This window comes from Vicia villosa, linkage group LG2 (assembly GCF_029867415.1).
Source record: "Vicia villosa cultivar HV-30 ecotype Madison, WI linkage group LG2, Vvil1.0, whole genome shotgun sequence".
Taxonomy (NCBI): Eukaryota; Viridiplantae; Streptophyta; class Magnoliopsida; order Fabales; family Fabaceae; genus Vicia; species Vicia villosa.
Window position 1 is genome coordinate 16,702,868 of NC_081181.1, and position 72,089 is coordinate 16,774,956.

General features: G+C 35.2%; 1 protein-coding gene, 1 long non-coding RNA gene and 1 pseudogene across 16 annotated transcripts in view; 2 read left to right on the forward strand and 1 right to left on the reverse strand.

Annotated features, from left to right (window-relative positions):
- Positions 1-44,773: 44,773 nt before the first annotated feature.
- On the reverse strand, positions 44,774-46,668 carry LOC131645955 (cathecol O-methyltransferase 1-like). Its single transcript, XM_058916143.1, has 4 exons — positions 46,137-46,668; positions 45,627-45,937; positions 45,458-45,522; positions 44,774-45,162 (listed from the first exon to the last, which is right to left on the reverse strand). The coding sequence occupies exons 1-4, from the start codon at positions 46,589-46,591 to the stop codon at positions 44,866-44,868; spliced, it is 1,128 nt and encodes a 375-aa protein (XP_058772126.1). The 5' UTR covers positions 46,592-46,668; the 3' UTR covers positions 44,774-44,865.
- Positions 46,669-48,085: 1,417 nt separating this feature from the next.
- LOC131648639 (uncharacterized) lies at positions 48,086-50,737 on the forward strand (annotated as a pseudogene).
- Positions 50,738-69,084: 18,347 nt separating this feature from the next.
- The window catches only part of LOC131649391 (uncharacterized), a 5,924-nt gene continuing 2,919 nt past the window's right edge, over positions 69,085-72,089 (forward strand). For 4 of the 15 annotated variants that reach the window (XR_009298208.1, XR_009298219.1, XR_009298218.1 and 1 more), the window contains exons 1-4: positions 69,085-69,271; positions 70,003-70,156; positions 70,239-70,502; positions 70,713-72,089. The exon at positions 70,713-72,089 is cut by the window's right edge. This is a non-coding gene — a long non-coding RNA (uncharacterized LOC131649391). The remainder of the gene's footprint in view (positions 69,272-70,002; positions 70,157-70,238; positions 70,503-70,712) is intronic. The other 11 variants (XR_009298211.1, XR_009298214.1, XR_009298212.1 and 8 more) reach the window with 10 other exon arrangements.

The window sequence follows — 72,089 nt, forward strand, 5'->3', positions numbered from 1 at the left end:
ACCTTGAGAAATACTTATAAAGGAAAATAGCTATGTGAAAACAATCCAGTCAAGTTTCAACTCTGCTATTGCCAATCTGTCTTTGAGTATCTCATCCCTCATTTGTTGGAAGAAAATGATTGGACTAATTGGCGCCTTTTGATGTGTTGAACCTTGAATGTGAGTAGGTAGCCAAACGGGACATAGTCATTCGCTTTATTCCCTAACTTTTGCCTAGGCCGCCTTTTCAGGTTTCCAGCCTACCGGGATAATTATTTTTTAGTCTCTAATTTTTGCCTGGATCGCCCTTTCAGGTTTTCAATCCACCGAGACGCTCATTTTTGCCTAAGTCGCCCTTTCAGGTTTTCAACTTAGCGAGCTTTTCTTTTCTTTAAGCGAAGTACTTTTTGACTATGTCCGCATTTACAGGGTGGGGGAAATCCTCGCCCTCCATAGTGGTAAGCAACATGGCTCCGCCGGAGAATACTTTCTTGATTACAAATGGTCCATCATAAGTGGGAGTCCACTTGCCCCTGGGATCACCCTGTGGTAAGATGACACGTTTGACAACCAAATCACTGGTTTGATATGCCTGACTTTTGACTTTTCTGTTGAAAGCTTTGATCATACGTTTCTGGTACAACTGACCATGACAAATAGCCGCAAGCCTCTTCTCATCAATCAAGTTTATCTGGTCCAACCGAGTCTGAATCCAATCGTCTTCGTCTAGATCGGCTTCTTTCATAATCCTTAGGGAAGGAATCTGAATTTCAATTGGAAGAACTGCCTCCATACCATAGACTAAGGAGAATGGAGTTGCCCCTGTTGAGGTACGTATTGAAGTGCGATAACCGTGAAGAGCAAAAGGTAACATCTCATGCCAGTCTTTGTAGGTTACTGTCATCTTCTGTATGATCTTCTTGATGTTCTTGTTGGCAGCTTCCACCGCGCCATTCATCTTTGGTCGATATGGGGATGAATTATGATGTTTGATCTGGAACTGCGTGCAGAGTTCGGTAACCATCCTGTTGTTTAAATTCGTGCCATTGTCTGTAATGATCCTTTCAGGGACGCCATACCGACAAATGAGATTGTGCTTGATAAACCGGGCCACAACATTTTTGGTGACTGAAGCAAACGAGGCTGCCTCTACCCATTTTGTGAAGTAGTAAATAGCGACCAGGATAAAACGATGTCCGTTGGAGGCAGTAGGCTTGATTTCTCCAATCATATCAATACCCCACATTGCAAAAGGCCAAGGAGCCGTCAGAACATTTAATGGGACTGGAGGTATATGCACTTTGTCGGTGTAATACGGTGAACTGACTTTTAATCGAAATGTACGGTAAGCAAGAGTCGCCACCGACTTTTATTTTATCCAAATTAAATCAGAAAGGCTAAAAGAACAGGAAAAAACCTTTTTAAGAAAAACTGAGTTCGGGGGGTAATTATGCCAAGGGAAGGTGTAAGGCACCCTTTGCATCCATGGTTTTCCATGGGCTATTAATTGCTTTGCTCTTTGTTTTCAGAAATGTAGAAGAAAAGAATATGGACTTTAGCTCGTAAATGAGCGTAGCCATTTTGAAGATTTATGAGAAAGAATATGAAAGATTTTTAGAGCAAGGCAAAGCAATTAGGGGCAATTACCTTATAGTTTGAAAAAGGAGTTCTTTTAGCCTTTCAGGGTGAAAGGGTCTATCCTTGCCATAAGAGGGCAGGAAGCCTTTCATTTGGAGGTTGAAGGGTCATCGCATTATCATTCGCCATAAGACTGACCCATGCCATAGAGAGGCGGGTAGTCCAAGGGAAGGATCAGAATAGCCTTTTCGTAGGCAGCTAGAGGATACCTCAGCCTTTTCGTAGGCAACTTCCGAGGGTCGAGATCATGTGTATCGAAGGCAGCATCATTAGGGACCATGATCTTAATCGAGGCAACATGGATGAGGTATCCTCGTATTCGAGGGACTGGCTATTCTGCAAAAAACACAAGGCAACAGGCAACAGGCAACAGAGAGGTTTACCCAAAAGTGTGCGTGTGTGCACCAATCACGTGATCAGTTCAGAATATATTATCTTATAATGATTAAGTGATGCTAGTTTAACTCAGGGTTGCACTCCCTAAAGTTACTAACCACAACAATTGATAAACAAATATAATTAAAGCAAATACGGAGGAGGGGAAAATGAAACCAGCGGAGGAAAGGGGAATTGAAGCCAGCGGGATAACAATATTAATAGGTCTAACACGAGTGATAATTAATAGCAGGGTTTAGGATTACCGATATTCGAAGCTTTGGCATTTGGCAAACCCTGAAAGGTGGGAAAATGGCAAACAAAAATAGGGTGAGTGCATTATCAGTTCAGGGTCAATTAGGGTTAACCCTAATTTAATAAATAAAAATAACATTAAATAAATAAATGTTTAAAACAGAAAATAGCACTTAGCTTTAATTTGAGCTGATGTGGTTGGCGGTCGGAGTATATTGGAAGAACAACCCTGAAAAAGGCACAAAAAAACAAATATTTCAGTGTATGGAATGATCTTCGTAAACCCTGATTAGGGTACGAATTGAATAAGGCAATGCAATCGATTTAATTAATTATTGGTTTCGCAACCTAATTAATTAAATCGAAGAGAGAAAATAAAATCAGGCAAAAAACATTTTTATGATTTTTTATGAATTAAATAAAATAAATATGAATTATAAAGATATTTAAATAATTATTTAATCACAATAAATAAATAATAAATATTAAGAAAATAAATAAATATAATATTGTAATAATAAATATCATATAAATAGATATTATTAATATATGTGAAATAAAATAAAATATAAATAATATAATTATTATTATAAAAAATAAATAAATAATTAAGTATTTATAAATAAAAGATATTATAAATAATATAAATATTATTATTACAAATAAAGATTTTTAGAAAATATATAGTTTTATAAGTAAAAGAGAAAAAAACAAATAATAAAACAAAATATAAATATATAAATAAATAAAACGTCATGTAATTAAAAATAAAAAAATTTGCAAAAAACTCAACTTTTGATCCTGTGTGGCCTGGCTATGAGGGACTAGGATGTTCCTGCTGTTTCCTGGGCGTGGGATCATTTTAGGCGAAGATCTAATGGTAGAGAGCGCGGGGGTGCATCATATGCGTTGGATGAAAGAGCACTGGATCCAACAGATTTGAAGCTCTGTTGTGCGCGTGAGCAGGCCAACTGGGAAGTGCCACGCGAGCATCTTCTTCCCCATCCAACGTGTAAAACCTGTAGCGACCTTTACCGACGGTTTTCGACTGTGGCTAAAACCTGCATCAATCCAAATCTTGCAAAACGCAACATAAATCCAGAATAAAGTTACAGATCGATCTAAAATACTCCCACGATCATGATAGAACCCTCGGCTTGGCCCAATTTTGGCTATTTGTATGGGGCCCCAATTGGAAGCTTGGCACCCTAGTAATGGTAGGTTCCAATACCTGCACTTAAAATAAAATCAAACTATCTAGACAACATTATTACATCAATACGAACACAAACATATCATCCATTCATATGCAGTATGCGTAAATGTGTGAGATCGAGTTTGAGAATTTCTTGCTCTTTTGTGAGCGTGTATTTACGTTTCTTGAAGATCTGGGTTGATGATTATGATGTGACTAGCTTCAAGAGACCCCAAGGAATCGATTGTGACTCCTTGCTTGGCCTGAATCCCTCTGCAATCTGAAATCCGAGTTGGATTTTGTCTTCCCTTTTTTGAGTTTTTCACAAGTTTCTTTTTTGGACCATAACCCTTATGACCTCCTCTGAATTGGCACGAATGACCTCTATATACTGGATGAAATTAGGGCAATATAATTGACCTGAATCTTGAAGAATCTTTGATTGAAAGTTTGATTTGGAACTTTGATATTTTTTTATTCCATTCTTACTAACTTTGGCCTATTTTGTATATTCTCTTTTCCAATCAATATCTCCACACTTTTAAGACCATAATCTGATATTTTGGATGATTTGAGAATGACTATAATTGAATCAAATCTAATCCCTTTTTATTTTTCCTTCCAAATACTTGATTAAATCATGATTTAATTGAAGATTAATTCATATAAAATCAAATTTTAATCAAATATGTGTGGCCTTCTGATTAGAGCTTCGAGATAACTTATTTTGCAAGATTGGGTCCTAAAGTCATGGGCCTCTTTGCAAAAAAATCCATTTTGAGGCCTTTTATTTCACATTTTTCCCTTCAAAATAAGCCAACTTTGACAAGGCATATCTCCCTCAATATTTAAGATATAGAGGAGTTATAGGACTTTTTGGAAACCTCAAGATGTCCTCTACAAGCCACTTTGGAAGCTTTTTTTCATTTGAAGAATTTATCTTGAAGATATTGGCTTTGACAAAAAATTGCTTTTGGTTGACTTTTGAAAAGGACCTATAATGTTTTGGTCCATATCTCTCAAATGAAGCATTTTTAGACTTGGCATGTGAGAGACAAAGTTGTAGAGAATCAAATTTCCTTCAAGATGAGCTTTGGATGGGAAATTTTTGATGTTCCATGTGAAAGTTATGGCTGGTCAAAGTTCAGTTGACTTTTCCTATAAAAACCCTAATTTAGAAACCTTTTGATTTGTTGATTTTTGATCTTTCCTTGATGAAGCATGATCAATTCTTGATCAAACGGTGAATGATACTTAAACATGAGGATCTTGACAAAAAAATCAGGAGTTTTGATTGTATTTTGATCATAGTTGTCTTTTAGGTCAAACTAGTCGACTGTTGACTTTTTGAGCAATTGAGTGACCAGTCTTTTGTATTGAGCCCTGAATTTTGTTATGGGGATAGTGTGGAGTGTAATAGACCATATGGGATGCCTTAGAGCCATTGGTTCATTGGTTTTCCTTTGAGTAAGCCAAACCCTAGTTTCAGAGCCTTGCATAGGAGAGTGTGTCTTGGAGCTTTATGTATTGACTTGAATTTGTATAAGAGAAATAGTATGGGAAAATTTTGGGGTATGACAGCTGCCCCTATTCAATTATCTTAAACCTGAAGATGTAGAGTGGTTTGTATGCCAATCGGTATCTGAAGGTGGAAGATGATTGAACACTAGAATACCAAGAAATTTGCCCTAACTGAAGTAGGGACTTTTGTCGGAGATGGGCTTGAAAATGCCATCCAGGTGTTTGGAGATGGGATTAAAGATGCCATCCAACTTGATAGACTTGAGAACCAGAATACGTCGTACATTAGATCATTTCTGGAGAATAGATTGAGTCATGCGTTAGTTTGAGTTTAGTTTGCATCAGCAAATGATGTCTAGAAAACCGTGTGTTCGGTTGAATCTGAGCTTTGTATGTTGAGAAATGTTTGTTGGAGATTGATCGTGTCAGCACCGTTCGTAGTAACTGAATTAGACCTTTGAATGTCTCTTGATTATCTCTGAACTATTCATGGAGAATACCCGAAACTAAGTATCAGAATTAAATCTTTGATCATTTCTGAACTATCTCTGGAGAATACCCGAAACTAAGTATCAGAATTAAATCTTTATCTTGATCATTTTTGAACTATCTCTGGAGAATACCCGGAACTAAGTATCATAATTAAATTTTCGTCTTGATTATCTCTGAACTATCTCTGGAGAATACCCGGAACTAAGTATCAGAATTAAATTTTCGCCTTGATTATCTCTGAACTATCTCTGGAGAATACCCGGAACTAAGTATCAGAATTAAATTTTCGTTTTGATTATTTCTGAACCATCTCTGGAGGAAACCCAAAATTAAGTATCGGAATTAAATCTTCGTCTTGATTATTTCTTGAACTATCTCTGGAGGAAACCCAAAATTAAGTATCAGAATTAAATCTTCGTCTTGATTATATCTTGAATTATCTCTGGAAGAAACCCAAAATTAAGTATCAGAATTAAATCTTCGTCTTGATTATTTCTTGAACTATCTCTGGAGGAAACCCAAAATTAAGTATCAGAATTAAATCTTCGTCTTGATTATTTCTTGAACTATCTCTGGAGGAAACCCAAAATTAAGAGTCAGAAGTAAATCTCTATCTTGATTATATCTGAACCATCTTTGGAAGATATCCAAAATTAGGTGTCAGAACTAAATCTCTGTCTTGAATGAGTGTCAGAATTAAATCGTTGAATTGATTATATCTGCAATATATCTAGAAGATGTATAAGTAGACTGCAAAACAAACATTAGTTTTATGCAATGTCGTGATGCATGCATTGTAAATTTTGAAATGAATGAGAGTGTTATGCATATGTCATGAGACGTAGGTATGTCATGAATTAACTATGATATATGATGTATGAACATGAGTTATGCTATTTTGAAGTATCTTGATTGAGAAAATAAATCTCTAGGTCATTGCGACTCTAATGCCTGATTTTGTTTTAAAGATACACAGCTGGGGATTTATGACTTCTGCTTGGGGATGATCAGTAACTTGATATACCCTGACTGGGGATTGGAGATATTAACAAACCATGTTTGGAGCAGAGAAGCAGGTCGGGGAACAGACGATGTCAAAGATGTGAACTCTGTTGAGGAGCTATGTCTTTGTCGGGACGAGAGCATTTGAAGATATCTTCTTGAGGATTTCTCTGTGGGGATATGATCTTGTGAAGTCAGGAAGGCATGGATGCCCTGAACATTGCCCCCAGTATTATAGTAACTACCATTCCTGGATTCGTATTGATTGGGAGACACCAATAAATATTGATCGAAGTGTTGAACATGCCTTGTGTACTTTTCCCCCAGCTAGTAGGAACTTGAAGAGATTCACCTCGCGAGGACTTTATGAAGTGTATATTGTAAGTGACATGCCCCTAGTAATCGTACACTTAGGATGATGCCCCTGACTGTTTGGCTTTTGAGAGATTCTTGGAATCTTGACTTGATTGCCCCAGATTGATTGGAAAAAACGTGTCATGCCCCTTGTATGCGTAGGAGACATTGCTTCTTGGAGTAATATTGTCTGTCGGGATAACTTTCATTCATTAGTTGTACCCTGTGCAAATTCTTTTTGTTGCTAACATTTGAAATTATATAGCAGGATTTGTTTAATAATGAATTCATGAGATGCAATGCATACGCTTGTCTGGAGTTTTTGAAAAACATTAAAACAAGAGATGTAAAAGCGTGATGTTTGTAAAGAACAAGATATCAACTCAGCATTTGTGGTAAACCTTAAGGAGTCGGGATACCTTTGTTGTGACAGTATGCTTTCGAACTAACCAGGCTTCAATTAGGACTTTCAAGGGTTGTAACGTGGCTTGGTTCACGGTTTAAGAAACAAAGGATAAAGGCTCAAAATTTGATTGTACCCACCCCCTCTTCGTGATGATCTTCAGTCCTAAGCTCAGTTAATTCAACTTATGCATTCAGGTTCCAAGGGACTTTTGGATTTGCACCTTTGATAATGATGATGGTTCATAAGCAAAGAGAACTTTTGAGATGGCAGACACTTCTTCCTTTTGGTAGTCACAACATTGTGTTGTTCAGGAATTTATTGACTTCTCTTTTTTCATCTTTTTGATATCCCTAACTTTTGCCTGAACTGTCTATTTTGAGCTTATAGTCAGCGGGATGCCTTGGTTTTTGCCTAAGTCTTCTTTTTGATTTTTGACTTAGCAGGCTTTTCTTTGTATATATGTTTTTTCATTTTTTTTCTTTTTTGAAAGATATTGACTGCCTTGCTTAATGATTGATGAACCATCATTGGCTTTTGATTGACATCTCCAACACTTCTTTAATGTGTACGGATGAACGCTTGTGATTGAAACCTTTGTTGAAAGGTGTACTGAATGATTCTCTTAAAATAGAATGCACAGCCAAATTAACTGAGAACTACCCTGTCCCAGGTTATGATCAAGGGTTTTAATTAGTACAAGAAAGAAACTTCTACTTCTTAGGCTCAAAGGGGTTGACGAGGGATTATCATCCTTATATCTCCACTGTTTAGGAATTGAAACAATGCATGTACATCGTCAGCATAGTCCGCTCAAAAGCATACTGTATGCGGTTGCGGTATCGTTTTTGTCATCCTCACTTTAAAGGCTTACGGCTTAGCAGGAGTTGAATATCACAAAACACATGCAAAGTAAAGACATAATTAAAAATGAGTGATAGCGAAATAATTTATTCAAGACAAACATATGCAATGCACTGATGATGATTATTAAAGCAAATAATGTCTATCATAAGTCAAATGTTTAAACAAACAGGAAAGAAATTGCAAATGAAAGTAAATCTAATGATCTAAAAGTCTATATTTCTAGCCATCCACATCATTATCAATCTTGTTGTGATTAGGCATGGGAGCAGTGATCACATTAGGAGTTGCAGGAGGGTCGAACTCAATTTCACCAGCGTCGATCATATCTTGGATCTTATTCTTCAACGGCCAACAATTCTCTGTGTCATGTCCAGGACTGTTAGAATGATATGCGCACCTCGCATTGGGCTTGTAACTAGGAGCAGAGGTATTAGTATTCTTAGGAGGATCCCTCAGAGTGATCAATTTTGCCTTTAGCAGATGTTGTAAGGCTTGAGCTAGCGACATATTGATCTTTGTGAATTGACGTCTGGGTGTATCTTGTTTGTTTTGACGACCTTGTTGAGGCGCCGGTGTGGAGCTCAGAACTGCCCCAATAGATTGATCATGGCTTATCCTTTTCTGCCCATACACAGCATTGGAATCTGACCTCCCATTGGAATGCTTCTTTGTAGTACCTGAGGATGTAGCCATTTGAATCTTACCACTTCAAATACCACTCTCGACACGTTCCCCAACCAATATGAGTTCAGTGAATCCAGATGATGAACTTCCCATCAAATGATTATAGAAAGGACCAGTCAGTGTATTCATGAACATATCGACCAATTCTCTGTCAGTCAAGGAGGGTTTGACTCTTCCAGCTAGATCTGTCCATTTTTGAGCATACTCCTTAAAACTTTCCTCGGGTCCCATAGACATGCTTTGTAGTTGCATGCGAGTTGGTGCGAGGTCAGCATTGTATTGGTATTGCTGGTAGAAAGCAACAACCAAATCTTCCCAGGTACGGATGTTGGTACTTTCCAGTTGATAGTACCATTCGAGTTGAGTTCCAGATAAGCTTTCTTGAAAGAAATGGATCCAGAGCTTCTTATCAGCAGTGTGAGGCTGAATCTTCCTTACATAAGACCTCAAGTGCAGCTTAGGACAAGAGACTCCATCGTATTTTGCAAAAGTTGGAATCTTAAATTTTGGAGGTATAACAACTCCAGAGATGAGTCCTAGATCTTCAAAATCCAGTCCAGGTACCTTCTGAATTTCCATGGCTTTCATACGTTCCTCCAGCAACTTGTATTTGTCATCAGGATGTTCATCCTCATGGTGATAGTCCTCCTCTTCTTCAGAGGGTTTGGCAGAATCATGGTTACTTTTTGCATCAGTTTTGATACTAGCATCATCACCTTGCTCATCCTCATCACTGTCTTCAGAGGTTTCGGCATCCCTGAGTTGCAAGATCGGTCTAAGCTTTTTCACCTGAGTCTTCTTACCCTTCTTCTTCTTCTTTTTAGTCAGCATGGTTTTCAGCTCTTCTTGCCCCTTGGACAAATTCAGAATCAAGGCTTGGAACTCAGTGTTTTGAGCTTGGAGATCCTTAACTAATTGTTCGAGATTCATGATGCTGAAATAAACAGCGAAGGAAGGATGAGAGACCTATTGTAAGAAACCTGTTATGCGATGTTTATGAATGCATATGCAATGTTTTTCAAGGATCTTTAGGAATTTAGTTAGCAGCATTAGAAATTTAATCAGTCACAGCTTCGTCTGAATAGCCTTGGCTTTCGTTTTTAGGCGTCCTTCTTTAAGAATCAAGCTCACCATATCGAGTGGGTCATCGCCTCTGATTCGGGATACTTCTGAATTTGAAGATACATGGCTAGAGAAAAATAAATCCTCTTGCCCCTTGATAAGTATTGAGTCTCTGAATTGGAAGGTATGTGGCCAGAGGAAAATAAATCCTCTTGCCCCTTGATAGGAATTCAGTCTTTGATAAAGGCACCTGAAATTGTGCGCCCTAAATTCCTAAGATCCTTGAAAGGGTTAGTTAAATCATGTTATGCTTATGATGTCATGATGTCATGATGTTATGCGAATGAAGTTCATTAGGCATAGTGTGAGATAGTAAGGACAAACAAGTCCTTTTAACAAAACCTGCGAGGAAACGAAGGTTAGTAGTAAACACAAACAAGTCACGCAAGTCACACAAGTCACACAATTTCCTTAGGCTCGGCTTGCATGGAGTTTAGATCATGTGAGATACCCTTCCCCAAAGGTGTTTCTAAGGATAAAGATGATGTCAGCAACGGGTTCTACCGAGTTACCCAGAATTGTCAGCCCTCCTAAAGCACCCTCGAACATGATACATACATACCATGCAATGATACTTTGAGAAAGAACCTATCTGAGTTGTAGTATCGGGTAGCGACTATGCTCTCAACATACATCAAGAGTAGTCCCCCCACTACGTTCCTAAAAGTCAAGATGGGTCAAGGGTTACTAAAGGTCCTTAAGCTACGACTCACCCACGGACATCCACACGAACCTCCCTCATACAAGAGAAGCATGCAAACACCCATAGAGGCCTAACTTAAGCGTGAACTCTCATATTGACCAATCCTCCACATACATGAAGGAGGTCGCCATGACTATGCCACTTCCTATCTTAGATGTACTTGAATTCGGGTGTAGGATTCGTCCTTCAGTTAATTCCCAAAATAACCCTGAAAAATAAAGCAAGCAAAGCAAACAGTAGAATACAATTAAGTGATCCTAAACTTTTAAGGTAACCCCTCTTTTTATCGAAAAATCCCCAGCAGAGTCGCCAGTTCTGTAATACGGTGAACTGACTTTTAATCGAAATGTACGGTAAGCAAGAGTCGCCACTGACTTTTATTTTATCCAAATTAAATCAGAAAGGCTAAAAGAACAGGAAAAAACCTTTTTAAGAAAAACTGAGTTCGGAGGGTAATTATGCAAAGGGAAGGTGTAAGGCACCCTTTGCATCCATGGTTTTCCATGGGCTCTTAATTGCTTTGCTCTTTGTTTTCAGAAACGTAGAAGAAAGGAATATGGACTTTAGCTCGTAAATGAGCGTAGCCATTTTGAAGATTTATGAGAAAGAATATGAAAGATTTTTAGAGCAAGGCAAAGCAATTAGGGGCAATTACCTTATAGTTTGAAAAAGGAGTTCTTTTAGCCTTTCAGGGTGAAAGGGTCTATCCTTGCCATAAGAGGGCAGGAAACCTTTCATTTGGAGGTTGAAGGGTCGTCGCATTATCATTCGCCATAAGACTGACCCATGCCATAGAGAGGCAGGTAGTCCAAGGGAAGGATCAGAATAGCCTTTTCGTAGGCAGCCAGAGGATACCTCAGCCTTTTCGTAGGCAACTTCCGAGGGTCGAGATCATGTGTATCGAAGGCAGCATCATTAGGGACCATGATCTTAATCGAGGCAACATGGCTGAGGTATCCTCGTATTCAAGGGACTGGCTATTCTGCAAAAAACACAAGGCAACAGGCAACAGAGAGGTTTACCCAAAAGTGTGCGTGTGTGCACCAATCACGTGATCAGTTCAGAATATATTATCTTATAATGATTAAGTGATGCTAGTTTAATTCAGGGTTGCACTCCCTAAAGTTACTAACCACAACAATTGATAAACAAATATAGTTAAAGCAAATACGGGGAAGGGGAAAATGAAACCAGCGGAGGAAAGGGGAATTGAAGCCAGCGGGATAACAATATTAATAGGTCTAACACGAGTAATAATTAATAGCAGGGTTTAGGATTACCGATATTCGAAGCTTTGGCATTTGGCAAACCCTGAAAGGTGGGAAAAATGGCAAACAAAAATAGGGTGAGTGCATTATCAGTTCAGGGTCAATTAGGGTTAACCCTAATTTAATAAATAAAAATAACATTAAATAAATAAATGTTTAAAACAGAAAATAGCACTTAGCTTTAATTTGAGCTGATGTGGTTGGCGGTCGGAGTATATTGGAAGAACAACCCTGAAAAAGGCACAAAAAAACAAATATTTCAGTGTATGGAATGCTCTTCGTAAACCCTGATTAGGGTACGAATTGAATAAGGCAATACAATCGATTTAATTAATTATTGGTTTCGCAACCTAATTAATTAAATCGAAGAGAGAAAATAAAATCAGGCAAAAAAACATTTTTATGATTTTTTATGAATTAAATAAAATAAATATGAATTATAAAGATATTTAAATAATTATTTAATCACAATAAATAAATAATAAATATTAAGAAAATAAATAAATATAATATTGTAATAATAAATATCATATAAATAGATATTATTAATATATGTGAAATAAAATAAAATATAAATAATATAATTATTATTATAAAAAACAAATAAATGAATAAGTATTTATAAATAAAAGATATTATAAATAATATAAATATTATTATTACAAAAAAATATTTTTAGAAAATATATAGTTTTATAAGTAAAAGATAAAAAAACAGATAATAAAACAAAATATAAATATATAAATAAATAAAACGTCATGTAATTAAAAATAAAAAAATTTGCAAAAAACTCAACTTTTGATCCTGTGTGGCCTGGCTATGAGGGACTAGGATGTTCCTGCTGTTTCCTGGGCGTGGGATCGTTTTAGGCGAAGATCTAATGGTAGAGAGCGCGGGAGTGCATCATATGTGTTGGATGAAAGAGCACTGGATCCAACAGATTTGAAGCTCTGTTGCGCGCGCGAGCAGGCCAATTGGGAAGTGCCACGCGAGCATCTTCTTCCCCATCCGTCGTGTAAAACCTGTAGCGACCTTTACCGACGGTTTTCGACTGTGGCTAAAACCTACATCAATCCAAATCTTGCAAAACGCAACATAAATCCAGAATAAAGTTACAGATCAATCTAAAATACTCCCACGATCATGATAGAACCCTCGGCTTGGCCCAATTTTGGCTATTTGTATGGAGCCCCAATTGGAAGCTTGGCACCCTAGTAATGGTAGGTTCCAATACCTGCACTTAAAACAAAATCAAACTATCCAGACAGCATTATTACATCAATACGAACACAAATATATCATCCATTCATATGCAGTATGCGTAAATGTGTGAGATCGAGTCTGAGAATTTCTTGCTCTTTTGTGAGCGTGTATTTACGTTTCTTGAAGACCTGGGTTGATGATTATGATGTGACTAGCTTCAAGAGACCCCAAGGAATCGATTGTGACTCCTTGCTTGGCCTGAATCCCTCTGCAATCTGAAATCCGAGTTGGATTTTGTCTTCCCTTTTTTGAGTTTTTCACAAATTTCTTTTTTGGACCATAACCCTTATGACCTCCTCTGCATTGGCACGAATGACCTCTATATACTGGATGAAATTAGGGCAATATAATTGACCTGAATCTTGAAGAATCTTTGATTGAAAGTTTGATTTCGAACTTTGATATTTTTTTATTCCATTCTTACTAACTTTGGCCTATTTTGTATATTCTCTTTTCCAATCAATATCTCCACACTTTTAAGACCATAATCTGATATTTTGGATGATTTGAGAATGACTATAATTGAATCAAATCTAATCCCTTTTTATTTTTCCTTCCAAATACTTGATTAAATCATGATTTAATTGAAGATTAATTCATATAAAATCAAATTTTAATCAAAAATTCGTGGCCATCTGATTAGAGCTTCTAGATAACTAATTTTGCAAGATTGGGTCCTAAAGTCATGGGCCTCTTTGCAAAAAAATCCATTTTGAGGCCTTTTATTTCACATTTTTCCCTTCAAAATAAGCCAACTTTGACAAGGCATATCTCCCTCAATATTTAAGATATGGAGGAGTTATAAAACTTTTTGGAAACCTCAAGATGTCCTCTACAAGCCACTTTGGAAGCTTTTTTTCTTTTGAAGAATTTATCTTGAAGATATTGGCTTTGACAAAAAACTGCTTTTGGTTGACTTTTGAAAAGGACCTATAATGTTTTGGTCCATATCTCTCAAATGAAGCATTTTTAGACTTGGCATGTGAGACACAAAGTTGTAGAGAATCAAATTTCCTTTAATATGAGCTTTGGATGGGAAAATTTTGATGTTCCATGTGAAAGTTATGGCTGGTCAAAGTTCAGTTGACTTTTCCTATAAAAACCCTAATTTAGAAACCTTTTGATTTGTTGATTTTTGATCTTTTCTTGATGAACCATGATCAATTCTTGATCAAATGGTGAATGATACTTAAACATGAGGATCTTGACAAAAAATCAGGAGTTTTGACTGTATTTTGACCATAGTTGTCTTTTAGGTCAAACTAGTCGACTGTTGACTTTTTGAGCAATTGAGTGACCAGTCTTTTGTATTGAGCCCTGAATTTTGTTATGGGGATAGTGTGGAGTGTCATAGGCCATATGGGATGCCTTAGAGCCATTGGTTCATTGGTTTTCCTTTGAGTAAGCCAAACCCTAGTTTCAGAGCCTTGCATAGGAAAGTGTGTCTTGGAGCTTTATGTATTGACTTGAATTTGTATAAGAGAAATAGTATGGGCAAATTTTGGGGTATGGCAGTCGGCATATATCTGGCATTTGTGACAAGTTTTGGAGTGATGATGGCAGTATATCTCCATGGTAGACCAATAATAACCTGCTCTTAAGATTTTTTTAGCCATTGTATGTCCACTTGAATGAGTACCAAAGGCACCATCGTGTATATCTTCCATAATCTGTTCCGCTTCCTTCTTGTTCACACAACAAAGCAGAGTCGAGTCATGGTTGCGCTTGTGCAGGATTCCATTACTTAGAAAGAATTTGGCAACAAATCTTCTTAGAAACTTTCTATCATTAATGGTTGCCCCTTCAGGATATTCCTGGGCTTCGAGATATCTTTTTACTTCATGGAACCATGGTTTTTCTTCCACTTCTTCGGTATCAATCTTATTGCAATAGGCTGGTTCATCCTGTCTGTAAATGGTGATCATTGGCGCCTCATTGTTCCACCTGACTTTGAACATAGATGACATGGTAGCTAGAGCATCAGCCAATTGATTTTCTTCTCGCGGGATATGTTCAAAAGTGATTTCTTCAAAGTAAGGAATCAAACTCAGCACATATTCTTTGTAAGGAATTAGATTCGGGTGCTTCGTGTCCCATTCCCCTTTAACTTGATAAATTACAAGGGCCGAGTCTCCGGAGACCTCTAGGAACTTGATTCTCAGATCGATTGCAGCTTTGAGACCCAGAATACATGCTTCATACTCGGCTATATTGTTAGTGCAGTTGAAACATAATCTGGCAGTGAATGGTGTATGTCCTCCTGTAGGAGAAATGATCACAGCTCCGATGCCATTGCCAAGCGCATTAGAGGATCCATCAAAAACCATAGTCCACCGGGATCCTGGCTCGGGTCTTTCCTCCGGTCCTGGTTGTTCGTAGTCAGTAACTAGCATAATATCTTCATCTGGGAAGTCAAAGTTCAACGCTTGATAATCATCCACTGCTTGATGAGCTAGATGATCAGCTACCACACTTCCTTTGATTGCCTTTTGCGAAGTGTACTGGATGTCATACTCTGTTAAGATCATTTGCCATCTTGCTATTCTTCCAGAGAGAGCAGGTTTTTCGAACACATATTTGATAGGATCCATTTTGGAGATCAGCAAAGTGGTATGGTTTAGCATATACTGTCTTAGTCGGCGAGCCGCCCATGCCAAGGCACAGCAAGTTTTCTCGAGCAGTGAGTATCTTGTTTCACAATCGGTAAACTTTTTGCTAAGATAGTAGATTGCATGCTCTTTTCGGCCAGATTCGTCATGTTGCCCCAGTACACACCCCATTGAATCTTCTAATACTGTTAGGTACATTATTAAAGGTCTTCCTTCCACTGGTGGTAACAAGATTGGTGGTTTTTGAAGATATTCTTTGATCTTGTCAAAGGCTAATTGGCATTTATCGTTCCATCCTTCCACTTGATCTTTCTTCAACAGTTTGAAGATCGGCACACAAGTAGTAGTCATATGGGCAATAAATCTGGCGATGTAGTTCAAACGTCCCAAGAATCCTCTGACTTGTTTCTCGGTACGGGGTATGGGCATTTCTTGAATGGCTTTGACCTTGGCAGGATCAACTTCAATACCCTTGCTGCTGACAATGAAACCTAACAGTTTACCAGATCTCACCCCAAAGGTACACTTGTTCGGATTCAGTCGCAACCTGTACTTCTTGAGTCTGTCAAACAGCTTGTGCAGATGACCCAGATGTTCTTCTTCGGTGTTGGACTTTGCAATCATATCATCCACATAGACTTCTATTTCCTGATGAATCATATCATGGAACAGAGCTACCATTGCACGCTGATATGTTGCTCCTGCATTCTTTAAACCAAAGGGCATTACTTTGTAACAAAAGGTTCCCCAGGGTGTTGTGAAGGTTGTCTTTTCCATGTCTTATAGCGCCATCTTGATCTGATTGTAACCTGAGAATCCATCCATGAAGGAAAATACCTTGCATTGTGCAGTATTGTCAACCAGTACATCGATGTGAGGTAAAGGGAAATCATCCTTGGGGCTTGCCCGATTTAGATCTCTATAGTCTACACACATTCTGACTTTCCCGTCTTTTTTAGGTACAGGCACGATGTTAGCTATCCATGAAGGATAACTCACAACTTTTAGAAAGCCAGCGTTGAATTGCTTCTCAACCTCGTCTTTGATCTTCTTGGACATGTCGGGCCTACTTCTCCGCAGCTTCTGCTTAACTGGAGTGCTTCCTTCTTTGATCGGCAAGCGATGGACCACAATATCGGTATCGAGACCAGGCATATCTTCATAGGACCAAGCGAATATCTCGACATAGTCTTGTAACATTTGAATCAGTCTTTGCTTGACAGTGTCTTCTAAATCAGCCCCTATCTTGACTTCTTTCGTTTCTTCGTCGCTGCCCAGGTTGATAACCTCAATTGGCTCTTCATGCGGCTGTATAGTCTTGTCTTCCTGCTCTAACAGCCTTGCAAGTTCCCTAGGTACTTCACAATCTTCCTCACTTTCGTCCTCAGTTTGGTAGATCGGATTTTCAAAGTTATGACTGGCAATAGCATAATCGTTATCAACAGGACCCAGAGTGAATGTGAATCTGCATTTATTATGTTGTAAGAACACATAGCTATTTGAAAATGAATAAAGTAAAGAAAGAAACAAAAAGGATCGCAAAATTTAAATATGAAAACGTCCCATGATTTTATTGAATGAACATATGATCATGGTATGACAAACCCTTATAAAAAGGACCAGTGTACTCTGAGCAAGGCACCTGGCTTTTAAGTTCATGGTTCGATAGTACAGGAACCATTTTTATTTTTTGAACATATAAACAACGAAAATAGGAAATTGCATTTACTCCTGATCAAAGGAGATAACATCTTCGGCTTCCCAGTTGTCCAATCCATTGTTGTGAGTGGGGAATATCCAGTTGCCCCAGTTGCAGTTGTCTTCTTCGTCTTCCACAGCATTGACCTCTTCGGTGACGAGACGGGCTATTGATCCTTCAGGATGAGCAAGATGCTCTGCTGGATATGAGAGCCCAGGCTGAGGTACTTCTGTTGGCTGAGAGAGATACTCGATAAGATCGTCCCATCCAGTTGGGATGATGTCTTTGATAGAGACTTGTGCACTCTGGGGAGCAGTGTACTTCACCAGAAAATCATTCTCGCCATTTGGTGTTTCCCAGACTTCTTCAGGAGTGACAGGGCTTGTGATTGTCATATTGTCTTCGAAATGTTCATCCCATCCAGTTGGGATAATGTCTTCGATAGCGATTTGCGAGCTCAGGGGAGCGGAATACTTCACCATAAAGTCATACTTGCCATTTGGTTCTCCCAGCGTATCCCAGACTTCTTTTGGACTAGGTGGACTAGGTGGACTTTGGTATTGCTTAGCAATGGAACCTGTGATGCTTATGTCATCTTCGAACTGATCATCCCATCCAGTTAGGACAATGTCTTCAATGGCAATCAAAGAACTCTGAGGAGCAGTGTACTTCACTAGAAAGTCGTACTTGCCGCTTGGCTCTCCCAAAGTATCCCAAACTTCCTTGTAAACGGGTGGAACTTCATTTGGATGTTACTTAGTAATATGGTTTGAGATCACTTTGTCGTCTTCAATAGCATTTACTCCTTGGCTGATGAAATGGGACATTAATCCTCCAGAATGAAGACTTTGATCATTCTTCTGAGTTCCATTAGCATAGCCCAGACCTAGCTTATCGAACTTGTAAGGCACATCAAGGAGTTGTCCCCATACTGTGCAACCACCCTCTTTGATCACAGCCTTAGCATCTTTGAGAGAAGCCATTGTTGGAATTATTCTTGTAGCAGAATTAGCAGAAATATGTTTGGCAGTAGAGACGGCCGGAGGGACCACCTCAAAAGATTGGCAGGGGGTTTCGATGAATTCACCATCCATCTCAACATACTTGGAGTTACTCAGGTGGCTAACCATATATTCTTTTTCACCATGAACCGTGACGACCTTGCCTTTTATAGGATATTTTAACTTCTGATGCAGGGTAGAAGTTACAGCGCTTGCCCCATGTATCCAAGGGCATCCTAGTAAACAGGAGTACGCTGGATGAATTTCCATCACGTAAAAGGTAGAATCAAAGATCTGAGATCCTACTCTGATTGGGAGCTTAACTTCTTTGTATACTGTTCTTGTTGACCCGTCGAAGGCTCTGACCACAACATCGCTTGGTTGTAACACAACTCCTTCGAAGTCAAGTTTTTCCAGTACTACTTTTGGTAGTACATTTAAGGAGGAACCATTGTCTACCAGCACATGAGACAAAGTGGTGCCGTTACACTCAATAGAGATGTGCAGGGCTTTATTGTGATTTTTCCCAGCAGGGGTTAAATCAGCATCAGAGAAACCGAGACCGTTATCCACTGTTAGACTGGCAACACAATTTTCAAATTGGTCGACTGAAATCTCTTGTGGTACGTGTGTAGCTTTTAAGAATTTCATCAGGGCCTTGGCATGAGCTTCTGAATACCTTAGCAGAGATAAAATTGAAATCTTTGAAGCACTGTGCCCCAGTTGTTCAACAATATTGTAATCACTTTTGCAGATGATTTTCAATATCTCATCCATTTCTTGCCTCGAAGGATCTTCTATAGTGACTTCAGCAGGTACTTGAACTGGTTCAATTAATGGCTCTTTGCCTCGAGCATTGACATCTTGATTAGGAACTGGACCTGGACTGGAGTAGTAGTAACATTTGGAGAAATTTCTGGCGAAAATATTCTTCCACTTCTTGTAATCTTACTAGTCCCCACAATATTATCAACATCTGGATTAGTAACATTCACGGCCTCCTCAGTCGAGGTGTCTTGTTTAACTCCATGGACATAAACATTCGCGCCATAACTCCACGGAACAGCTTTGTCTGAGGAATATGGAAATAGAGCCGGATTGGTGATGATTACAGATGCTACTGTGGGTGCAGCAGAAATCTTGAAGGGAGTCTTGGTAGGGATTTTCAATGGTACGTTAGAAACCACTGAGACGTCCTCTATCTTCATCCCATTTGAAAAACCTTCGCACAAATTGTCTATAGAAGGGAGATTCTCAAACATAATTATACGACGATCCATCCACTTTTGAATTCCTCTTTTCAGGTTTTCACAACCATTGGGTAGGTGTGCACAATAATAGCAATCAGGGTCACAACCTGGAAATAAACCAGCTTGTATTAGCTTTCTTTTGATTTCAAGGAGCGGAGTTGACAGTTCTCTCACATCATGGATATAAACGGTGTCCATGATAGCATTAACGGTCTTGTCGTGTTTTGGCATAGGTGCAGTGATGACATTTGGAGTCTCTGGAGGATCGAATTCAATTTCCCCAGCATCTATCATGTCTTGGATCTTATTTTTCAAGGCCCAACAGTGATCTGCATCATGTCCAGGACAATTGGAATGGTATGCACATGTTACATCGGGGCGATAACTAGGAGAGGAAGTGTTGACATTCTTCGGAGGGTCTTTCAATGTAATCAAATTTGCCTTTAGCAAGTGTTGCAATGCTTGAGAGATTGGCATGTTGATTTTGGTGAAGTTTCTTCTTGGTGCATCTGGTCGACGCGTATACTTCGGCGGTTGATCTTTTTGAGGTGCAGACGCAGAGATCAGAACAGCCCCTACAGATTGGTGATGCTCACTTTTGTTGCGACTTTTCTGACTGTGCACTGTATTGACTTTATTTCTCCCACTGATGGGCCTCTTTGTAGTACCAGAGGAGGAGCCTACTTGAATTTTTCCGCTTTGAATGCCGCTTTCGACACGCTCTCCAGTTAATATCAGGTCAGTGAAACCTGACGACGAGCTTCCCAGCAAATGATTGTAGAAAGGGCCAGTTAAAGTGCCCATGAACATGTCAACCAGCTCGCGATCAGATAAGGGAGGTTGAACCCTTCCAGCTAGATCTCTCCATTTTTGTGCATACTCTTTGAAACTTTCTTTTGGTGCCATGGTCATGCCCCGTAGTTGAGTACGGGTTGTTGCAAGGTCAGCGTTGTATTGATACTGTTTGTAGAAAGCAGCAGCCAGATCTTCCCAGGTGTGAACTTTTGCACTTTCCAGTTGGTAGTACCATTCGAGTTGTGTACCCGACAGACTTTCCGGGAAGAAATGAATCCACAATTTTTTATCCGCCGTATGAGGTTGTATCTTTCTCACATAGGACCTTAGATGCAGCTTTGGGCAAGAGACTCCATCATACTTTGCAAAGACAGGAACTTTGAACTTTGGAGGGATAACAACCCCTGAGACGAGTCCAAGATCGTTGAAGTCTAAACCAGGTATTTTCTGTATCTCCATAGCTTTCATGCGTTCTTCCAACTGCTGGTATTTGCTATCACCCTGTTCGTCTTCGAAATGATAATCTTCTTCGTTAGCAGAGAGAGGGTTTGGAAGAACCCTGGTTGCTGTGATTGTCTTCTTGATCACCTTCACCGACTTCTTCAGGGATTGGCGCCTTTTTGGGCATCCTGGCTGGGACTCTGACTTTCCTCACGAGGTGGCTCAAACCTACAGATCCCTTGGGCTTCTTTTTCTTCTTGGTCATCAGGGCTTTTAGTTCCTCTTGCCCCTTTGCTAGCTCCAGAATTGCTAACCAAACTTGGGCGTTCTGTGCTTCGAGATTCTTGATGCTTGTTTCGGAATCCATCCCTTCTAACTGAAATAAACAGCGAGAAGATGAGAAACCTGTTATGTGAACCTGTTATGCAATGTTTATGAATGAGATGCATATGCAATATTTTCAAGGATCTTAGAATTTAGATTTGTTTAAACAAAAGAGAAGCAAACGCTTATTAGTCAAACATTTTATTTCTTTTTTTCTTTTCTTTTTCTCTTTTCTTTTCTCTTTTTTCTCTTTGCCTCTTTCGGGCTTACAAGATAAAGCAAATAAAAGAAAATAAAAGATTCTTCAAGCCTCCCATGGACACTTTCTCTTTGCACCCAGGAACGTGTTGATCTGTTGTTCTTCATGGAGTTGTCTGGTGAGCTCCAACACTTTCCTCTCATAGTCCTGACAATGTGCTTTGAAGGTGTCCTTTTCTTCTCTTAGTTGAACCCAAGATTTCTGCAGCTCTTCCAGGTCAGTTGGCATGTCCGGATGTAGAATAACTCGAGGTTCCTCCCCTTCGACTTCTGGCTCAATGGTCACAGGTAGGATAGTGGGATATGGCATGATGAACTTCTGAGCACGAGCACGCACCCATTTGAGGTAAGGCTCCATGGGAATAGAATTCCATTGTCCTAAAGACTTGCTTTCTACTTTGTAGACACTGCCCCAAGCATGTATAAACTTTCGTCGATATCTTTGGGAATCCTCTTCGTAGTCGAACACAATGCCGTGGATGATCATGTCGTGAGGACCATTTCCTCGTGCATATCCGAATTGGCGCAAATCTAAAGAGGGATTGTAGGTGATGCCTCCCCTAATGCCAAGGAGTGGCACATTAGGGTACTCCCCACAATGGTCAATGAGAGTGATATCTTCTTGAAAAAAGTTGTTCCACCGGATATCTGAATAAGATAAAGACATAATTCTGCGAGACCATTGCATCCTTTGCTCGTTTCTCAACACTGATCGGGGAAGGTGTGATGTAAACCATCTAGCCAGTAGTGGTACACAACACATAAGAGTTCCTCGCATTTTCATGGTACGAGTGTGTAGAATGTCTCCCAGCAAAGTAGGTACCGGATTGCGGGTTAAGAAAATGTTGATAGCGTGCACACCTATGAATTGGTCGGGATTAGGGAATAACACCAACCCATATATTAAAAGAGCCACAACTTCTTCAAAAGCTTGGTAACTTTTATCTTTTAATAGTGATAGAGCCTTTCCTATCAAGAACTTAGCAAGCAAACCCTCGACTCCACTCTTTGTTTCCCAATTAGACTCGATTTCTGACTTGCGCAAATGTAAAGCAGCAGCAATGATTTCAGGCTTTGGAATCTTTTCTAAACCAGTGAAAGGTAATTGATCTCGAACAGGCAACCCAATCAGTTCAGAGAATTCCTCCAAGGTGGGGACCAACTGGTAATCGGGAAATGTAAAACAATGATGTTCGATATCAAAGAATTGGAACAGGACCCGTATCATGTCTTCTTCAAATTTTGAGGTAACCAAATGGAGTAGGTGACCATGCCTCTCGGTGAATTGAGCATTTCTAGGAAATTCTGATATTAATTCCTTAAGTTCAGATGGTACTGTTGAGATGTTGATCCGGATATAATTTCTGGTAGCGGGAGCCATTACCTGCAACAATAGAACAAAAATAAACTCTTCGATCCTTGAAATGATTAGTGAGAAAATGATATGTTTATGATGTTTATGATGTTATGATGTCAAACATGTGGAAAACACAAACAAATCACACAATAGCCTTAGGTTTAAAGGCTTGCACGAGGTTTATAGGTGATACCCTCCCCACTGAAGTTTAGTTGGTTTAAACCTGTCTTAGAATGGTATTCGGGTTCTATGATCCTTGGAGACAACATCTCAATACGACACTCGGACGGCCGATCAAAACATTCCTCGAGGATAACCAACTTTGATCAATTTCAAAGCCAGACACTTAATAGGCCACAAGTCAAGTTCAACTAAAGGTTCTAAGGCAAATTAGTGTTTGATGACATTTCGGAAGCCTAACATACTCCTTGATCGTTTTCAAGGGATATCAGTACAGACCAAAGTGTCGCACTAACGGTGACTACCAGATCAACCATATCGGTACATGCCGTACAGTTTCCTTGGTCTATTGCCACATACTTAAGGTATCTCGAGATTCGGGCTAGAATCTTTCACACAAGTAAATTCAATACCCAAACAAACCTTTGAAAAATAGAGCAAACAAGACAAACAATTGAAAACATCGAAGTGATCTAAACTCTAAGGTAACCCCTTTTTAAAAACATTTTTTTTTGAATTCCCCAGCAGAGTCGCCAGTTCTGTCGCCTCGGTTTTTTGTGGGATGCGAACTGACTCTTCTTTTTATTTTTTGAGTTGTGAAAATCAGAGATTCGCCACCGACTTTTATTTTATCCAATTAAGGAAAGGTTTATAAAAGAAACAGAAAAATACCTTAAAGAGATTTTGGGTTCGGGGGTAGGTTATACAAAGGGAAGGTGTTAGCACCCTATGTATCCATGGTTATCCATGGGCTCTTAATTGCTTAGCTCACTTGTTTGAATCGCTTGTTTTGCTTGAAATGCTTGTATGTGGTTTTAAACATTTTGTAAAGAATTAACTTTGTAATGATCCTTGTGCGGATGTATACAAAGCGTTTATCTTTCGAAAGATGTTTTGATGGTTTGAAAAAAGATTTTTAACTTCGTAATGATCCTTGTTTGGATATATACGAAGTGTAGTCCTTTGAAAGTTTGTTTTGGAAAAAACAGTGATGTGTAAAAGCTTTTGTTGTTTTTGATTGAGCAAGCAATTAGGAGGTATTCCCTAAGTTTATAAGGTCTTTTCTATTCTTTTAGAAAATTTTTCCTTGACTGGATACAGACAGAAATTTGTATTTGAAACAGTCAGATTGATTTTGAAAAGAGTAACAGAGGGATTACCCTAAGAGGTGCAAGTGTGATTGTGTTTTGTTTTCAGATATGTTATCTTTGAGATTAGTGATCTAGCGCTTCAGTTATTATTCTTGACATACACGCAGTTTTATATGTACAGGAATTAAAGTGCGGGAATGTAAAATGCGGAAAGTAAATCTACGCTATTACATCGATTGTGCGAGAAATGTAAACTACGCTATTTACATGAATTTGACAACCTATACACTTATCTATGAATTTAAATCGCAATAAGATAAAGGGAAAATATTTTTGGATTTTTGGATGGTCGATTTTAATTAAAATTAAGGCATAACTAATTTAATTAAAAGGTCAAGAATTAGAAATAAAATTTAAACCTAAAAAATTAAGTCTAAAAAATTTTCAAATCGTTTGTTAATTAATTTTAAAATAAAATTAATTTTTTTGTGATTTTTGAAATGGATTTTTGAGATTATTAAGTTAATTAACATATAATTATACAAATAATTATACACATAAATTAAACTTAAAGAGAAAAATATCCTAATTATGTACAAAATTAGTTTATAATATGTAAACTTAATTTAATAAAAGAAAATATTTTTCTGATTTTTTTGATAGGTTAGAAATAATTAAAAGATAGATATAAATATTATGTATTTAATTAAACAAAATATTTTAATTATAAAGGAAAATAAAATATTTTTATGTCATAAATTGGATTGCCATTTTATCAAATTAATAGTAAAAAGAACATATTTTTTTTGGATTTTTGTGATTGGTTGATTTTAAATTAAATGCAAAATATTAGTTAATTTTAATTAAATACGCAGGGGGTGTATTTAGCAGTTTGGAGATGAACTGATTTTAGTTCAAAGATGCGCTTGGGCCAGAAACCTGGGGTGTGAATAACAAACACACGCAGGCCCAGTCTGATTCAATTTGTTTGTTTTTTTTTTTAGTTTAAGTGAGTGGGGCTCAGAGCTTAAACCAGAGCCAATCATGTTCTTTCTTTTTGCCACGCATGCTGTCAACACTTTGACTGGCCAATGAGAGAAAGGGGAAGCGCCACGCAAGCCAGTCAGCCACCCTTGGAATTGTTGACCGCCGGAACAGTACTTCCGGTCTTCTTCTCCGGCTAGGGCATCTCCTCACCTACGAAAATAGGTCAGATAAACACCAAAGGAGGACCCTACCCCCCTAAATCGAGGTCTGGGAATCCATTGGTGATGTTAGTTTGTCTTGAAACGGCCTGGTTCAGGAGGTTCGAAGCAAAAGTTTAAACACGGTCAAAAATGGTGGAACGTGTTTCAGGGACCTATGCTTCCATGTTGTACGTCAAAGCTACTCTAAATCACTTCACCAACTCAAACAAAACGTTAGATATCATTTATATACGCTTATGAATGAGATATGGATCACGAAAATTTACCAAAACGGTGAGAGCTTGATAGCACGATTCAGGGACCTCTGGCTTCGTGTGATGGATGGAATCAAACCCTAGGATGCTCAGAAGATGATCTGGGTGGTTAGTTTAGATGGAAATAGCTTGGAAAATTGATTTCGAATTTTTAGTTTTCTTGAATATTTTTGAAACTTTGAAGGGGTTTTTCTGGGTTATGATCTCGTGTCCTTTGATGTTGGCAAGCTCATGTATATATAGGCAAGGATTTGAGTGCTGAGAATTTAAGCAACCAAGCTCTTGAGTGTTTTGGAATCTTTGAGTTTTTTATCAATAAAAGCTTTGAAAATCTTGGCCATGGCTCCAATTTTCTTCACCCCTCTTGCCATAGGTCTTCTGTACATCTCTGCCCCATAATTTGAATCCACCTTGGCAACTCATACTATATACAAAGCCTTGGATGATTATCTTGAAGCATTTCTTCTTTAATTTAACTTTAAATGAAATAAAATTAAATCAAAAAAGAAATAAAAGTGTCATGGGCCTAAGATTGGTCGTGGGTGGCCTTAAACATCCTTAGTAACATGTTTTGATCACAAATGCTTGGGCCCTTTTGAAAAAAAATCAAGTTTGGTCAATGTTGGTTTCATGTATTTTCCCAAAAAATGACCAACTTCAACAAGGCATAACTCCCTCAATTTTGATCATATGAAGGAGTTCTTGTACTTTTTGGAATCCTCAAGACGTCCTCTACAAGCTACATTGGAAGCTTTTTTGCATTTGGAGAAGTTATCTTGATGTTATGGGCTTTGACAAAAAACTGCTTTTTGTTGACCTTAAAAAGGACCTGTAATGTTTTGGCTTGCTGCTCTCAAATGGTGGATCATATGATCATGGGACCAATTGCATTTGAAAGATAATTGAATTTCCTTCAAAATAAGCTTTGGTTGGAATTTTTCGGATGAACGAGGAGAGAGTTATGGCCGGTCAACGTTCAGTTGACTTTTTAGGAGAAAACCCTAATTTTGAAACTTGGAGTTTTGTCGATTTCTGAACTTTTCTTGATGAATTTTGATCAACCATTGATCAAATGATGAATCTTTTGACAAAATATGGATGTTGACAAAAAATTACATTTTTGACTATCTGTTGACTTTTCGGTCAAACTGGTCGTTTGTTGACTGTTTGAGCTGTTGACTGTGCGTCCGAGCGAATCGAAGTTTGAAAATTTGTTTGGTGGTACTTTGAGACATATGGATATCCATGAAATCCATTTTGAGGTCTCAAAAACTTGTTCTCCTGAAGAAAAAAAACAAAAACCCTAGTTAGGGACTGTTTTTGTAGGAGACAGTTAGGCGTACCTGATTTTTGTGCAGTGTTGAGTCTCTGCTGATCATGTGATTATCAGAAGACTTCTAGAACAAAAATCTTGGAAATTTGAAATGCGAAAGATTGATTTGACTGATGGTACAAACACGGAGAATCGTGCTGTCAGCGGGTTTGACTGTTAATTGGTTGTCCGGGTATTATCATAGCAGTTAAAGGGAAAACTTAACTGTTAAAGTTAATTTTTTCTTTTTGTTTTTGTTGTGTTAATGGTGAAAAATTATTTACATGAGTTGTTAGAAAAACATAAACATAATAAATAAATAAAATATACTGTACGCGAACGAAAATACCGATAATAAAATTGAAAAGGATTTAATGCACAAAAATAAATATTTAACTAGCAATAAACACACATAATATTATCTCGATAATTAAACGACGGTACAACAGATAGTACAATATTTAATACTGACAGTACAAATATTACATAAAAATATAGCGAACAGTACGACAAATATAATGAACGGTACATTATTTGAAAGCGAAAGATACGACAAACTTTAAGTATGACGATTAAAAATCCATGCTATAAACAACAGTATATAGATGTACGGGAGTGTAAACATCCCAGGTCCGCATTTTTCAGGACTATGCAGACAGAAAAAGGACATGATCACCACAAAAACAGTGATGACCACAAGAAGAAACGTATCCACCCACTTTGCCATTTTTTGCCGGGGAAGAAGAGGAAATGATTAGGAAATAGTATGGTAGAAATTTGGGAGATGAGTGAAATTTGATGTGAGAATTTACGGAAAAAATGAGGGGTATCTATAGAGTGAAAAGAGAGAGAGACGTTGGGAATGGAGTGGTACCGTAAAAGGAAAATTTGAATGATAGTAGGATTTGAAAAAAAAGAAATATGGTAGGGTTTGAAAAGAAAGATGTATAGAATAAAGTTAGAATTTGATTTGAAAGAAAGAGATTTGAAAAGAAAGAAAGAGATTTTGAAAAGAAAGAAAGAGATTTTTGAAAAAGAATATAGTATAAACATTAGTGGGAAACAAAAAACCAATAATAACTTAATTATTACCAGTATGATCTGAAACCCCAGACTCTGCGCCTGCAAATTTAATTCTGTACCAACTGCGTCAGTATTATTTTTCTGAAAATAAATCTCAAATAAACAGTGTATGAAGTGATAAACAGTATTTGGCGTTTGTGTAAGAATAAATTCAACAGCGAACCAAAATACCGTATAAAAAATATTCTAAAAACTGAGTATTCATAAAATCAGGATATTTATGAAATAAGATCCAAGATTATATAACACTCCAAATTCTTAGACAGAAGTCTGTTGCCTTCTCTTTGAAAAAAGATGCGGGCAAATTTTGGGGTATAACAGTTGCCCCTATTCAATCTTCTTAGACCTGAAGAGACCGATTGGAATCTGAAGGTAGAAGATAATTGAATATTTAGATGCCCTGAAAATTTGCACTTACCTTCACCAGAAGTGATGTTGGAATTTGCATTGAATGTGGCTTGAGAAATGTCTTTTGGCGGATCAAAACATTACCTGAGATGGGCTTTCAGATGCCATCTAGTGAATGTGTTGATAGTTTGTTCATCAGAATGAATCCATTGATTATATCTTGATGAAGGATTTAAACCTCTGTGTTGACCGTTACGGAACCGTCCGAGGTTACCGCTTTTAGATTTTTGAAAATTGATCGTTATGGAACCGTCCGAGGTGTCTGCTTTAGATTTTGAATGTTTGATCGTTACGGAACCGTCCGAGGTTTCCACTTTAAATCTTGAAGGTTGATCGTTACGGACCCGTCTGAGGTTTCCGTTTTAGATTTTGAATGTTGATCGTTACGGAACCGTCCGAGGCACCGCTTTAGATTTTGAATGTTGATCGTTTAAGGAACCGTCTGAAGTGTCCGCTTTAGATTTTGAATGTTTGATCGTTACGGAACCGTCCGAGGTTTCCACTTTAAATCTTGAAGGTTGATCGTTACGGAACCGTCCGAGGTTTCCGTTTTAGATTTTGAATGTTGATCGTTACGGAACCGTCCGAGGTTTCCGCTTTAGATTTTGAATGTTGATCGTTACGGAACCGTTCAAGGTTTCCGCTTTAGATTTTGAATGTTGATCGTTTAAGGAACCGTCTGAGGTATCGACTTAAATCCGAAGGTAGATCATTAAGGAACCGTCCAAGGTATCGACTTAGATCTGAAGGTAGATCATTAAGGAACCGTCCAAGGTATCGACTTAGATCTGAAGGATTTGAAGTTGTTTATTCGACTGTGGTATAGCCTGGAAATGTCAGAATGAGTCACCATTAGACCATGAAGGATAGAAAAACACTTAGAAAGGGGGGGTTTGAATAAGTGTAGCTTTAAAAACTTGACCGATAAAAATAAATTGCACAGTTATTTTTATCCTGGTTCGTTGTTAACTAAACTACTCCAGTCCACCCCCGCAGAGATGATTTACCTCAACTGAGGATTTAATCCACTAATCGCACGGATTACAATGGTTCTCCACTTAGTCAGCAACTAAGTCTTCCAGAGTCTTCTGATCACACACTGATCACTCCAGGAACAACTGCTTAGATACCCTCTAAGACTTTCTAGAGTATTCTGATCCACACGATCACTCTAGTTACAACCTGCTTAGATAACCTCTAAGACTTCCTAGAGTATTCTGATCCACACGATCACTCTAGTTCCTTACAACTTAATGTAATCAATTCTAAGAGTATTACAATTGCTTCTTAAAAGCTATAATCACAAACTGTGATATTTCTCTTAACGTTTAAGCTTAATCTCACTAATATATTACAACAGCAATGTAGTGAGCTTTGATGAAGATGAAGATTCTGAGCTTTGAATAGAACAGTGTTTCAGCAAGTTAATATTCACAGAAATTGTGTAAGTTCGTTAACCTTGCTTCTCATCAGAACTTCATATTTATAGGCGTTGGAGAAGATGACCGTTGAGTGCATTTAATGCTTTGCGTGTTCCGTACAGCATCGCATTTAATGTTATACGCTTTTGTCAACTACCTCGAGCCTTGTTCACGCTGTGTCTACTGACGTTGCCTTTAATAGCTTCTAACGTTCCTTTTGTCAGTCAGCGTAGCCTGCCACATGTACTTCCTTCTGATCTGATGTTTGTGAATACAACATTTGAATATCATCAGAGTCAAACAGCTTGGTGCAAAGCATCTTCTGATCTTCTGACCTTGAAGTGCTTCTGTGCGTGATACCATCAGAACTTCAGTGCTTCTGATCTCATGTTCTTCTGATGCTTCCATAGACCCATGTTCTGATTCTGCTTCGACCATCTTCTGATGTCTTGCCAGACCATGTTCTGATGTTGCATGCTGAACCCTTGAGAAAAAGCTTCTGAGCGCTGAATTATGCATACTCTTTATATATTTCCTGAAAAGGAAATTGCATTGGATTAGAGTACCATATTATCTTAAGCAAAATTCATATTATTGTTATCATCAAAACTAAGATAATTGATCAGAACAAATCTTGTTCTAACAATCTCCCCCTTTTTGATGATGACAAAAACATATATAAATGATATGAATTTGCGATCAGAAAGAGCAGACGGCAAAAGACAAATTACACAGCTATAGCATAAGCATGTGAATATGTCTCCCCCTGAGATTAACAATCTCCCCCTGAGATAAATAATCTCCCCCTGAAATAAATACTCGAAGAACTTTAATAAAAGACTTCCCTGATTATTTCGGTAGAGACGATCACATAAGCTTCTGTCTTCAAAGAATTCATAGCTTCTGACTTCTGCTTCCATTGGACAGCTTCAGAACTTTGAATTTCTTTAGATCCCTAGAACACTCACAGCTTCTGATTCCTGCTTCCATTTAGGACAGCTTCAGAACTTGAGTTTTCTGGATCTTTAGAACATTCGCAGCTTCTGATTTCTGCTTCCCTCAGATAGCTTCAGAGCTTTGAATATCTACCAACATCACTTCATGCTAGATTTGTATCAGAACATTGTTGAATGTACCAGAGCATCATCAGAGCATCTCTACATCCTGAAATGTTACAGAACAAAAACTAAACGACAAAAGTCAGCATGAACGAGTCAGAACATAAAATGTATATTAGAACACATGATATGTATCAGAGCCATATAGGCTAAAATAATGTATCAGAGCAAATAGAATTTTGTCAGAACAAATAGACAAATTTTGGATCAAATTCTATTATCAGTGCTTCTGATTATTCTACTTTCTTGCTTCTGATTCTGAAGCTTGACAGCACTCAGCTTGCTTCAGTTTCCATGAGCTTATTCTTTTTACAGAATAACACTTCTTATGGTTTTGCTTCTTGTGTTTGCTTTGAAGATTTTCTTCACTTCTTTATACCTGCAAAACACTTAAACCATATAGAACTTGCAGTTCTTGTTAGTGAATGTGTGGGAGCTTTACCCAGCAACTGATAGATTAATCAAATCATTTATCATTTATCTTCTCCCCCTTATTGTCATAACATCAAAAAGAATATTTCAAAAGATTCAGATGTATAAAACGACAAATAAAATCACTGGAATGTAAAAACAAAGAAACTTTTCATTGATAATCAAAAGATATTACAAAAGGTTCTTATGTTTAACAAGATGAGAAGCATTCCTAGCAAATACATAAAAAGTCATCCCAAGAGGAAATGACTACAAAAATTAAAAACAAAACCCTAGCAAGACACATTCTGTGTCAACCCATCAAGAATCCCTGTGGTCTTCTTGTCTTTCCAGACTAGAACCTCCACTGTAGGAGAGATCCAAGAGACCAAAGAGGAAGAGAGGGACAGTTCACAGACAGAGAACTGCTGTTGCAAACGGGGCTTTCTCTTAACATAGAAGTTAAGAATATCATTCTTAACCTCTTCCCATAACTCAAGAAAGTCTTCTGTCTTTGGGTGAAAGTTGATAACAACATCAAAGAAGAGGTCTGACTTGAGAGGTATTAGGAGAGCCATCCCGAGATATGCATAGATCTGCCGCCTTTGAGTCATAGATCTTCAACAGGCTTAGAGCATGATTAAGAGATCCAGACAAAGGATTCAAGATGAACGCTAGGTTTGAACTAGGATTTTTTAAAGAAAGAAAAACTTTGTTTGAGCAAGAGAAAAAACAGGAGAGAGAGAGAGAGAGAAAACTTGATGAGGAATGCAAAGGAACGGAGGATTTAAATAGACTAAAAAAATGAAAAAGTACAATAAAGAAAATGGTGAAAAACAATTAATGTTACATGACAAGACGGGAGAGAGATTTTGACAAAAGATAAGATACGCACAGTTACCTATGGTCGGCGTCCCTTCAACTGCACGCGCGCTTATCCATGAACAGTAAAGACGGGTTTACCATCCCGAGATAAAACGTTACAGCTGTTTTGCTTTAAAAGAGGTTCTGAATCAACTTAGACAATGAAACGTTAGTAATAACCGAATCATAATTTCTAAAAGATTTCAATCAGAACTTCTGATTAAAAAATAATCCACTTTCATTTCAGAAGATACTCATACATAAGAACTTCTCATCTTCTCATTCTGGGCATAAATCCATACTGATGTTCTTCAGAATGAACTTAAACCTATCTTCAGCCAGGGGTTTTGTAAAGATATCAGCCCATTGATGGTCTGTATCCACAAAGTTTAAAGATAGAACACCCTTCTGAACATAGTCCCTTATGAAATGATGTTTAATCTCAATATGTTTAGCTTTTGAATGAAGAATAGGATTCTTAGATAAACATATAGCAGAAGTATTATCACAGAATATAGGACTGTTACTCTCATATATCTGATAATCTTCTAGCTGACTCTTCATCCAGAGCATCTGTGTACTGCAACCAGCAGCAGCGACATATTCTGCTTCCGTTGTTGATAGAGCAATAGTTGCTTGCTTCTTGCTATACCAGGAGATCAAATGACTTCCAAGAAATTGGCAACTTCCTGAAGTACTCTTTCTTTCAATTCTATCTCCAGCATAGTCAGCATCGCAGAATCCTACTAAGTTGTATTCTTTAGATTTTCTGTAAACTAAGCCAACATTAGTAGTACCTTTCAGATACCTTAGAATTCTCTTAACAGCAGTTAAATGAGATTCTCTAGGATCTGATTGGAATCTAGCACACAAACAAACACTGAACAGAATGTCAGGTCTAGAAGCAGTCAAATATAGAAGAGATCCAATCATACCTCTGTATAACTTCTGATCTACTTTCTTACTTACCTCATCCTTACCTAGGATGCATGTTGGATGCATAGGAGTTTTGGCTTCTTTGCAGTCTAGAAGATTAAACTTCTTCAGAAGTTCCTTCACATACTTGGTTTGGTGAACATACGTTCCTTCTGATGTTTGATTTATTTGTATTCCAAGGAAATACTTGAGTTCTCCCATCATGCTCATTTCAAACTCAGCCTGCATAGACTCAGCAAACTCCTTTCCAAGTGTAGCATTAGATGTTCCAAAAATAATATCATCTACATATATTTGACAAATTAAAATATCCCTTTTAAAGGTTTTACAAAAGAGAGTAGTGTCCACTTTTCCTCTAGTGAAACCATTATCCAGAAGGAAAGAACTTAAGCGTTCATACCAAGCTCTGGGAGCTTGTTTCAATCCGTACAACGATTTCTTTAGTTTAAAAACATGATTAGGAGACATGGAGTCTTCAAAACCAGGAGGTTGATGGACATAAACTTCTTCATCTATATAACCATTTAAGAAGGCACTCTTAACATCCATCTGATAGAGAGTGATGTTATGTTGAGTGGCAAATGAAATTAATAGACGAATAGATTCTAACCTGGCCACTGGTGCAAAGGTTTCTGTATAGTCAATCCCTTCTTGCTGACTATAACCCTGAGCCACCAGTCTGGCTTTGTTCCTTACCACTTCACCTTTCTCACTGAGCTTGTTTCTGAAGACCCATTTTGTACCGATTATATTGAATCCATCTGGTCTAGGAACAAGATCCCAAACATCATTCCTTGTAAACTGATTCAGTTCTTCTTGCATAGCAATTATCCAGTCTGGATCTTCTAGAGCATGATCAACAGAAGTTGGCTCGATCAAAGATACAAGACCTAATTGACAGTCTGCATTGTTCTTAAGGAATGCTCTTGTTCTGATTGGATCATCCTTCTTTCCAAGAATGACATCTTCTGAATAACCAGAGATGAGTCTGGATGATCTTCTGACAGATGGTTCTTCAGAAATGCTTAGATTCTCCAGAGAAGCTGATACTTGATCTTCAGATTCTTTGCTTCTGAGAAGCTCTGCTTCTGATGCGTTGCTTCTTGGCTCAACAACTTCTGATACATCAATATCACAATCTGCAAAATTATCAAACTGCTTTGGTTTTTCAGAACCAAGCTTATCATCAAACCTGATATTGATTGATTCTTCTACAATCAATGTTTCAGTATTGTATACTCTGTAGCCTTTTGAGCGTTCAGAATATCCAAGAAGGAAACATTTTTGTGCTTTGGAATCAAACTTACCAAGATGATCTTTAGTGTTCAGAATAAAGCATACACATCCAAAAGGATGGAAATATGAAATGTTGGGCTTTATATTCTTCCACAATTCATAAGGAGTCTTATTTAGAATAGGTCTGATAGAGATTCTATTCTGAATATAGCATGCAGTGTTTATTGCTTCTGCCCAGAAATGCTTAGCCATATTGGTTTCATTGATCATGGTTCTGGCCATTTCTTGCAGAGTCCTATTCTTTCGTTCTACAACTCCATTTTGCTGTGGAGTTCTAGGACAAGAGAAATCATGGGCAATACCATTTTCTTTGAAGAACTCTTCAAAGAATCTGTTCTCAAATTCACCACCATGATCACTTCTAACCTTTATGATTTTACACTCTTTTTCAGATTGAATCTGAATGCAGAAATCAAAGAACACTGAATGAGACTCATCCTTGTGTTTCAAGAATTTTACCCACGTCCAGCGGCTATAATCATCTACGATGACTAATCCATATTTCTTCCCTCTGACAGATGCTGTTTTGACTGGGCCAAACAGATCAATGTGCAAGAGTTCTAACGGCCTTGAGGTAGAAACAACATTCTTGGACTTGAATGCAGGTTTGGAGAACTTGCCCTTCTGACATGCTTCACAAAGAGCATCTGATTTGAATTTCAGATTAGGGAGTCCTCTGACAAGATCCAGTTTGTTAATCTGAGAAATCTTTCTCAAACTAGCATGACCTAATCTTCTGTGCCAGACCCACTGCTCTTCAGAAACAGACATAAGACAAGTCACCTTCTGACTCATAAGATCTTGCAGATCTGTCTTATAAATGTTGTTCTTCCTCTTGCCGGTAAATAGGATTGAGCCATCCTTCTGATTTACAGCCTTGCAAGACTTTTGATTAAAGATTATATCATAACCATTGTCACTCAATTGACTGATAGATAAGAGGTTATGTGTTAATCCTTCTACAAGAAGTACATTAGAAATGGAAGGAGAGTTACCAGACTTTATAGTTCCAGAGCCAATTATCTTGCCCTTCTGATCTCCTCCAAACTTGACTTCTCCTCCAGACTTAAGCACCAGGTCTTGGAACATAGACCTTCTTCCTGTCATGTGTCGTGAGCATCCAGAGTCCAGGTACCATGACATGTTGTGCTTTGTCCTTTTTGCAGCCAAGGATATCTGCAATAGGAATAATTTTATCCTTAGGTACCCACATTTTCTTGGGTCCTTTCTTGTTAGATTTTCTCAAGTTCTGATTGAACTTGGGTTTAACATTGTAAGCAATAGGAGGAACAGCATGATAATTCTTAATGTGAGTTTCATGATATTTCCTAGGTTGTGTCACATGCTTCTTAGTGTGTGTAATGTGAAAACTTTGAGCATGTGAAGTGTGCCTAATATCATGTGAGTGGCCATACTTGAACTGATCATACAATGGCTTGTATGTGATTTTCATCTTATCAACAGGTTCAAGTTTGTATGGGGTTTCACCCTCAAAACTAATGCCGACTCTTTTGTTTCCAGACACAGCATATATCATAGAAGCTAGCTGACTTCTGCCAATACTTCTAGATAAGAACTTCCTGAAACTTAAATCATATTCTTTCAGAATATGGTTTAGACTAGGAGTGGATTTTTCTGAATCAGAAGGAGATCCAACATTATTGGATAATTTTAAAAGTTTTTCTTTTAATTCAGAATTCTCCAACTCAAGCTTCTTTGTTTCAAATTCAAATAGCTTTTTCAGCTTTTTGTATTTGAGACTAATCTGAGACTTGAATTCCAGAAGTTCTGTTAGACTGGAAACTAACTCATCTCTAGTAAGTTCAGAAAATACCTCTTCAGAATCTGATTCTGATGTAGATTCTGATCCGTCATCTTCTGTCGCCATCAGCGCACAGTTAGCCTGCTCATCTTCAGAGTCTGAATCATCTTCTGACTCATCCCAGGTTGCCATAAGACCTTTCTTCTTATGAAACTTCTTCTTGGGATTTTCCTTCTGAAGTTTTGGACATTCATTCTTGAAGTGTCCAGGCTCATTGCATTCATAGCACATGACCTTCTTCTTGTCAAATCTTCTGTCATCAGAAGATTCTCCACGTTCAAATTTCTTTGAACTTCTGACGCCTCTGAACTTCCTTTGCTTGTTCTTCCAGAGTTGATTTAGCCTTCTGGAGATCAAGGACAGTTCATCTTCTTCTTCAGATTCTGATTCTTCAGGATCTTCTTCTCTAGCCTGAAAAGCGTTAGTGCATTTCTTGATATTGGATTTTAATGCAATAGACTTACCTTTCTTTTGAGGCTCGTTTGCATCCAGTTCAATTTCATGACTCCTCAGGGCACTGATCAGCTCTTCCAAAGAGACTTCATTTAGATTCTTCGCAATCTTAAATGCAGTCACCATAGGACCTTATCTTCTGGGTAAGCTTCTGATGATCTTCTTTACGTGATCAGCCTTGGTGTATCCCTTGTCAAGAACTCTCAATCCAGCAGTAAGAGTTTGAAATCTTGAAAACATCTTTTCAATGTCTTCATCATCCTCCATCTTGAAGGCTTCATACTTCTGGATTAAAGCGAGAGCTTTAGTCTCCTTGACTTGAGCATTTCCTTCATGAGTCATTTTCAAGGACTCATATATGTCATAGGCCGTTTCCCTGTTAGATATCTTCTCATACTCAGCATGAGAGATAGCATTCAGCAAAACAGTTCTGCATTTATGATGATTCCTGAAAAGCTTCTTCTGATCATCACTCATTTCTTGCCTTGTCAGCTTTACGCCACTGGCATTTACCGGATGTTTGTAACCATCCATCAGAAGATCCCATAGATCACCATCTAGACCAAGAAAGTAACTTTCCAGTTTATCTTTCCAGTATTCAAAGTTTTCACCATCAAATACCGGCGGTCTAGTATAACCATTGTTACCGTTATGTTGCTCAGCAGAGCCAGATGTAGATGTAGACTTTGCAGTTTCATCAGCCATCTTTTACTGAAGCGTTTTTCTCTTCCTGAATCTTTTCTAAACACGGTTAAGTGCTTGCACCTTAGAACCGGCGCTCTGATGCCAATTGAAGGATAGAAAAACACTTAGAAAGGGGGGGTTTGAATAAGTGTAGCTTTAAAAACTTGACCGATAAAAATAAATTGCACAGTTATTTTTATCCTGGTTCGTTGTTAACTAAACTACTCCAGTCCACCCCCGCAGAGATGATTTACCTCAACTGAGGATTTAATCCACTAATCGCACGGATTACAATGGTTCTCCACTTAGTCAGCAACTAAGTCTTCCAGAGTCTTCTGATCACACACTGATCACTCCAGGAACAACTGCTTAGATACCCTCTAAGACTTTCTAGAGTATTCTGATCCACACGATCACTCTAGTTACAACCTGCTTAGATAACCTCTAAGACTTCCTAGAGTATTCTGATCCACACGATCACTCTAGTTCCTTACAACTTAATGTAATCAATTCTAAGAGTATTACAATTGCTTCTTAAAAGCTATAATCACAAACTGTGATATTTCTCTTAACGTTTAAGCTTAATCTCACTAATATATTACAACAGCAATGTAGTGAGCTTTGATGAAGATGAAGATTCTGAGCTTTGAATAGAACAGTGTTTCAGCAAGTTAATATTCACAGAAATTGTGTAAGTTCGTTAACCTTGCTTCTCATCAAAACTTCATATTTATAGGCGTTGGAGAAGATGACCGTTGAGTGCATTTAATGCTTTGCGTGTTCCGTACAGCATCGCATTTAATGTTATACGCTTTTGTCAACTACCTCGAGCCTTGTTCACGCTGTGTCTACTGACGTTGCCTTTAATAGCTTCTAACGTTCCTTTTGTCAGTCAGCGTAGCCTGCCACATGTACTTCCTTCTGATCTGATGTTTGTGAATACAACGTTTGAATATCATCAGAGTCAAACAGCTTGGTGCAAAGCATCTTCTGATCTTCTGACCTTGAAGTGCTTCTGTGCGTGATACCATCAAAACTTCAGTGCTTATGATCTCATGTTCTTCTGATGCTTCCATAGACCCATGTTCTGATTCTGCTTCGACCATCTTCTGATGTCTTGCCAGACCATGTTCTGATGTTGCATGCTGAACCCTTGAGAAAAAGCTTCTGAGCGCTGAATTATGCATACTCTTTATATATTTCCTGAAAAGGAAATTGCATTGGATTAGAGTACCATATTATCTTAAGCAAAATTCATATTATTGTTATCATCAAAACTAAGATAATTGATCAGAACAAATCTTGTTCTAACAGACCATATCTGTTTCGCTTGTTTAGAGTTGATAAGTTGTTTGGAAAGAGAGAACTTTTCAGAATGAATCTTTGGTTTGATTAAATCTGAGAGGAATGCTTGTCCAGACAGAACCTGGGGGAATATTGCATATGATTGCTGAGGATATTCATCCAACTGAAAGAAAAAAAAAACCAAGTTAGTGACATGCAATGTCATGATGCATGTAATGTGTATGCTGAGATTCTAAAACTAAATGAGAACCGTGCATGTTATGTATGCGTTTGTCATGTAACATTATATGCTATGTATGAATATGCATATGACGTATGATGTACGGACATGATTTATGCAGTTTAGAGCGTATCAAACTTCTGGTTGGGAAAATAAATCCCTGCTTGTTATTTCGGAAACGATGGCATTATGACAGTTGATGATCTTTGCTATCTTGTTCGAGTATACTCAGCTGGGGAGACTTCCTTACGGACCAGGATGCTCTGTTGAGGGATCTTAAGAGCAGGTTATTATTGGTCTACCATGGAGACAGACTGCCATCATCACTCCAGAACTTGTCACAAATGCCAGATATATGCCGACAAAGTTATTATGGTAGACCAATAATAACCTACTCTTAAGATCCCTCAACAGAGCATCCTGGTCCGTAAGGAAGTCTCCCTCAACAGAGCATTCTAAAACAGGTTATTATGCTAGACATGTGCCCCTTCATGAAAATTTGTGAAAAGTTTTTTTACACCATATATCACTGCTCATAAAAATAACCGCATAGAAAAAAGTGATGAGATACATTGCAACCATGATTATACATACCATACCACTTATCTAGCTTTTTATTTATTAAAAAATAATTCTAAGTAGCAACATTTCAAAAGTGTAGACAATTTCTGAACACATGTGCCCCTTCGTGAAATTTTGTGAAAATTTTTTTGCACCATATAACACTCATCTTTTTAGTCCCACATCAGATGTTGCTAATATTGAAGAGGAGGATTTGATTATAAATATGTAGTGTAAGCGAATCATTTGGATAACTAGCATAGTAAAATGGCTCTTGTTATTATGCTCATAAGTAGTGTAATTGACGTAATTAAATATTTATTTATTTTTCAGTTCAAATTTTTTTAAGGCCCTAAATATTATGAGGCCCTGGGTTGTGGGTCTGGTTACCCTGGCCCAAGGTCGGCCCTGTATATAGCGCCATAGTCTGAGAATTTATTTAAAATAACTTTCACATCGGTTTTCAGAAAAATTTGAGGTAAAAGATTGAAAATATTGATGCAAAAGATATTATCCCTCGGTTGGCCAGTATAATCGAATGAAATAAAAAGTAAAAATAAATAAATAAAGGGAAAAGAGAAAGGTGTCATGTGACCCTAAACCAATTAAAAATAAAAATAAAACATATAATGCAGTAATTGGGATTTGAAGCAAGCTCCATAGTTATATTCCCTCGCTTTTGGAGATAACCGAGGGTATAGGTTGTGTATATTTTTATTTTAAAATGAGTGATGACGCTGCCAGGACATATACCTCGGTTATTGATTGGTAGAAGTGAAAGTTTTGTCATGAAAACTATTATTTATAGTACTGTCTCCATAGAGGCAATTATATATGTTGGATCCCCCAAGAGAGGATCCTTGTCGTCCATAGAGGCAATTATATATGCAGGAGGGAAGATCCTTGCCTCGTATAAAAGAAATTATATATGTTGGATCCCCCAAGAGAGGATCATTGTCGCCTATATAGATAATTACTATGTTGGATCCCCCAAGAGAGATTCCTTGTCCCCCACAGAGGCAATTGTCTATGGTGGACCCCCGAATAGAGGATCCTTTCTGTCATAGGTATAAATAAAAATGACAAATCCCTCCGGAGAATGGGTTTTCACTGCCTTAGAAACGCCATAGCTACAGACATCTTAAGATTAAAGTGAAACAATAGAACAATTAACAACGAAAGTTGTATAAAGACGCCCACAAAGGGATGCCACTATTCAAAAAAGTTATAAAAACCCCCGAATGGGTAAACAAGATTACACCCAAAAAAGGAAATGGGGAAAGAAATCATCCTTTGTCGACCAACTCCCCATCTATAACCACTTTAAAAGGGTCCAGGGGCTTAAATCCAGATGGGGATAGAGGAGGGTCATTTTCCTTCTCGCCTCCTCAAAGTGATGACCGAAGGACGCCACAACATCATCTGTAAGCTGAGAGACCAGCTCCCCCGTTCTTTTGAGAGCGCTATGAGCTTCCACGAGCAACTTCTTCAATCCCTCCACCTCTCCTTGTTAAACACACGCCTGGGAAGCCACTTCTTTGGAAAACACCTTAAGATCATCCCTTCTTACCTTCACATGCTTTAATGCCACCCGCCTTCTCGAGTCGCTTGTTCAGGTTAGTCACCCCAAACAACAATATATTTATTTTTTCAAAAAATAATTTAATTTTTTATAAGTTTTATTTTATAATTTGAATTATAATAGAAATATCAACCGTATAATTATCATTATTATTATTATTATTATTATTCATAACTTATAAATTATATCAATCTTATGATATCTAAATTAATCCATATCTCAAATTTTTCAATTTTTTTGAATTTTTCGATTATGCATATCCAAAAAAATCTCTGACTATTTTTTGGATGTTTTTTCGGATATGCATATCCGTAAAACCCTCTGACCATTTTTGGGGAGTTTTTTCTAATATGCATATTCGAATTAACCAAAATTCCAATTTTTTTGGGTGATTTTGGAGATGTATATCTGAATTAACTAAAATTCCAATTTTTTCGGAGATGTATCTCCGAATGGTATTTTGGAATTTCCAATAGGAATTTTCACCCCAGTGTGGATAAAAAAATTGTCTAATTCAATGACTAAGAAGCCCAATGACATTATCCATGTCAAACTTCATATTTTCATATTCGAATTTGATTGTGTCTATTATTTCCCCACGTCTTTCAATCTCGGCCTTTGCATATATATCTATCCAAGCTAACCACGTAAGGTAATCATTCGTAGCCGTAGATGAGGAGCGGTTGTTAAATTGCTTTATCTTACCTGGATGGAGAACAAGATCTCGACATCTTAACTGGAATGAAAGGACATTGATGTTAAATTATCTTTGATTAGGTACTCTAGTTGATAAAGTGGATGAAGCTAGGAAATTAAAATCCATAGAATCATCTCAAGTCTCAATTTTGGAAATTAGATGAAGACATTGTTAGAAAGAAGTATTTATTTTAACAAAGAAAATTTAAGGAAGAATGAAGATGTAAAGAAAGAAAACTCAAGATAAGTAGCACAATGTGAGATGAGATATCAACTAAGAGTTATTTATCAGGAAGGTCCAACTAGTTAGGCATTTTAAGAGCTTGGGGAGCTTATAATAATAATAATAATAATAATAATAATAATAATAATAATAATAATAATAATAATAATAATAATAATAATAAGTGCTCAGTGTGGTGAACCGGACATGAGGCCCAGATGTCGTGGCGCACTCAAAGTAAGCAACCTCGTGCTCCATGCCCAAATAGAGCGTCATCCACTCAATGGCCTCGACCCTCTGGATCTTGGAGTGGGTCAACAGCGGCCCCCTAATCGGCAGGTGGAGAAGACACTACACGTCATGCAAGGTGATCGTCATCTCCCCAACCGGCAAGTGGAAAGAGGACGTCTACTTGTGCCAGCGCTCCACAAATGCCCCCTGCATGCCGGTGCTGATGGTGGTGTACCCCGTCATGCAGAGCCAGCTAAGCCCTGAACCTCGCACATGGTCGTTAAACCACTCAGCTGCTGGTTTAAACAGACTGAAAAATCTTCCGGGCGTGGTTCACCATTTTCAACGGCTCTCGCTCCTGTTACAAAAAAAAACAAATAAGCAACATATATTAAATAAGCGACAAATAAACGGTTAAATTATAAAAAATGGTGACAATTAAACGGTTAAATTATAAAAAATACCTCTCCCTCCCAGATACGCCGAGCGACGTGATCGTGGTAGCTAATCAGCACGGAGGTGTCAAAGGGCCCTCCCGGATAGCCGTCCTCCTGCTCATCATCCTCCCCGGCTGGAGGGTCAACCTCCGGTACCCCCTCCGGCTCGTGGTAAGTCACTGCCGCCACCTCCTCCTCCTCCTCTCGCTGGCGGGAAGAAGATGCCCGTGCTAGCCGACTCCTAGATCCTGAACCAGATGTACCCTCTCCCACGTCCTCGGATACTCGCACACGGCGTCCCCGGCCCCGCCCCCGTCCCTGTGTCGACGCCAGCTGCGCCGCCGCCCGCTCGCGTCTAGCCGACCCAGTCTGGGTCTCCCTACCCTGTCTGATGCGTGCTGGTTGGTTGCCTGACATGTTCCTGTAAACAATTGAAATCGATTAATATGCGAGACAAAATAAAAAACTAAAAAATTAGAACTTCTGATACAATTCGGAAGTTCATTTCCGAAAACTGGGATGGAGGTGTTTTCGGAAATGAACTTCCAAAACACCCCTGCGATGGAGTTTTCTGCAACTTCCATGGCAGACCCCAAAATCAAACATAAAACCAATTCAAAAAGCTTCTAAACAACCTAAATACTACTAACAACCAATCCATATATTATTTATGCAATTGAAACCCTAAATAACATGCATTTGAATAATGAATCTAACAAATTCAAAACTTACAAATTGAGTGATTTGAGGGCTTTTGAATGTTGTTTAGCAATGTGATTGGAGCCTTGATGCAGCCTTGGAATTCTGTTTGCACAAATTTTCGCCTTTGCTTGTTTTTGATTTGAGTTAGGGTAAATGAATGGGGGAGGGGGAGTGTTTTGATAAATCTGCAGAAATCGCAGTATTTCGGAAGTTCACTTCCAAAATGTTGTTTTCGGAAATGAACTTCCGAAATAAGACAATTTTTTCAAAAAAAAAGGCGCTTTCGGAGATGCATCTCCGAAAACACCTTTTTCTTGCATTTCGGAAGTGCATTTTCGAAGTCAGGGGTAGTATGGGGTTTTCACCAGAGATGGACTAGAAGGTAGGGAGGTTGGCAAAGAAATTTTCTATTCTAAAATAGAAAAATCACTCGCACATTAATAACGTAAATAGCTAAATGAGAGACATTTTCTATAGACAATTAGGACAATTTGTTCTATAAAAAAAAATACAATTTGAGAATTATTTGGCAAGTCTAATCAACCAAACTATTTTACGCATTTTTATGAATTTCTTAGACTAATAGTTCAAAAGTATCATTCTCAACGCAATCGGTTGAAGAAAAATAGATTATTTTAAAATTCAATTAACAAATATAATACTTAATAGTTACACTTTTTGAGTTAAATTTTCATAAAGTTAGAGATTTTTTTCCACTTGATAGGGTGAAAAAAATTCTTAAAAATTCGTAAATATTCTTCGAAAGTGTATTTTCGAATCACCCAAAACTAAATTGTTTTTGGAGATGCATTTCTAAAATATCTCAATATTTTCTTTAAAAATTTATTCCTTAAATTACTACTTCATTATTTTATACATAAAAAATGACTTTATGATAATAATATTAAACAAATAAATAAATAATCATAAAATAATATTAAACAAATAAATAAATAATCATAAAAAAATATAAAGTTAGTGGATAGTTAATGAGAAAAATACTAAATAAATAAAATATGAAATTTCAAAAATATTCTACATTTTGACGCCAAAATAACCAAATGACTTAAGAGGATGTAAATATTCTTTAATTATATTGTATTTTAATATTCTCTTATATTTAACATCATTGAGTTTGACCTAACTCATCCTTACAAAATCGGTTGGACTCTAGGATCTCCTTAATACACCCCCTCACGCCCAGCACTCTTTTTTTGGGCTTGGTGTGTGGATATTAACGGTGGGCAACCCATGGTCCGATCGATAGACTCTGAAACCATATTAGAGTTTGACCTAACTCATCCTTACAAAACCAATTGGTAAGGTGAGGAGTGTCCCTCTATATATACTCTTTCAATGCTCTATCTCCAACGAATGTGTGACTTTAGGATCTTCTTAATAAACATTAACATTGCATAAATGATAAGCACACATGAAATATTATTACAGTAGTATAACAAACAAGTAGCCAAGCAGAAACAACTCGAGTTTCACATAACAACAATAAACTCCTTACTTAAAGAATTCCATAACCCAAAAGTTACGAACACAACATTCATATCTAATGCCACTAAATCCAACTTTTGTTGCCAAATCTTCAAATTCTTGCTTAGTTCGTTCTTTTCCACCTGGATTTTGAGTCATCATCAAAACATCCAATTGAGAGGTAGACTTTGAAGCATATCCATTTTCAGGTATAATAGGAAGAAGTGCCTCCAAAACAATCACCTTTCCATCATCCGGAATAGCATCATAACAATTCTTCAAAAGCTTTAAGCAATGGTCATCGCTCCAATCATGAAGTATCCACTATAAAATTTATACACAAATTCATCATGTCATTTCAAAAAATATGTAACATTATATTCTAACTATGTAGCACAATTCTGAAAGAAGACGTGTCTGTGTCCGTGTCGGTGTCAGACACCTATACCGACACTTATGATTATGTTTAATTTATTTATTTTATTAAAATTATTAATAGTATCTTCGAGGTAGTGTTGAGATCTTTTCTGGGTGTCCCTATTTCTTAGTATTCTAACAATGTGTATAAATATAATATATATCACATGAAAGCATCAACAATTCATATATATTTACACACCTTCATAAAGATGGCATCTCCTTTAGGCACAATTTCAAACATATCTCCACCAATATGTTCAACTCCTGTCAACATCAAGTAGATTTATCATTAGCAACTCTTACACTATATTGGATATTGAGTTTAATAATTTTCTTCATTATTATAAACAACATGTATAAGATCATACCTGGATAAGAAGGAGCATGTTCTATTACATGAGGCAAGTCAAAATTAATACCCTTAATATGAGGATATTTGGAAGTGACTGAGTTAATGTTGACCCCAAGGCCGCCTCCAACATCCACAAGCTTTTTTACATTATCGAAACCTTTGTAGCATTCAAGAATCTTCTTCATAACTACTTTGGTATGATTGATCATACCTGTGTTAAAAACTTGGTTAAACCTCGAGTCCAAACTTGGATAATCAAAGGCATGTGTGCCATAAACTCTGTCAAATGGTACACCCCCTTCTCGAATTGCATTCTTAAGCTCCGGCCTAAGAATGAATAAACATTTTTGTAACTAATTATTTTTCTTATAAATTAAATGAAGAAACTAACTCTTGAGATTGAAAAAAAAATGTAGCGAAAAGTTGATCTAGCAAATAGTTGTTGCAAAATAATATTTTGACAAATGTAAAATTAATATAGAAATAGAAGGCAGACGGACAACAAGTTGTGCCACTGAGAACTTACCAACTAGCTAAAAAGACTTTATCTTGAATCAAAGCCAATAAGGGTCCTAACGAAACACCATTAGAATCACGAGCGAAGAATCTAGCAACAGGAGCCATACTATAAAGTCTACAAAACGATCCAAGTTTTTGTTCATCTTGAAGAACCAAACACTTCAATATAGAATGAGATGCAAGAAGAGCAAGGATCCGATCCAACATTTTGGGAGCATCTAGATTAGTACATGAGAGACGAGACGCTATCTCATCGGCGGAGAGTTGAGCATCTCTACCGGCTTTTAGCAACACATCAAAAACACCAAGCTCGGCTGCAGATTGAAGTGCCATTGGTAGCACAATAGAGGTGCTAAGGTGCATAGCATATGAGAAACTTTCTTCATCTTCTAACTCTTGTTCTGCTTCTGGTTTTCTCTCTTTGTTCTCATTCAAATCTAATTCATGGGAAATGTTTGACATCTCTGAACCTTGAGGAATCAAATGACCTACGAGAACTGTATTTAATAAGATCTAAACCAACACCAACAACTTGTCCTTTTTTTTTAAGAAAGCTATTTATAAAGACATTATTGATGTTGTTTTGTCATCCCCACTAATTTCTACTCATTTTTTATCCAACGTTTTGCATTTGATTTTTTTTTTAATAGCAAATTAATGCATGTGGATCTGTTGTTAATAACTTTATTGGTGTGATGTACCTTCTTTCATTTATAAAAAAGTGTTTGTTATATATAATATTGTTTTGAGTTTAAAAATTAGCGAGACTTGTTTATGTGAGTGGGATGATCTTTTAAAATATCAAAAGATAATGTACTAGAACAATTTTTATAATATTAGTTAGAGTTTGAAGAATAAGTAACTATATTAGATAATTAAACGTTTACAAAAGAATATTAAAGTTAGTTAAAGTAGTTTTAAAGATGAACAAAAGCTTTGACTTTAAAAAAAATAGTAAAAGAACTGTTATATATATATATATATATATATATATATATATATATATATATATATATATATATATATATATATATATATATATATATATATATATATATATATATATATATATATATATATATATATATATATATATATATATATATATATATATAAAAGGATGGATATATTTACTCCAAGAGTAAGTGTAGAAGACTTACACCAAATCTTAACTATTGATTTTCATTAATCTAACGTTTTAATTTATGAAATATTTTTTTAATATAAAAAATTAGTCAAAGCCGTTAGATTAATGATAATCATTGGTTAAGATTTGGAGTAAGTCTTCAACACTTACTCTTGCAGTAAATATATCCATCATATTAAAAAAAGAAGTATATCATTCTACCCAAATTACCCTTTCTATTCCAACAATTTACAAAGAAAAAAGGACTGAATTGTCTTTTCATAATCCAACCATTTTATTCAACTTCCAAACAATTCAAAATGCAACACATGTTCCTCAATCTTTCACATTTCAAATTATCATTTTGCTTTTCTCTCTCCAATATTTTCACTTTTATCTTAATTTTGACAATTTCTCATCCCATCCCATGAGTCTCTTATGCACCACCGAATTGACCAAAATGCCTTCGTGCTTCCGTAGATGCACGTCCGGAAGCATCACTTTTTTCAAAAAAATTAGTTTTTTTCCGTAGATGCATCTACCGAAGCGTTAAAACATAGTGAAATTTGGGATTTTTCCAATTAATTGAGATAATCAGAATGTTCTGTAGATACATCTACGGAACACTCTTTTCAAACCCTTCCTCCTGTAGATGTAACTACGGAAGATTTCATGAACTTCGCTTCCGTAGGGAAACTTGAGATTTTTTCACTTAATTGAGAAAATCTCAAATTAAGTTACAAATTAATTGAGAAAATTTCAAATTAATTTCTCAATTAATTGGGAAAATCTCAAATTAATTAAGTTCATTAAATCTTCCGTAGATGTTCATGAAATCTTTAGTAGTTACATCTACGGAAGAGTTTGAAAAGAGAGTGTTCCATAGATGTATCTACGAAACATTCAGATGATTTCACTATGTTTTAACGCTTCCGTAGATGCATCTACGAAACAAAACTAAATTTTTCAAAAAAATAGAGTGATTTCGGAAGTGCATCTACGGAAGCAGGGGGCAAAAATAAAATTTCGCGCAGTGTGTAAGAGATCTATGGGGTGCATCGAGATATTGTCTTAATTTTCTCTCTCTCAATTTTCTATTTTATTTTTTATTTTTTAAACATAAATAAATTAATAATTTTAATAAATTAAATTAACATAATTATTAAAAATATTATTTTCAAATGTCAAAATTATTCATAATTATTAAAAAAAATTAAATGTCAAAATTTCTACTTTTCTCAGTGATCACTATCAACAAAATACCTATTTTATTTTAGTTAACATATATATTTATTTGAAACACAAAATTCTTATTTTCAAATGTCAATATTTCTATTTTCTCACTAGGAAATATCAGCAAAATACATATTTTATTTTAATTAACAATTGTTTTTATTTGAGACACAAAATTCTTATTTTTAAATGTCAAAATATTTATTTTTCTCACGGGGCGCTATCAATAAAATATCTACATGCTTATTTAAATAAAATTTACATCGTATTAAATAAATTTGTAACGGAACACGATCAGTTAAATTCACGCAATTTTTTTATTTATAAATATTGCTTTCAATATGCATTTGAGTATAAAACCATCATACAAATTCATTTTAACCTATGTAAATGCATGAATATCATTATGCTTTATACAATTATATTTATCATTTAATATTATAAATATCTAAACAAATTATTTATATATATATATATATATATATATATATATATATATATATATATAATATTAAATAACTGTACTTGTGCGACAACACGGGTGATTTACTAGTGTGTGTGTGTGTGTATATATATATATATATATATATATATATATATATATATATATATATATATATATATATATATATATATATATATATATATATATATATATATTTGTAACTTATTTTCGTTTATAAAAATAATTGTATCAACAGTTGACTTTTTCTCGTTTATAAAAATAATTGTAAGTTATTCACATTTATAAAAATAAGGGTTAAATATACAAAACCCATGTAATATTAGCGAGATTTAAAACCCCCCTCGCAATTTCTTCATATACACCACTATTGCCACATTGTAGTAAATATTTCCTCTGACTTCCAGTGTGACAGTCCACATGGTATTTTTTTAAATCCATGTCATATTTTATTTTATCTTTTATTTTTTAAGGAATATATATATATATATATATATATATATATATATATATATATATATATATATATATATATATATTGATTAACATTTTTCATTTTTTAAAGTTAAGAAATTATTTGAACAAAAATTTATTATAAACTTTGTTGGGCTTACGACCTATTTACTCTAGGCCTGCTTTCAACTTAATAAACCAAGTGATTGTTTGCTTTATGAACACTAATTTTGTCTATGTAAAAATCGATGTAGGACTACAAGGAATCCTTGGTTGTTATTAAAATTTTGATGAGAGATATAGAAAATTACCTGCTTGGCTCAGAAGTTCTCTAAAATCAGCAGCAGGCTACCACAATTTGACTTGTCTGTTTCTTTCCAACAAAGCTAACATTGTGATTATAAATTATCTACCTCAACTGAAATGATCATTTTCATTAGCAAATCCTCACTTTGCAGTGGCATATAAAACATAATCTTGTAACCAAGATTAAATTCACTTCATGCTTCAGTTTGTTTAGTACACAATTATTGAAACTCCCAAGTTACACCATATATTTCATCCTTATTTTTTGTATTATGCACTATGTTTTGAATGCAATTCTTCAGTTTCTTTTCAGAAAAACTACAAATTGAATTTTCAAAAATCAATTCAAGATGCTACAAACTCAAAACTATCATGTAGTTTACTTAATGTGGAAGCTGAGTTAAATGATGAAGCATGTGATTTGGTCAGTGGAAAGGAGCTTTCGCTTAAGGAGGACGATGATAATATTCGTGCTTATCATTCTTAGCATATTTATTCATTTCTTCTAAATCAATTTGCAGTATTCTAGTTCCAAACTTATTTCGCAGAAACCCATGGACAAAGGAAATGCCAAACACTCTGTTCGAACAATGGATTGCTAGACATAACCCTGAGAGGATTTCAAAAGACATTGATGCATGAACATAATGGATGGCTGATGAATTCATGACTTCGGAAGTTTCCAAAAAACGTACCATAATTGGTTTTTGTTTTGGAGGTGGCAAATTGTTATATGTAAGGCGCTTGTTTTGGCACTGGAATCTCCTTCTATGGTACAAGGATAGATCTTCTTGTTGCTTTTGATGTAAAAGTTCATGTCTTGTTTATTTTAGGGGACAATGATTCATTTTGTGCTGTAAGTGAAATAGAAAATATTCAGACGAAAATTGATAAAGGTTCAAAAGTAGTGATATTCCCAAGTAGAGGTCATGGATTTGCCCACCGACCTGGATTTCCCGAGGAAGATAAGGATGCTGAAAAAGCTTATGTAATTCTAAGAGACTGGATATGTGAAACATTGGTGTGAAGAACATGAAGAAGTAAACAAAGCAAAAACACATATAGTTCCACATCTTTTTTTAAGCCAAGAACTTGAGTGTATATAAAGCAAAACTGCATATGTATTAATAACTTGAAAACAAGCTGAGAGAAAATGGGCCACAAGCCCAATATGTTTCACATCAAATTTTTGTTTAAATAATTTCTAAATTTAATGTTTCACATAGATTAAGAAACAGTAATAAATGAAAACTATTGGTGTATTCAAATTAACATTAATGTTAAGTTTGAAAACAATAAATTAAGAGTATTTATTAGAAAATATGACAAATATTTTGGGACGGAGGGAGTAATTAATATATATTTTGAAAAATATAATAATATATATATATATATATATATATATATTTTTTTGGAAGAAATAAAGATTTATTAATCCAAACTAAATGAGGAGCACTGCGATCCAGAGATCCAGCAACAAGGTTACAAGGAAACTACACTACTAATCAACTTAACATGAGAGTAGCAATATGAGGTTTAAGAAGTTTATGGTACCAGCCCCGATAAACTATTTTTTCCAGAACATCCTCAATTATGAGGTTCAAATCACTAGCACTGCCAAAGGAGATACGGTTCCTATGCTGCCACACTCCATAAATTGTTTCAGTCAAAGCCAGCTTGAGCATATTGGCTCTCCAACCCTTACCCTTGCAGCTGTTGATTGCCCAAATAATCTCATCATCCCATTTGCATGGAGTATGCTGAATCTGGATCCAATTCAGAACAGCAACCCAGATTTTCTTTAGTTCAGCACATTCAAAAAACACATGATTATAGTTCTCTTCACTTGCACAGAAGCTGCAAGCATTATCCTGTACAAAGCCAAGTCTCATTAACCGGCTTTTAGTGGCCAACCTCTTATGACACAACAGCCATAGAATGATCACTGCACAAGGTCTAGCAGGGTTGTTATAACAGAGTAAACTCCATGGTAATGTCGGTCCAGAATTGATCTTTTGGTAGAACGCTCCACACTTGAACCTACCTTTAGCTGTCAACTCATTCCAAAGAGTATTGTTATCTAACACATATTTCCTAACATTAAGGACAACACGCATAATCCAAGAACTATTGGTTTTGGCCTGCATACCAAACAAATCCTTGTTTTTTATATAGTATGAGTGAACCCATTTTACCCATAAACTATCAGGTTTGTTGCAAATATTCCATAACAGTTTAAGCATAGTGCATTCATTCCAAGCTTTTAAATCAATAATTCCCAGACCTCCTTGTCTGATAGGTTTGCAAACCAAGGACCAGGCCACTAGGCTTTTCCGACTGATATTATCTTTGCCTGTCCAAAAATACGATCGACAGAGAGCATCAATTCTATTAATAATAGACTTTGGAATGGGAAAACAAGTCAGCCAGTAATTCGCAATAGCAAAGGATATACTTTTAAGAAGTTGCAGCCTGCCTGCATATGTTAATAGTTTGGCAGTCCAATGTCTAATTCTCCCTAAAATTTTATCAATAAGGGCCTGATAGTGGTGAGACGCAAGCTTCTTAGAAGATATAGGAACACCCAAGTATTTAAAAGGAAGGCTTCCCTCCTTGAACCCAGTCATATCAAGGATACAAGTTTTAATATTGCTAGGCACAGAACCAAAGTAAAGGCTACTTTTAGACTTGTTAATTTGCATACCTGTGGATTCCAAAAATTTGTTAAATGCTGTGAGCAACAAATTAACAGAATCTGTATCCCCTCTGGACATGAGCATGACATCATCGGCAAACATCAGATTAGTGAGCTGAATCTTCTTACAGTTGGCATGATGGTGAAAGGTTGGATCTAACTGCATCTGATGGAGGCATCTTTGAAGGTACTCCATGAGAATGACAAAAAGGTAAGGGGAGATAGGGTCCCCTTGCCTAATGCCTCTCTTGGCTACAAGTAGATTAGAAGGGGCCCCATTAATGATGAATCTATAGGATACACTGGTCATGGTATTCAAAATCCAATTAATGAAATTCTGAGGGAAACCAACTTCCTGCATTATGGTTGTTAAAGCCTGCCAGTTAACAACATCATAAGCTTTTTGTAGATCTATTTGGAAAAGGCATCTAGGAGGACCATTTTTACACTCATAACCTTTGAGAAGTTCATAGGCCATAAGGATATGGCTATGAATCTGTTGGCCAGGAATGAATGCAGCTTGATTGCTGCTCACTATGCTACCAATGACATGACTGAGTCTAGATGTAAGAACTCTGGATATAATCTTATAAAAGGTAGTGCAGACAGAAATTGGTCTGAATTCCTTAATGTGCTTGGCTGAGTTATGCTTTGGGATAAGGGATACCATGGAACAATTGAAAGCTTTGTAAAGCTTACCATTGTCAAAATAATCATGTACTGCAGCTATCACATCTAATTTGATGGTCTGCCAGCTAACTTTGAAGAATTTAGCCGTATAGCCATCAATCCCAGGAGCAGAATTATCATCTATACCTGAAAGTGCAGCATAGATTTCCTCTTCAGTTACTTGGCTCTCAAGCTGAATTCTCTGATTTCTGTTTAACTGAGCACCTTTCCTCAGTACATCAATGTCAACACAGACCAAATTATTCTGGCTGGAACCCATAAGCTTACCATAGAAATCTAGGACCTCCTTTTCTATATCCTCATGAGTAGTAACAAGCTGGCCATTGTCCTTTTCCAGCATAGAGAGAGCATTGGCAGATTGTCTATTTTTTATAGAGGCATGGAAATATGCATTATTGCCATCACCCTCTTTAAGCCATTTAAGTTTAGCCCTTTGTTTAAGAATGCTGCTATCAATGTCCTGCCATTTAAGAAGCTCTTCAGTGCATTTCTTAACACTAATAATTAAATCACCATTCATCCTGTCTTGAAGCAGTTTTTCTTGAGCTGCAGAGAGATTCATACGAGCTAGGCTAACTTTCTGTTGAGCTAAAAGGAGAGGTTTGTTCATTTTATAGAGAATATGTTGAAGTCTCTTCAATTTGCCCCATAAAACATAGCTAGGTTCTCCATGAATGGGTTCTTGCCAACTTTGCTCAACAATCTTATGATAGTCATCTGTTTCAGTCAGGCAGTTTAAAAATCTAAAACGCTTATGTCTTCTCACATTTGGTTCAGCAGCATGAAGATAAAGTAAAGCGTGATCTGAAACACTAGGAGCTAGAGTTTGCAGAGAGTACTCCAAATGAGTTTGAAACCAGGCAGAATTACCTAGAATTCTGTCAATCCGAGAGTAAATAGTACCAATGTGATGCTTGTTCGACCAGGTATAATAATCCCCACTATTAGACATTTCAGCAAGATCATTGTCATTCATCATATTTTCCAGCTCCTTAAATTCTGTTTCACTAACAGGATTACCCCCAATTCTATCTTGAGAGCAAAGAACATTGTTAAAGTCTCCTGCCAAACACCAAGCTCCCTGAACATTAAGATTATTCAGGTCATTCCAAAGCTCTCTCCTTTGATCAAGCTTATTCATACCATAAATTGCAGTTAGCCAGAATTTAAATGCACCATGAATATCATAAACACCCACATGAATAAATTGACTAGAAGCAGCAGTGATGCGCAAATCAATGTTGTTTGGATTCCAATGAATCCAAATTCGACCATTGGGGTGGTAAGAGTAATTATCTACAAACTTACCTCCAAGATGAAGATTATTTCTTATAGCATTCGCTTGATCCTGTTTAACTCTAGTTTCAATGAGAATGTTAATCTCAGCCTTGAGAGTATGGAGACGGGAGCTAATCTCCTGAAGCTTCGCAGCCTTATTTAACCCCCTAAGGTTCCACGCTATTAACATTATCCAGAGTCCTTTAGCTCTTGCAAGTCATTCAAAACTTGCAGAGCATCAAACCCATTCACACAAGCCAAGTTGGATGAAGATGCCTCCCCCATTGGTCTTTTGCCTTTATCCTTCGTACCCTTACTTACTGCAGTCCAGGCCTGGTCCTCATTTCCTTTAGTAGGTCGTATTTCACTGATAGGTGCAGCAATGTCTGTAGTTATCTCCTTATCAGTTTCCTTTGGAGGTTCTATAGGTTTCTTGGGTTGCCACTGCTTAACCCTTGCCTTAGGCTGATTACAATTATGACCCAGTTTTTGGCATCTATTGCAGTATAGCGGCTTCCATTCATATTCAATAAAATATAATATCTAATTAAAAAAAGTAAAAAATAAGATTTAAAAAATAAAAATAAACGTAGATTAAAAAATAAAAAAGTACCACGTGTATTGTCAACTTGGCAGTTCGAGAGAATCTTTGCTGCAATGTGGTAGTCAAGGGTGTATCTGGAGGAAATTGCAAGGGGGTTTTTAAAAAAAATTCTTTAACAGGGGCTAAAAAAAACTCCCTAATATAACATGGGTGTTTTGTATATTTAACCTTAATTATAATTAACTGAAATTTATCATAGAAAACACATTTATATTAAAAAAAAATCAAGAAAACGATGGATCATAACACATTCTTTGATGAGTCATGAGAGTTTGCTTCCATGCCATTGTTACAATCTATTTCTGATAGACCAAAATGCTACACAAAAATATGGACGAAAGTGTTTAATGGAGAGACTAATAAAAATAGGTAAATGTAAAGGGAGATAGAATGACATATATTAAATGTATTAAAAGAAATAAGCTCAGCATTGCAAAGAGAAACAAAATGAAATTATTAAGATTCTATAATAATACATTGAAAAGATATAGAAAATAAATTAAAGCAGCCTCATAATGAGTAAGAAGATATGAGTTTGTAACATAAATAAAAATGAATCTAATTTCATAACTACAAATAATTTCATAATCAATATTAAATACAGAAGAATAATAAAAAAAAACTTTATCTTTAATACTGAAAATTTGATCCGATTGTATGACAACTAAAACAACTGAAACAAATCGTGAAATTGAGATTTTTAGAATAAAAAAAAAAACTAAAGGAAAAATAACATAAATAGAGAAAAAATATCAAATAGGAAATTCGTGAAGCTATGACTTTTAGCATAAATATCAAATTGGTTTAGTCAAAAACTTCATGGATTAATAAAAGCAAAAAAAAAAAAAAAGATTAATGGAGGAAGATAACAAACGATTTTGTATGGAAGAAATCATCATACCGTAACTTAGGCAAAAAAATACGTAATTTTTTGAAACTTTTCTCTTAACAGTTGATACACTTACAAATGGAAGGAATTCTTTGTAGTTCCCATTCTGGAAAAAGAAGGTATGATGGGTCTAACGAATTGTAAGGGTTTGTTAATTTTCAAAAAAAAAAAAATCAAAATTAGAACAGGGTTTACGTGAAGTTCCAACGCAATTAATATAATCAGGTGAAGGGTCCTATTTAGTATAATAAAATGTGATTATTAACTGAAAAGTAATGATTATGATTGTGTAATGACATTTAAGGTCATGAAAAACCTTCTTTTTGGACCTAATTCTCATTGTATTATTGATTATAAAGTTTTATAAGTGTTAGGATGCCTGCTCACTGTTTTTTTTTTCAATCTTTTTGGACCTAATTCTCATTGTATTATTGATTATAAAGTTTTATAAGTGTTAAAAGTGTATTATTGATTATAAAGTTTTATAAGTGTTAAAAGTATGATGACAGTGAAATTATGACATAGATTTTGTTATTTATATGGTGTCGTGTATATCATTTTAGAAATATAATAAGATATTATGATACATTATATACTGTGTTGTTTTTATTGATTTAGGTTTGTTATATGGGAAAAAAACAACTACACTATATTCTATTAATTGTTACTGTTAAACAAAAACACACCCAATATATTTTATTGCAGATATTGATATGTTTTCACTCCTGTAGTTACAAGATTTATTACTCCGCCACATTTTTTTACTCAACACCGATACAAGAAAAAAAGACGATTAATAATTATACTATTTTTGCAATAAACATTATATTTGTTGTTAATCTATTTTATAACACTGTAGGTTCTATTATACGGTAGGATATAGTGTGTATGACTCAGTTAAAAGTCAAATTCACTCACATTTTGTTCTTAATGACACTGTTTCAAAGTATGTATTCTAATTGTCAAAATATTTATTTTTTACGGTTTATGAATTACAATCATCAGGTCATTCCCAGCTTCATTATCTTAAAAATTCATCTTAAAAAGAATTGATGTTTCGATTTTGTAGTCCTAGCCGTAATACATTAATTGTGCAGCATGCATTTTTAGCCTATCAATAATTTTTTTTTTTTTTTTTGCTTTTTAATTGTCCAAACATGCTCATGAAATTACCATGCATTGTTTAATGGATCGTCAATAAATTCTTAGTTTCCATTGCACTTACTCCACGCTAGGGGTGTTCGCGGTTCGGTTTAGATCGGTTCTAAGGCAAAAACTCATCCGATCCAAAAAAAAATTTACTTGCGGTTTGGTTCGGTTTTGGATGATATGTTTAAAAAAATCCAATCCGATCCAATTTAATACGGTTTAATTTGGATCGGTTTTTGGATATCCAAATTACAAATTATATTTTTATTAATATTATAAAAATACTAATAAATCATAGATTCGATATAATATATATCATATAGTATATTAAAAGTTAGTACTTATAAAATGAAAATATCGATTATAGTTGAAATAAATAAAATAATAACAATAAATAGGTTAAACTAAGCTAATAGATAAGAGAAAAAAATTTAATTATCATATAATAATAAATTTATGTAACATACCATACTAATAAAAATTAAATAAGTACAAAATACATATGCATGCGGTTCGGTTTGGTTTGGATTGATTTTGAAAAATCAATCCGAAATCCGATCCAATCCGTGCGGTTCTCACAAAATGGCATCCAAACACATCCAATAAACTTCGGTTTTTTGCGGTTTTCGATTTTTTTGGATCGGTTTACGGTTTTTATGTGGATTGGTTTGGATTTGAACACCCCTACTCCACGCATGCATTGTGTGTTATAAGGATCAAATTAAAAAAAAAATTTTAATTTATTGTAATACATTAATTATTATTAAAACTAATAAATTTATGCTAATATTATGATTGTCATTTAATGCGATGGATTTATAATTGAAATACAAATTAAATGGGAAACAAAATTTATAAAATGGGGAAATTTGTATAAATGATTTATTCTAATTTAAGCCTTTTTTCTATGTTCAAAGCATTTTGATTCAAATTGTTGTTAAATGTTAAGTTTTTTAATTAATGAGTAAATTATATATATACTAATGATTTTTTTAGAATATTAATATTGTTTCGTTTTACATATATTTTTTTATTTTTGGTTAAATGTAAGATTTGTCACTATTATGGAAAATAAAGGTTCATTTTATTTCGATGGTATTTTGTGTGTTTATATAGTATTATTGTGTTTTATAAATGATGTGTTGTGTTACTATGGTTTTTATTGTGCTGTTCCTAATATTTCATCAATACACGTATAATAATAAATAACAAATATTTATTTAACTTCCCCACTTGATTTATTTCGTAAGAACAAATAACATGATTGGAATTCTTTGATTTTTTTTGTAAATTCTTTTAAAGATTTAATTGTATTAGTATTATTTGCATTATAAATATTCTATGAAATCAATCAAATCATTCGTTTTTTTTCAATCTCCTCACCATTCTTTTTTTTCTTTCACAACAATAAAATCAAATAAATTAGGGTATTAAACTTTTTTTTGTAATAGAAAATTATTAAAAGTTTAATTATTGTTATTTATTATAAATCAATTAAACATAAATTTTTGGAAACATGATTGTAGGTTAAATATTTTTTTGATAACCATAATTAATTTAAAAAGTGGGTTGATTGGAAATGTGAGTATTAAATTTTTTTTCAATGAAATATCAAATAATTTCAAAATTTATAAATTTTATAGAGTTAAACTTCTATGGAGTCTAGATATTCATTGAGAATTGAAATTTGACGGGGACCATAAGTTTGTAAAAATTATAAATATGATATAATAAAAAAGATTTAAAACTGATATTTGACGGGAAGATGTTATAAATTTTAGGTTTGAAAAATTTACTAATATTTAGAAAGTAATGTTATTTGAATTGGAAATATGATTTTATTCAAATTTTTAGTTTTAAAATTAACTAATCTGGATTCAACTGAGTTTTGTTAACCAATCTCAATTCACGGGTAGATGTAAACTATCTATGAGATACCAGATACAAGTTGTAGACTATTCATTTTAATGTGCATTTTTTAAATATTTTCTGGGTGTTGTTTATATAGTTGAAGTTAGAGAATCGGTTGTACAATTTATTGTAAATACGAATCAATCCTTAAAAGTTGATACATATTATTAGAATATATTCGTAACTATGTTGATGTTAACCAATTAAATAATAAATTCTAACTTTATAAATGATGGTTTGGTAGACATGTGATGTGAAGCCAAACGGAACCCGTGCGATAGCACGGGTTTCTTACTAATTAATACTGAAAATTTGATCCGATTGTATGACAACTAAAACAACTGAAACGAATCGTGAAATTGAGAATTTTAGAATAATAACAAAAAACTAAAGGAAAAATAACATAAATAGAGAAAAAATATCAAATAGGAAATTCGTGAAGGTATGACTTTTTAGCATAAATATCAAATTGGTTTAGTCAAAAACTTCATGGATTAATAAAAGCAAAAAAAAAAAAAAAGATTAATGGAGGAAGATAACAAACGATTTTGTATGGAAGAAATCATCATACCGTAACTTAGGCAAAAAAAAATACGTAATTTTTTGAAACTTTTCTCTTAACAGTTGATACACTTAGGAATGGAAGGAATTCTTTGTAGTTTTCATTGTGGAAAAAGAAGATATGATGGGTCTAAAGAATTGCAAGGGTTTGTTAATTTTAAAAAAAAAATTCAAAATTAGTACAGGGTTTACGTGAAGTTCCAACGCAATTAATATAATCAGGTGAAGGGTCCTATTTAGTATAACAAAATGTGATTATTAACTGAAAAGTAATAATTATGATTGTGTAATGACATTTAAGGTCATGAAAAACCTTCTTTAAATTATTTTAGTTGGGTCATTACGGCAATTATGGTAGTAATCTACTTTACTATATTAAAGTAGATTGTAAAATATTTAAAGGGTTATATGCTTGAGAATGTGAAATTTAAAAAGAAATTTTTTAAAAATATTGGAAACTAAAAACTTTAAATTTTGACTTTCACATATAACCCACGATAAATTCCAGGAAATGTAAGCTACAAAATTTATTTCATTTTATACTAAACTCAAGTCCTTTCATATATATATATATATATATATATATATATATATATATATATATATATATATATATATATATATATATATATATATATATATATATATATATATATATATATATATATATATATATAGTTTGCTAATATAGATCAACTTGATTTTATGAAGGTCTATTTTAGCAACATCCACCTTAGAATACATTTAACTATTTTTTAGTTAAAACTTGCTAAAATACACCTTCATAAAAATAAGTGGATGTATTTTAGCATTATCATGTGGGACTTGCTAAAATACACCCACTTATTTTTAAGAATGTGTGTGTAACACCCCGATTTTTAACAGCGAGAGTATATTTTTAAAAGGAACTATTTCTATAAGTATATCAATTAATAGTTTTCTTTATACAAAATAACATCCTTTTCTTTTTCCCTTACCAAAACACTACGACGAATTTCGTATTTAAAAATATTTAAGAACTTAAACTATGGTAAATTAACTTAGATGAACGAGATTTTTATAACATAAATCATATAGTGCATATAGATGACTACTCGTCATACGATATAGAGTGTAGATAGTGGTTATGATACAATCCAAAATAACAACGAAATGAAAGTCCTCGGCAAACACTCACGCGGGATAGCTGCCCCAAGGAGAAAATTTGAACCATGCAGTAAGTACTAGAAACCTGCTATCAGAACTAACATAAACCTACCATCCACAAAAGCTACGCCTTACCTAGGTGACTGAAACCTATCGACATCCACAATACTCTCCTGCTCCGACTCCACATATCCCGCCACAAGCGCTCGATAGAGTGTGATCGGATTCATCCTCATAATCATGCTCGGATGGGTCCTCCTCACTGTCGTAATCCTCTTCCCCGCAAAGGACATGCTCAAGTGACGACACTTGCACTAGATCAATATGGGGAAGCTCACCTATGGGGAAAATATCGCGAGTGAAAGTCGATGATGGTCCTAGTGACATATCTAGGTTTGGGGATGGCATAGGTATCTCACGAAAAGACGGCCACCCTCCCCCAATTGGGGCGTGTGAGGGTCCGAGCGGGGCTGAGGGGTAGGTCGACAGCCCATAACGATCAATCTCCCCTGAGAGAAAGCTGGAGATGATCAACAAGGGTGGGATCAGAAAGGTTAGAGTTCGGCAGGAATAAGTAGTCTCCGGATCCTATCCCATAATAGTCGTGGTCTCCATTACGCTCCTAGTGTATGACAGTTGTCCCAGGGCTGGGTTAAACCCCCAGGACACGTCTGTCCATGAATCAGGAAAGCTGAATTCCGTCGTCTTCGATGGCGTCATCTCCCAGTGTCTCGGAGTCGTCATAATCTATTGGTGTATAGCCCACACAATCCACCGAAAGGATCATCAATCCAAAAATAACAAATATACAAGAACGGAGCAATAAACACAAACAGAGGATACATTATACATGCCTAGAGATCTCATTCTAACACATGTATATACACGTTTACAAATAATAATACATATAGCAAAATTAAGACACATTCCTAATGCAATGTCTATATGTTGATGCACATGATTCCGGAATATCAATCCCATCGCAAAGGATCGTGGTATCTCTTCAGGATTTAGCGCCACTAAGGTGATAGGTATCTATAATACGGTGGGAGAACTGACTTTTAAAAATGTTGCGGATAGCAAGAGTCGCCACCCACTTTTATTTTATCCAATTGGAAAGGCAAAAAGAACAGAAAAAGACCTTTAAAAGAGATTTGAGTTCGGGGGGTAGGTTATACAAAAGGAAGGTGTAAGCACCCTTTGTATCCATGGTTATCCATGGGCTCTTAATTGCTTAGCTCACTTTTATTTTCAAAATGTTTGAAGTGTAGTGTGTGAATAAGAAAAAGATTTGAATAAGGACTTTAGCTTGTAAATAAGCGTAGCCTTTTTGAATTGATTTGAAAAGGAGTGGGAAAAGTATTTTTGATTTGAATTTGAATAGAGCAAGCATTTAAGAGCACCTACCCTAAGATTGTCTTTCTTGTTCTTTAAGTTTTCGTTCAAAAGGGCTATCCATACCATAAAGAGGGTAGGTAGTCCTTTCATTGGATTTAAAAAAAGGGTCAGTGGAATCATTGTTCGCCATAAGACTGTCCCTACCATAAAAAGGGCAGGTAGTCTCAAGGAAGGATATAATAGTCATTAAGGCAACCAGTGAGGATACCTTAGCATTCAAAGGGACGATCATTATTTTATTCGAGGCAACATCGAGGGACTAGATCTCATATGATGATTTTATTCGTAGGCAGAAGGCTATGGTATCCTCGTATTCGAGGGACTTGACTTTTTTTTAAATCGAAAGGCAACAAGCGGAATAAGAAGGGTTACCATAAAGGTGTGTGTGTGCCACAATCAAGTGATTCAGTTCGGATATTTTATCTTGTATAAGTTAGTGATTCTAAATTCAATTCAAGGTTTATCACTCCCTAGGGTTACTAACCACGCAGTTAAAATAAAATAAAGGCAGAAATAAAAGTTCCTACGCTATTACAAGGCTTTGGGGGCAGTTACATAATAGAGGAAGAATGGAGCGCGAAAATAAAAAACCTAACTATTACAAAAAACCTTGCAAGCCTATACACATTTTCTAGAATTTAAATGGCAAAAAAATAAATAATTAAATAAATAGCATAAAATAAATAAAGAAATAAAAAGAAGAAATTAAATAAAGCATTCGACAATCATTGGAGTTTTTGAGATGAGAAAAGAAATTTGCGCGTTTAAAAAAATGAGGGTTAGAGGTATCTGTGGTGATAAATTCTAAATCTCGAAGGTTAATCTAAAATTAAATTAATTAGCCTAAAAATAAATTAATTAGCCTAAAATAATTATTAGCCTAAAAATGAATTAATTAGCCTAAAAATAAATTAATTAGCCTAAAAATAATTATTAGCCTAAAATAATTATTAGCCTAAAAATAAAGAATGCTATAAACTCCTAACCCTAATTCATGAAAATGGACAACATCTACCTATTATATATATTTTAGGGTTAATGGTTAAAAAAAGAGATATTTTACCAAGGTTTTCAAGGGCAATGAAGCAAACAAATAAGTGTAAGAAAGAATTGACACCTGCTCCCCTTTGGCCATAGGGGGTACCTGCAAAAATAAGATAATAATAAGAATAAGAATATTAGTAATAGTAATAATAATAACACAAGAAAAGAATTGGGGTTTAGCAAATTAAATTATGGACAAAATTACGAATAACCTTGATTTGGCCAAATACCATAAGGTTTTTGGCCAAATATGAATAATCTTGATTTGGCCAAATACCAAAAGGTTTTTGGCCGAAAAGCAATTGGGATACCATTCACTTGGTCAATCCATAGACAACCTCCTTACCAATTGCGCTATATTATTTGTTTGAAATAAAAGCCAATTGAAGGTGTATGAAGCATGGGAAAATATTTTGCTATTTATTAAAATATAAATAATTTAAGAGTAAATTATTATATTTTAAAATATACTTTAAATCGAATATATATAAAATTCAAGACGTCAATGTGAATGACCTCAAAATTTTATAAAAAATCCAATTTTGAAATAATTTGAATATTTGAATATGGTGGGCAAATTTTGGGGTATGACAATATCTTACCCATCAATCAGACTCAATGATCCACTACAGGATAAGGTGGCTCCCTCTTGGACACACACCCCGTGCCACCTCTCTAGTGTGCACCTCGTGACTCCTCTCTAGTAGCCACGTAACCATGAAATGTATGAGCATACAATTCTCATTTCAACATTTGGATATATCACCATAAGCAAGAACTTATCTCATGCATTAAAATTTTGCACAAAACACATTTATATAGCATTTACTCACTTTCACAATTAGCCATCTTCATTCTTCAAGTAAACACGTAAGAAGATACAGAGCAGGTATATATAAAATATATAATTCATTTTTATTTTTGAGATAAGTATATAAAAATAGTGAGATGCCCTTACGGTTACGAGAGTCGTAAGAATTGATATTCTGTAGGAGTTGGTTGACTGATCGTGCACCTTTATCCAAAACCAACTAAATTAGGACGAATTAATATAGAATAATTCCTTCGCTTGTAAATTCCGTAATCTTCCGGTTTAATGTTTTATTCTATTTATTTATTTAATTATTATTAATATAACCATAGTCTAGTTTATAACATGCAATATTTATCCACTAGAAAATACCTTAAAAATTAAAAGTGCAACTGTTAGTAAAAAAAAGAATCATACTAGAAGTTCTACCATTATTATGTAATGAAAATCAATTATCATGGTTGGTTCTAATTGCTTAACAGTAATGATAATATAACATAATATTTATACATATATTTATTCTATCTCTAAAGATTTAGTCTTATAAAAACTAATGAGTAATTTAATAAAACTTTAAATTTAAAAGTTTTTTTTATTATTTTTAACTTTTCTAAAAGAAATATTTCTTTATCAATCTGACTCGATAACCACAAAATCTTTAAAAATGTCTTTATCAGATTTTTAGAAAATTTACTGAAGTGTATTTATTTCTATTTTATTTTAGTCATCTTGAAACTAAATCTACTTTAAGAATAATTTTCTCTGAGAACAAAAAAAAACTTCCTATATTCAAATTTATCAACAACCATAACCAGTAGTGTCCCTTAATCTACAAAATATATGTTTTTACACATAATAACGTGGACAATCATACAGAAGGCAACCTTGGAAAGTTTGAACATTATAAGAGTCACATTTTAGTGCTTAGAGTCACTATTATTTATACTTATACTAACATCTCGTGAATAGTCATAGTGACTAATCCAAAAGAAAACCCATGCATTCTATTTGTGTAGGGGCTATCCTTGTTTATATGGCTAGTGTAAATTTAAAAAACGAACACACTATCTTATAAAGTGGAAGGTTTTGACATGTTAGATCAATATACAGTTTAATCCGTTAAATTTTTTGTTGAGATTGTTTAGTCATAGGAATTTATATGAGAAGCATTACCTGTAAAGATTTATTAAAATGACAAAGTTTTTAGAAAGGAGATTTATTTACCTGAGAAAAGTAATTGTGCTGGCTCTGTGTAAAATATGCAGGAATGTAATGTGCTTCTATAACCCTTATATACTAATTTACTAGAAGGTTATAGCAGTAGGTTATACAGGATATAGAGTACACGTTGGTATTAGTTACTATAGTATTTTAATCTCTGTCGACCTCTTGCCATAAGTATCCATCACTTCATAACGTGCTATATATCTCTAAGCATATCCTCCTAATGATGGTTTTGGTTCTATTATATCTTCTTTGGTAAAAAAAAACATTTGTTTTATCTTATCAGTGCAATTTCTGGTGTTATGTGACACTGACAAAAATGTCAGAAATAATTTTTGTCGATAATGAACCTTTTTTTCCCGTTATTCTATACTGCAATATATATAAAAAACTATTGAGAAAATAAACGTTTATTATTATTATTATTATTATTATTATTATTATTATTATCTTTTTACTATTCTATCGAAAAATAATTTTGTGGTTCCATTGGTAAAATTTCGTTAAAAAAAGGTTGTTTCAAAAATAAGACAGCCTAATTTTACCTAACATTAAAGAGGTTGAAATCAAGATTTTTAGGAAATTTGAATCTTGAATTACTAATGAAATAAAAATCCTAAAATATTTTTAATATAACTTGAATTTACTTATATAAATACTATTTAATTTTATATTTGATCATAATATATTAAAGAGGTGCGAACATACTATAATCTTAAAATATTTATTTATTTATAAAATTACGAGTCTTATAGTGTGTTTTAGCAACATGCACCTAAATGTGCGTTTAACCATTTTTTAGTTAAAATTTGCTAAACTAGTCCTTCATAAAAATAAGTGGGTCTACGTTCATAAACCCATACATAAAAACAAATCGGTCTCTCATACCAAATTTTGAAGCGAGTCGAGCTCAATCCCGATCTAATGAAACCTACCCTTTTAAGGGCGTGACCGATTTAGGTTAATCTAGAAGACTGATTCAACTATATCAGGCCCAAAGTATAACATGGGTCAATATTGGATTGAGATACGATGGAAAGGAAATTTATTGATGATAAGGGATATAATGATATAGAATCTGGAAATTCAAATCTGAATCTCCATTGTTGAGTCATAATAATCATGATCATTCACATTAGTTGGCCTCCAAATTGATTTTGCATAAAATCGGTCAGAACTATTATATAAGGAGAGGAGCACTGAGAGAAAGTTCATTGACAATACTCAGAGATCCGACTATGACTCTAATTGGCTTCACGTTGGTAGGGTTATCAATTAGTGTACTCTACGTGTATATTTGACGTCCATTGTAGGGTCTGGTAAAACTTGTTTGGACCATACAACATTTCAAGCGTTTGTTCTTGTCATCTCATGATGGTGAGGGTGGTCACTAGCATCAACAATCAAGGCAACCAAGCCGCCATAGTGGAAATGTTTGTCATTGTGGAGGAACTGTGTCACCAGAATAAGACATTTCAAAACAATGTGTATGATCTACAACAACAACCATAACCAGCAAGAGAGGAAGAGGAAGACCACGAGGATCTACAACCTTTGGCAATAGAGATTTGAGATGCCCAGGTCCCAGACAGTTTCAAACTGCCTTCTTTGGTAACATTTGATTGCAAAAGTGATCCTCAGGAGTACATCATTGCTATCAATACACAAATGGCCAATATTGGTGCGACCGACTATATCAAATGCAAATTTGAACGTGGGAATGTAACACCCCTTTTTTAAACCCAAATTATAATTAAACATTCAGATAGTATTAACATGCATAAAATAAAAGGTCGTTACATGTTGTTTTCACCGCAATGAAAACCCAAAATAAAATACAAACATACCAACATGCACCTGATCATTTCATAACACAATTTGAAAACTTCATGTTTTATTAATTATGCATATCGCACGAGGAAGAATAATTACAATCAAATCATTTCAATGAATATATCCCATACTATATTCATCTACCAATTCAAAATAACATAATCAAACTATGCTATATGAAATCCAATAACTAGGCAACATAGCCTTCAACTTTAAATATCCAAAATATCATGCCAAATATAAACAAGATAACAATATCCAAATAGTAAAACATGAGTTCAAATAAACCCCCAAGTGTTACATGATCAGAGCATTTGACTCACTACATAATCAAAACGGTAAATCAAAAGCTCCTCGGCTAAATCCTCGGACAAACTCACTATTCATCAGAACCTGCACGATGTCACAATGTACATCATTCAAACAGAAGGGTGAGAATTCACATCACAATGAATACATAATATATATACAATGAACATAGAATACAATAGCATTATCATTCTCCACACTTCATAAATTGGAAAAGTTCCACAATTATTACACACACGCAGCGAGATTACTACATAAACAACCACATCAATTCAAACAATCACATAACACGAAATGCGACTCGAATGCAATTAATGTGACTCAAATGCATGTGGTACCATGTGAGTATCAAGCTCACCACTCCCGATCGAAACCAGAGCCACGCTTCATATCCGGACAAGATCAAAGCCCTCAAAATTATGAACCTTTAGTTCACCGCTTCTGAACCACAAAGGAACAAAGCCACGCCTATGTTTCCACACAAATATCAAAGCCACCATGTGAATCCAAAGTTTCACCGCTTATGTTTCAAAGTCAACCATGTTAATCCAAAGTTTCACCGCTTATGTTTCAAAGCCAACCATGTATGCATGTACAATTATCACCAAAATATATGCAATTAAGATTATCCATACAATCTTAACATACCGCATACCAAAATAATTCATACATTGAATTATCCATCAATTGTACAAAATACATAAAGTAATCATTCACATCAAATTCATCCAATAACATATATTCATTCATACAATTTCATGAATATCATATCACATAAGATATCAACAAATGTTATCCACAATTCACCAATTCACAACGCACATACACATAGTTACATGTTATTCACATAAAAACTACATAATTAACTCATCAAGTGCTAACCAATTAAATCCTATAATATAAATAATTACATTATCTTCCTAACGCTTCGAACGACACATCAAACGGGGTTATAGATCAAAAGTTATGCACATTATAATTTTTGCAAAACAAGACATTTTTGCCCGGCGAAAGGAATGGCTCGCCCGACGCTCCAAGTTAGTAACTTGGTCACAAAAAACTTTGCTCGTAGGCTGACTTGCCCGGTGAACGCTCGCCCAGCGAACGCTGCCCGATGGAAGACACCAGAACAACAAAATTCAGTGCATTTTCAGCACCTTCAACACCAACCCAAATCCGATTTTTGCCAACCAAAACTCATCAAAACACCAATTTAACACACATAAAAGGTTCCTAAACATGTTCCTAACCATGGATTCACATACAAACGTCATCAAACATGATTAATAGCACAAATCCCATGAATTCAACATAAACCCTAACATGTGAAAATCTATGAAATTGAGAGGGATGAATATATATTATACTAATACACATTACATACTTATATAATCAAGATAATAAGATTTCTCCCCCTTACCTAGAATCAAAGTCCCTCTTTTTCAAGAATCTCTCAAATCCTCTTCTTTCACTACTTTCTCCTCTAGCGTTTTTTCTCCTTTCTTACTCAAATGATAGTGTTTTATGAAATAACCTAATTCCTTACTATCACATTAAGTTAAATGGGCTTAGTCTAATTCACACTCCCTTATTATTTCTATTTCCACATAATAGGCCCAATCAACTACCTAACTAAGATTATAATATACCTATTAACACCCTTAATTGCCCTTTTGCTTTTTTAAAATTACACTAACAAATGCCCATTTTAGTAATTTGCTAAATCAATCTTCTTATAAACCAATCATATCTACCCATTATTCCAAGTGGCACCCCATTCTCAATTTTTCATAACTTTATTCAAACACCATTTTAATATCATATGCTTTAACCATGGTTAATACATAATGAAAAACTTCTCTTTACCCAGTATACAAAACAGGTCACTTTTGTTTCAATATTTCCCTCTCTTTTGCCCATTTTCATTAATTCTTACTCAACAATTCTCTATCCATTCCAACTTCCAAGCGCCGAACCTGTTCTTCACCATCACATCTCCATTCTCTCTCCATTCCACAGGTAATACAACACTATTAAGCCCCCCTTCTCTTCTTCTTCTTCTTCTTCTTCTTCATTTTCTTCACCATCACTGCTGAACGTGTCTTAAGGTTTATGGAGTTTATTTTTATGTCCTTTGTGCTATGATTTTCAGTTTTTTTTTATATTTTTAAGGATATTGATTTCTAATCTGAAAGTTTCTTTTTTTAAACTACTGATGTTCTTATGGAGTTTGTTTATGGAGTACCGGTTTTCTTGGATTTCCCTTTTATGGAAAGAAATTTTTAGATTTTCTGCTATGCTTCTGTGCTATGCTTTTCAGATGTTCTTATGTTCTTATATTCTTATGTGCTATGCTTTTCAGATGTTCTTATGTTCTTATGGAGTTTTTTTAAACTTTTGTGCTATGCTTTTCAGATTTTGTTGTTATATTTGTAAGGAATTTTTAGTCCTTCTGTGCTGTGCTATACTTTTTTTAAACTTTGATGTTCTTATGGAGTTTGTTTATGGATTACCGGTCTTCTTGGATTTCTCTTTTATGGAAAGAAATTGTTAGTCCTTATGTGCTATGCTTTTCATATTTTTAAACTACTGATGTTCTATCCTAAACAGTTTTCTTTTTTGTTTAACCATTAGAAAGTTTTCATTTTAGTGAACTTTGTAGTATGAATATAAATGACTTGCTTTTAGATTTTCTTTATCTCTTTCCTATGGTTTCTCTGATTAGCTAACAAAACTGGACTTTGTTTCAGATTTTGAACAACCATGTCTAGACCACCTATCCTGATTTCCGAATTGAAACCCGATCAAAATGTGTGGAAGATAGCAATTTGTGTTGTCGATCTATGGGACGTAAGGGAACGCAATGGTCAGCAACACGTTGAAGCCATACTTCAAGATTCAGAGGTTTTGTTTTTAGTTTATATCATATGCTTTAACATGATTTCAATGTATTATTAGTAGATAGTTTAACATTTTGACACTACAGGGTGATCAGATCCACCGCTCTCGTGACTTTGAGATTTGGAAAAAGACATTGCAGGAAATGCAAACCTATATAGTTTATAATGGTGAAACAATGATCAATGAAATGCCGTGTAAAGTTTGTGATAACAAATACAAGGTGTTCTTTAATCGTGCGACAACTGAATTGATTGAAACTGAATTGTATGTAATTTGTATATAGGTTGCTTTGTCAAAAAGCTATTTCCATTGTCGGATCTACCGGTTCATTTTTAACATATATCTGGAGGTAATGCTGTCACGGTTCAATCTTCAATGCGTTCGTCACAAGTTAATATATATTTTTGAAACTGAATTTTTCTCTAAGCTCATCTTTATATCCTATGAATCTACTGAGTTAATATATATTTTAATAAATAGTATTTGTTTCACATCAGTAAGCTGAGTTAATATATATTCTTGATTCTGTATTTTGAAGTTTTATCCATTTTTGTTATAGTTCTTCACATCAGTAAGCTGCTTGTGATCACTAAGCTGCTGAAGATGGGCCTGGGATAATAGCATGATGTGACACTATGCTGGAAAAACATGTATGGATGCTTTCTTGTATGCTTTAGTAAAGTTTAGAAGCGTAAGTCATTCTATTTTCTATATATATCCTGCTACCAGTGTGTCGCTTGTGCTTCCTTACAGATTTTGTCTTGTGGTTCATATATCTGTCACCTTTTTTTTATCTGGTATTATAATGTGAGTTATATTGTATTTTTATAATGTGTTCTCAAAGTTCTATGCAATATTTGTATTCAATGATGGAACAGATTTGTCAGCCACTCAACTGTAACAGATTTGTCAAGGAGTCGTGGATGGCAGAGGTTACTTTTTCCTTCAATGATTTGAATGTGTTGAGTTTGTTAGTATTCTTGAGCTTCGTTTTTGGACAGTTCGATCTTCAAAGAGCTTGTGAAAATCTCATGCAAGGAAATAAAGGTATTGATAAATTCATGACACACAAATTGCAATTTCAGAACACAAACTTGTAATTTGATCATTTTGTTCCATAGGGATCTACGTGTACCTTCACAGAGTCTATATTACACAATTGTGGTTTTTGTACTGGATTTTTTACGTCTCCTCACTTCATTGATATCCGAGAAAGATTCCGTTTAGATGGGTCAGTGATTCAGATTCATTTGTTGCAGCGTTACTTCAGTTATTTGATTATTTAGCATTATTTGTTAATTGATCCTTTGCATTTTTTGAGAGTCAAAATTATTGTTTTTTCTTTCTACCCGTAGTGCAGTTCAATTTTCTTCTGAGTAGAATTTTTCTGAACTAAGCAAGTTCAAATTTTAAGTAGAACTATTTTCAGTGTGCAGAGTTCTATATTATTGATGAACCATATCTTGCCACTTCATATACATCTACACATTGGCAATGATATTTAACCTAAATATACAGTATGCAAAAAGAAGTCCAATATTGATGATGAGATGATAATAGATGTAAGTATTATCAAGTAGCATATTTTTTTCACTAACCGCTATGGCCAATTTGTGAAGGATGATAGCACCGCGGCGTTATATACGACTTAAAATGGAAGAGGTTCCAAACTTTTTATCCTTACAGGTTCCAATGCAACAAGTGAACATTATCAACCATTCAGATTTGCAGGTTTTGATCTATTAAGTCTATTGGAGTTGTAAAACTTAATGTTACTAAAAAAAATTTTGTGGGTTCCTTATATTGTCATTGTTTATTCTGTTGTTATACTTAGGATGGTTTTGGTAAAGTTTGGAACCATAGCTTATTGGCAAAGATTATTGACGAATAAATAACCAGTCATTGCATTTATATGGTTATATACTGTTTCTAAACG

Coding starts and splice junctions, on each gene's coding strand:
- LOC131645955 (XM_058916143.1), bottom strand. CDS start 46,591: ATGTCAAACATTTCCCATGAATTAGATTTGAATGAGAACAAAGAGAGA. Junction 45,523..45,626: donor ACATGCTCCTTCTTATCCAG/GTATGATCTTAT, acceptor TGATGTTGACAG/GAGTTGAACATATTGGTGGA. Junction 45,163..45,457: donor GAGATGCCATCTTTATGAAG/GTGTGTAAATAT, acceptor TAAATTTTATAG/TGGATACTTCATGATTGGAG.